The sequence below is a fragment of the Labrus mixtus genome, chromosome 3 (genome assembly GCF_963584025.1).
Source record: "Labrus mixtus chromosome 3, fLabMix1.1, whole genome shotgun sequence".
In the NCBI taxonomy this organism is placed as follows: Eukaryota; Metazoa; Chordata; class Actinopteri; order Labriformes; family Labridae; genus Labrus; species Labrus mixtus.
Genome location: NC_083614.1, coordinates 27601496 through 27673584, shown reverse-complemented (window position 1 = coordinate 27673584; position 72089 = coordinate 27601496). Strand labels below are relative to the sequence as shown.

The 72089-nt window shown below is 39.6% G+C and overlaps 2 protein-coding genes across 2 annotated transcripts; both read right to left on the bottom strand.

Moving 5' to 3' along the window:
• Positions 1 to 1126: 1126 nt before the first annotated feature.
• On the bottom strand, positions 1127 to 3100 carry rgs16 (regulator of G protein signaling 16). The gene is made up of 5 exons (XM_061034331.1): positions 2951 to 3100; positions 2613 to 2696; positions 2461 to 2522; positions 2133 to 2299; positions 1127 to 1907 (listed from the first exon to the last, which is right to left on the bottom strand). Exons 1-5 carry the CDS (start codon positions 2992 to 2994, stop codon positions 1698 to 1700), a joined length of 567 nt encoding a protein of 188 aa, XP_060890314.1. The 5' UTR covers positions 2995 to 3100; the 3' UTR covers positions 1127 to 1697.
• Positions 3101 to 20323: 17223 nt separating this feature from the next.
• Positions 20324 to 55693, bottom strand: LOC132969382 (regulator of G-protein signaling 8-like). The gene is made up of 5 exons (XM_061034330.1): positions 55425 to 55693; positions 33371 to 33481; positions 30814 to 30875; positions 24688 to 24854; positions 20324 to 23029 (listed from the first exon to the last, which is right to left on the bottom strand). The coding sequence occupies exons 2-5, from the start codon at positions 33469 to 33471 to the stop codon at positions 22835 to 22837; spliced, it is 525 nt and encodes a 174-aa protein (XP_060890313.1). The 5' UTR covers positions 33472 to 33481; positions 55425 to 55693; the 3' UTR covers positions 20324 to 22834.
• Between the last annotated feature and the right edge of the window lie 16396 nt (positions 55694 to 72089).

The window sequence follows — 72089 nt, the reverse complement described above, 5'->3', positions numbered from 1 at the left end:
CAATCCCGCCTTCCCATAGGTCTCCAATCAAATTAACTGGCCTTGGTACTGCCAACAGCATACAGATTTAACATGTTTACTTTTAGTGCTTTAAGCTATTTGGATCATAAGTAAATATGTAGCCCAGCAGAGCGATTTAGATGATTGGGAACCTTTTTTTGAATTGGATAAAAACCTGATTTTTAAACACTACATTGTTCACAATCAAACAAGCATTACAGATGTTCATCGCCGTACTTAAAACAAGATAAAAATGTCAAAGATGACTATGCAGAGGGAGGCAGCATTATGACATGTTCATATACATCAGGCTTGTGGTCCAGCTGTTGTCCACGTGACACAAGCTCCACTTTGCACTGATGACATCTGAATACACAAAGCAGACTTCCAGCCACAGTTTGTACCCTGCTGCCTGCTGGGGAAATAAACCTGAACCAAAACAATCATAATGTCAGTAGTTAACATTTTCATGAGATCAAATCAGATAACCAGCATCAACAATGTAATCATTGTCATTATTACCTAACTACAAGGACGGTTTTGCATTATCCATCTGTTATGTCTTCTTCCCTTGTATGCTCAGGTTGCAGACAGAAGTGGTCATGCTCAAGCCTGACAACAGCTTTGTCGCCATTTATTACCCAAAGTCGATTGCTCGTGCAAACAGTCGCTAAGGTAATGTTGAAGTTTTATTGCTCTACCTATCTTGTTCATGCTGTCACATCATCTCTTTGAGCTTCCTGTTTGCTACAAAGCTCTTTCTCACTCCCCTGAGAGAGGAGAAAAGCTCAGAGTGGACTGATGTTTATGACACATGAGCAGAGCAGTATCCTTGGTGAATTACAGTTCTGCACAACATCAGCTGCAGAATGACTCGTGATAGGGGGCAAACACACACGTCATTTTTATATCAGGTAAAGTAAATGACTAAACGTGGAGACTCTGGGTGTTTGGACACCTATGTGCAAACTTCACCTGATCATATGTTGACATTTAATGTTTGATCGACTGATACTGTGGATGTGTCACAAGAACTGAAATGTTCTTTCATTGGTGCCATAGATTGGGTCATTTTGAACCATTTTGTATAAAAAGGACAACTCGTTTTTGTTTTTATTACATACTTTATTATTATTATTTTTAAATAATTAGAATTATTTTCAGGTATGTACAAAAAGAAAACAGTGGTAAAAATATTATTAAAGTCTTATAAATTAGATTGCACATTTTTTCCTTCATCTTTGTTTGGTAACAATGTAACAAATGTGACATGCAAATAAATACAAAATAAATAACATGTTCCCCTTCACAAACTAGACCTTGTAGTTGTTTCACAAAGGGACATTGCACATCACAACAACAAAAGTTTGCCTGGCGGCAAAGAAAAGTGCTTTCTAGCTTCTCCTACTCTCCTGTTGGTCAGTCTTTTTACTTGCTGTCCAAGCTTCATCTTAATTCATACACAAGTCCACTGGAGGCTTCAGCCCCCCCCCCTCCATTTCCATTTCTATAAACCTTTTTGTTTCTTCCTGTAGAGGGGGTTACTGAACAAGCCTATCCACGGCTGCTCTCATGACAATCTCTGTGTCTGCACCCGCGCTCAGCTTCTTGATGCAGCATCTAATGTCATGCCTGTCATGCCATCTCAACCCTTAAGGCGAACCACAAACAATTCTTCATTGGCTCGCGGGGAGATTTCATGCTTTCTTCTCCTGCTGTTTGGTGGCCTTGGTGCTTGGTCTGGCTTGGCACACTAGATCCCTGTAGACTGGAGAGCGGAGGAAGCGTGGGTAGCAGTCTTTGGCCATGAGCATGTAGATCTTGTGCTGGGCCACGTCGAAGCAGGATAATGACAGTGCCAGCATGTTGGCTTTGGTGAGGTCGCGTGTTTCGTGGTCGATGTTAATCTGGTAAAAAGGAAAAAGGGACAGATCCGGATTAGTCTGATGTTCTGTTTTTTTGACAGTGTGATGGCTATAAGGACAAGGCTTAGCTTTAAAACTGGACACAATATGTTCTAGCAGCAAAACTGAACATTTTACTATCATGTGTTTAGAAAGAAAGGGGTTCTTTTATGCCTTATTATGTAACTGTCTGCTTTCATATCTAAATTCTTTGTTGAGAATACACACCTCCCGGGGAGCATCATTGCCGATGAATTCATCATAGATCTTCTGTGCTTTGACTGGTAGTTTGGCAGGAGACTTGGTGCACCTGTAATCCTCACAGGCAAAGTAGAAAGCGATGTTCTCCTCGCTGAACTCGGATACCAGGAAAGCTGTGAAGGCACACAGTCCATCTGAGGAAAGACAGGAAATTTGATTAGATGTTACACAATGGCCCCACAGGACATGCAGGTTTCCATTAGTTTGTTTCACAGCATGCATTTACCAACATCTGCAACAGATGCTTTCTGTATGCAAATGTGTCAAATAAAGGGAAATTTAGACATTTACTTACATTTGCTGGACAGGAGCTTTTCAAAGGACTCTTTCCACCGAAGACATTCCTCTAGGGATGGCCTGAAAGTAGACAACGTCAGATTAGATTCAATCCAGAATTTAAATCAAGTTTTTGGCTGTTATAATAAATACAGATTATGTGTTGCTTACTTATTTTGCCCAATCTTGAAGCTGGATAGATTCCAATTCGGCATCTGCATGATGCTTCCCAGTCTTGCTTTCAGCTCCTTGACCCTGAAGGAAAAAGGAAAAAATTGTTGAGCATCATTTTTCATGCAAAGCCGTCATGCATTTACACAAGCCATTAATGTGTACAACAATTTAGCAAATCAAAGTCTAAGTTAAGCATAGACTAAATCTGACACGCTCTTTTTCTTCAAATGCTCACACACATGCACAAAAATAAAACAGCACACTAGTTTCCCTATCTGGTAATCCAAGTTTCTGAACATCAGCTGTGTGAAAATCTGCATAGATTTTAAATGTACCTTTCCAAGCAGCAGGTAGGCAGCGATGCTAATCCTTTGCACATTGCAGCAGGTTGCAGCTGGTGTGGGTAGTGTCTCGGTTGGGTGGTGGTTCAGTAATCCGTTCGGTAAAGCTGAGAGGGGAGCAAGATTGTCTGTGTGTCTGAACAGAGCCAGAGCAGGGGTTTTTATAATCCTACCTCCCCCTGCCTCTGTCATGTCATCAGTAGCCTCAGCCAATCACAGCGAAGCAGAGGGGAGGGCAAGAGAAATAGAAAGAGAGAGAGAGAGAGAGAGAGGGGGGGGGGGGGGGGGGGGGGTGGATGAAGTCAGAAAATGGGATATGCAAGGACACGGCAGGGAAATTACTGGGCATTTCCCTGAAAACACTCCACAGTGATTCTTAGTGGGGGGGTTTTCAGCCATGTCTTCTCAAAACATATTACCACCATGAATGTAGAAAATGACACACTGATCCAGAGTGTAGATATGAGAATATATTAAGCAATGTGTAACAGGCTAGAGGAAGCCAGCATTTAGATATTTTTTTTACCTCTGAAAAAAGTAGTAGAATAATCTTTAAGTTATTCTTCAAACATTTAAACAATATATTTAATGTGATTCTTAAATGATATCATAAGACATAATGTCACTCATTTGTCATTAAGCCCCTACATAGCCTTTTATGGAATAATCACTCAGCCTTAAACTTGTTTTTATCATCTGATAGAACCGTTACCAAACTGGGCTTATACCCCTCAGTAACCTTCACCTGTATAAATACAGGTTTCAATCAATCACCCTGCATGTATGAGGTAACCCAACAACAAGCCTGTCCACTAACAACATCCGCTGTGGTCAAATTGCTTCCCAGCAGCTCCTTCTCTCGTTCACATCTGGTTGGCGGTGCTGCCTTGCACAGAGAAGACATCATTGAAGAAATAGGAAGGTTGATCAACAACCTCTCACATGGTAAGCACAATCAACACTACAGCAAATGCGGTATTCATTCAGTTTAATTACATTACTGTAAGCAGGCTGGATGCACAAACACCTGCTGGACATAATAAAGCCGAGGTGGGTACACTTCCCATATGGCGAGCTGCAGATTTGTTTGTCATAAAATCCAGCTTGGATGGCGTTAGATAATCAAAGGCAAAACGTGACTGAAAAATGGTGTTGACTCAGACACTTTACGGGAACTGCATAGCCTCTAGCTGGTCCAATTCTAAAAAAAAAGACAAGTAAGATATTAAACAGGAACGTTTGAAGAAAATCTGTTATCGTGAATTTGTTCTTTTTCATGGCTCAAGATAAGCCATGTACCAGTACAGGGATGATAGTTTTCACAGAACCTCTAACCACTATTCCCCACATGACAGTGGAAACATTGTATTCGGCCTCTTGTGTAAGAAAACAGCCGTGGGCATTTAGTGGAATTGAGACCTAAGTGTGTGATAGCTGTGTGATAGGTGACATCAGCTTTAAGTAGCAACTTCCTCTCATCTAATAATATGATATCTGCTGAAAAACAGCACATAAGAAACATTCACATAAGAAATGTGATATCAAGAGACGACAAACGGAAACGTTGGACTCACCAAGGAGTCTTTTTAAACTGTTTATGATCAAACTTTTGGTTGACTAGATTACCATGACAATAACAGGTTTCAGTACGCTTCAATATGGCATTCATTTCAGTGACTTGAGGTTCGTGTGCATTTCTTTCCACATTAAAATTACAAAATAACCTGGTTCAAGATAGAGGAAAACAGTTTTTATCCTACATGTTGTCAAAAAAATGTTGCAGCCAAGTAGTCACATTTTGAAACATTTAGATACTATTCAGTATTACTTTATTAAAACATTATTATTAGTCAATCCTATACAAACTTGTATCGCCGGGGCATTTTTGAAAGGCTCTGAGGAACCAAGGACTTAACAATAACCCTTTAAAATGGTTAAGTCCAGACTAAGGGTATCCCCGGGCTAAAAAGGAAGCCTTGCTAAAGCAATGGCCTTAGCAAGGCTTCCTTTTTAACAAGGCTGTAACGCACATCCATTAACCAAGAGCTCACAATGTTCCAAGACAAGGCAGCACTGATGAGATTGCGCCAGCTAATGTAGGGTAGATGGCTGTAGTTAAAAAGAAAGACAACTGCACAGGGATTGCCTAACCTGTCCATTCATTGTGCTGAGGAGGATTTAAGTGGACCTTTTTATTGCCAGCATAGAACAAAGGTTTGCCTAAGAAGCCTGGGGGAACACCAGCCACCCACTTGCTCACCTACTCATACTGTGATGTCAGTTCTTTGCTTTAAGGTGACAAAGGACAACCGGAAACCAGAGAATGAGAGCGTGGAAATATGTTGTTGAATGAAGGGCTTTTCTAGAAGCTGGGTATTCACTGTCCTTGAAGCTGCATCAACAACACACGCATAAACTTCAGCTAGAAATTCTACAATTCATTTAGCAGATATATTTGTCCAAAACAATTTTACATCAGAGGAAATACAACACCAGCTTTTTTTCCAGCTTTAAGGACAAAGGCACAGGCAGGCAGTGCACGTGCATGTGCACTTAGGTTAATATACCATCATCAACCACAACATTGAAAGCTGCTCTTGAGAGTTCAAATCAGCATCAAACCATCCTAAATATCATCATCATCATCATCATCATCATCATCATCATCATTAAGGCCACTTGAACCTTAATGTTAGCTGGTTGGGGCTCTGACATCCTAGCAGTTGATTTTCATGCCCCATGTGCAGAGGCTGGGGTCCTCGAGGCGGATGGTTTGGGTTCAGATCTGACTTGTGGCTCCTTTTCTGCATGTCATTCCCCACTTTCTCTCTCCCTGATTTCAAATGCTATCTCTGTTCTGTCTCTTAATAAAGGCAAAACAAGCCCCTCAAAAAATGATTCTTAAAGGTGCGCTGATATGTCCCACCCTCTATGTATAGAGGCTAAAGTCCTCAACGCAGCTGCCATGGGTTCAACTCCAGCCATTGCTGCATGTTAACCCCGGCTCTCTCCTCCCAACATTTCCTGTCTTAAGGCAAATTATTATCATATATTTTTTGAATTAATCTTTAAATGTAAGCTGGTAATCAATCATGACACCTAGTTTCCAGGCAGACTTTTTAGGCATGAATTTGGTTGTACCGAGATGAATATTCATCTGCGGTTTCACAATGGGACTGGCTGGGATGACACAGAACTCAGTCTTTGAGAGATTGAGCTGAAGGTGGCATTTATTCATCCATTTAGAAATATCAACAAGGCATGACAAAATTATTGCGATTATTGTGAGACTATCATATTGCGGGAATGACAAAAAGAGCTGGGTATCATCAGCATAGCGGTGGTAAGAGAAGCCATGAGAGTGGATTATTGCACCAAGTCAGGTGTATATGGAGAAGAGAAGGGGACTGAACACTGACCCTTAAGGCACCCCTGTGTCGAAACTGTGTGCTTTGAAAACTTCTCCCTTCCAAGACACTCTAAAGATCTCCCTGAGAGGTAGGGCATGAACCAGCAGATGATAGATCCTTAGATACTGAGTTCACCAGGGACATAGTGTGGACCTACTTACAAGTGGTCCAACACTTTTTCTATTTTTCTGATGTAACACTCAAAATTTAAGATTAAGTAAAAAAAAAAATAAAAAAAAATGTTTTGGCCTACTACAGTTTCTTTTTTTCCATAAGATCTAAGCTATAGAGCGTTTCACTGTCTGAACAACCATTGACTTGATGTACTGTACCAACAGCTGCATGTGGACAGTCATGCATTCCTTTTCAAAGCTGTTCTCACTAATCTGTTATGGATACATTATCTATAGGTAAAATAGTCATTGCATACAGACTTTGTCTGATGAGTTCAGGTTTTCTGAGTAATGAAGATTTAGAGGTTTTCTTGAAAGACATGGGAAAGGCATCTCGTATTTGCCTCGTTTTCACTAGTAGAGAGTACAAGTTCAGGATGATTCATTGATCTCTTCAATAACTGGGACAATAATAAGTTGACCTAAAACAAACTATCTTTTGTTTTGAGAATTGTTCAAAGTACAAAGAGAGCACAGTTTACCAAAAGCAAAAATCCTTGTGTGTATAAGCATACCTGGCCAATAAAGCTGATTCTGATTCTGATTCACATGAATTCTTTCTTACTAAGGACAATGTCTGACACCACAAAGGACCTTTTCAGTATTACAGTACTAACAATCATATAATCTGAACAACTTAATTTGAAGCTTTTGTCTGATATTTTTATGACTTATTTGGCAGCAGCATTCTCATTATGTTTCAGTTCTATTCTCATGAACCCTATATGATGAACTCCTGGAGCTAAATTGGTACTAAGATGGCAAAGTTCAGGCTCTCCTATTCTCATCTCAATGAACCCTGGAGGGCACATCTTTCGGTGTAGGACAAACATCCAACTGGACTTAATGATGAGTGGATTTGAATTTCTAATCCAAGATCAAAGCCACTGTGACCGTATGTCTGTCCCATTATTGTGAAAAGGATTTTCAAGCAATTCCTGTGTTCCATGTAACTACGGTTATGATCTCTGCCTACGTTTTTGGAGGGATGGGTAGCTGATGGGAGGATCTGTCCTTATAAATAACTTTAATTGGAAACTTCATTCACAAAAGGCTACTCTATGAGATTAGTTGCTCATGTTCGCAGGAGCCTCCTGGCATATTTCCCCTCCCAACAACACACTCAGGATCACCAGATAACGTGGCCTCATATCTTTGAGTCAAGTCTTGAATGAGGGCTTTGTTTAAAAAGTGGAAAACTTCAGGTTCTCATATGTTCGTGTCAACATGTGACAAAGGCACAGACAGAACTAAACACGTGAATAATTGCTGTTTACAGTCGACTTTAAATTGACTTGTTGCATCAAACACGGGAAAATAATTAGGTCTTTAAATATCAAGATGAAAAACTGTGTATAATTTGTTGAACGTGCCAAGTAAGAATCATCCAACCAAGGAAGCCAATCGTGATAAATAAGATGTGACATTTAGCTGTACTTCTATTACAAAGGAAAGGTCTCTGCTTGCTTTGTTTGTTACTTACAGTCCAGGTTCGAAGCAGGGACCAGTTTAGGACACTTGCATCTCACATCCCTAATTCACCTCAACTCATTGCATTATTTGCTTTAAGACTAAGCCTATACCTCGGGCCACCTGGAACTGAAAGCCATTTCTTCCCCCCATCTCATCTCTCATGAAGTATTCTGTTTCTTTCAGTCTCAGCTGTGATGGAGAGAAAAGGCTCATCCTCAGCCCAGCGTGCCCCTTTCACAGTTATCTAGGTTCTGCTGCGGAGATGAAAGCAGGATCGAGTTCAATCTCTCTTCAGGGGATTGTTTTGCTGTCCTCAATGAAGAGTTGTTGCCAGACGAAAATGACAAATGGATGATATCCGGTCCCTGATACTTCACCTCACTTCTTTGGCACTTACAGAGCAGCCTGAAACAAATAGGCCACCAACGGGCAATAATGGAATAAACTGTATGAGGGTACACCCTGATGGCTTTGTTATTAGCAATCTCTAGTTGCCATTAGCATATAAAGTAGGCCAAGGAGCTGCAGGAAGTACTCATGTCTGATTTAATCACCACAGTAGACTTGGAACCCAAATAAGAGTACTAATGAGAAAAGGATAAAAAATAGGACAGGAAATAGGACAGACAAATAAAATGTATTTTATGCTGAAGGCAAGCTAACTTGGCACTGTACACAAAAATATACAAATGCATACTCTTACATGCTTGCAAATAAAGATAATGAAAGAGCTTCCAGAAATACACTTGCTGCTCAAAATCTTTAATCATTGATTTCTTTGGCAGCAGCTGATAGACCATAATAACATTGCTCTAGTCTTCTTGTGACGGCCTCAAGGTTGGCCTCTTCCTGTTTGTTTCCCTTTGCTGGCTGTGCTCTCCTTGTTGCAGGTAGATGTGGGCGGAGTCAGGGAGGACTCTAATGCAGCACACCTGAGCAGGCTGGTTTTGGGAGTCTACAAAGCAGATCTGCTCAATCTACTTGCTCTCTTCTCTCCTGCATACTGCTGTTAACGGTTGTTTGTTTGTGCTTTGGTTGGAGTTTGATACTCATTTATTCATCCACACACACACACACACACACACACACACACACACACTCTAATCTCTGCATACACACTGACCTCCTCACAGGTCTAACACTGTTTAATTTAATAATTTAATTAAACTCCTTTGAATAATGTTGCCGACTATGTGTGGTCTCCCTCTTTTGTCACTGCTCTGTTGAGCCAGGTTGTGACTTGTAAAAAAAAACGAGTCGTCATGAACAACACAATTCTTTAAAAGAGGAAGCTGATTTGAACAGAACTGTATGTCGCCAATTACTCCATTATCACCAACATTTGAAGTGCACCAAATCTAGCTTTGTATCAGTAATCAATTGTTCCTCTTTTGGACCACTATGGATGCGACAACCATACAGTCAACTGCAACCTTCACAACATTTACATTGATTCAACTGTATAGCTATAAGAGGTTTGGAGCCTTTGTGGTCTTTTGGCTTTTTTCTACCTCTAGAGGCACCGTAGTTCCTCCAAATGTTATGTAGGTGTGCACTGATTAGTCGACACTGTCGTCAAAAAATGATGACAAAATGAGTTACGAGTGAATTTAATAGTAGATTATTGGTTGGTCATGTATTACGGTTTCTCATGCTGTTCGCAGACATAAAATTGTTTTACAAATCTGTATCTCTGCTGAGAGTTTTGTGCGTAAAGCTATAGATAAACAAAACCATAGCATATAGCAGCAACCAATGCAACAACATTTAGTCCAGAAACTTCAAAAGTCTGGGAGCAGTTGGGATCCTTTCAATTATTGACGACAACCCTGTTATTAAAATTGTCCTCATAATGTAGCTTCTGTTTTGGAAGTTCCTTTCGTACTCTAACCCACGGTAGCTTGAAGTGTGTCTCTGACTCCTTCTAATGTTGGATTTATAATGGTAACAATGAATTCCAATAGTAATCCTGAGTCATTACGCAACATTTTGAACCTATAATTCAAAGGCAGTTTAAAGAGTCTCAAGCCTCTTTGTATTTTGTTATGATCTTAAAGGTTTTCAGTGGACCCAAAAGCAAGACCGGAAAACAGGGTGGTGGGTAAAGGGGTATTTATTGAAGTGAGGCTGGTGAGGCTTGAATGAGACGCTGGGTGGTGAGGCGCTGGAGCTCGGTGGTGGGAGGCACTGGGGGAAAAAAGAAGACAAGGGAATAATTAGTGACAGGTATCCAAAGCACAAAAAGTTTACTGATACTGAGCCGCCGATCTACCACGGTGTAGGCGGAAATAATCTGGCAGCTTGGGAGAGTTGAACCAGGCTATAAATGCTGCAGCCGGTGATTACAGATGACGAACAGGTGAGTGATTGCAGAGAGCTCCAGCAGCCAATAAGCCACACCCAGCCTCTGAAAGAATAAAAACACAAGCACCAAACAAGGAAAAATACACAGAACTGTCCAAGCACCACATATTTAGCTGATTGAAATTGAGTCATAGTTGGTCGCCAATACAAAATTGTGAGCTCGTCACACCTTGATTTATTGAATCACAAAATTGAACCATTAGGTTCACTGTTGTGCAGACGTTTACAAACAGTAGGAACATCTTGGTGATGAGGATGACTTTACACTTATAACGACATTGTGCTCTGGGGGACAATTTAGTTCTCCACATGCTCCAACAATGAGACTGCACCCCTTTGTTTCCACGTAAAGCATTTACCAGCTGTTAAACCGGCTCTGCTTTGTGACGCCGATCACGAGTCTCTTCCACAAAACAGAATGGACACTTTAGTCTTCAGAACAAAAACACTGAGCAGCTGCTTCGATGACACACTCTGAGTAACCTGAACATGTTGTCTTATGTGTGACCTTCCAGTCCATACTGTGCACCATCTCTGTTGCAGTCAATAAAATGAAAAAGTGACAAATGTTGATGTGCTTCCCTGCAAACACAGTGTGAGTTTATTGAGCAGAATAGATTGTATTTGAGAAACAGAACTCCATTTGTTGTTCGAGTTCATGAAGTTTATATGTTTGAAAAGGTGTAATAGAAAGAAAATCCAACATCGGAGACTTCGTTCAATGCCACAGGAAGTGTCCATCATTTCTCTTAGTATGTAGTTTCCCAGCACTGCATTGCCTTGTTTGTTTGTTTGGTCCCACTGAAGGTCTCTCAAAGCGGTGACTCAGTAGAGAGTGGATGGGGACAGCTGAGAGCCCATTAAATTAAATCAAAGGAAAATTCAGACAGATACTCCAAAGCTTGGGAAATATGCCAAGCTCGTTTTAACAGAATCACAGATAAGAAGGTTGTTTTGGATAATGTGATCTTTAAATCTGAAATTCATTTATTGGTTATTATATTAAAGTTAGGTGAACTAATGTTGGACCCCCCCATAGAATAAAGTCAAATACAAGGACACAATTTTGACATTTTGATGAATGAAGTGTAAAGTATACTGGATCATTTGGGGCTAAAGTTTAAAAAAAAAACATTACTAGTACATCAGTATCGAGTTACACGCTAAAAACATTGATCATATATCCATGATTGATATCTTATATGTTGGCCAAATAAGGCAGGCATAAATCCACATACAATTTGTTGTCTTCTAATTAGTTTATTTTCAGACATCTAAATCTCCAACGAGTGTGGATTTAAGTAAGTACTATCACACTTGTTGATACATCATTCATTTATATAAAATAAATCTATGCAACTTGAACCATCGTTTTTTCTTGCATTATAAGAAAACAAAAATGTAATTGTGCTTTATACTCGAAACTTGATTGAGAAGAAAAAAAGCAACAACTTTGATCAAAATAATTTAGAATGAGAGAGGCCGAAAACATTTTTTTTTTATCAAATACAATAACCAACAACTACCACTTCTCATGACCTGGAAGTCCCAAACACACCCAATGCAACTTTTCAACAGGCCTGTTTTTACAGCAGAAAATAACATTTACAGCATGATGATTGTTGGTCTGATTAGATATTGTCTTCATCATCACACACTGTACAGGGGTGTGAATTGTTTTATAACTCATCTGTTTAGATTTGATGATATGAGTTATGTATAGTTGGATACGTGTCTGACCTGATTGATGTGCAGGTGTAATTTAACAGTTTGGCAAGAGGCTTAAGATCCGCCTCAGCTCCAGCTCTTAACCTGTCATTAAGTTGACTGAAAGTTAGGTTGAGACAGCATTTCCAACATGGCAACCGCAATCGACAGGCCTCTAAAGCCTCCTGCAGAAAGCAACAGGTGACGTCTTCTTCCACTATTATTTACAGTCTATGAGACGTATAGAAGGAGCCAGGTAACTTTGTCAAGAATTATGCTAATGTGAAAGGAGTCGGGGGGCGCTGGTGGCGCAGTGGTTAGTGCGCGCGCCCAATGTATGGAGGCTGTAGTCCTCCAAGCTGGCGGCCCAGGTTCAAATCTCACCCGTGGCTCCTTTCTCGCATGTCATTCCCCACTCTCTCTCTCCCTGATTCCCAACTCTATCCACTGTCCTATCTCTCGAATAAAGGCACAAAAAGCCAAAAAAATCATCTTTAGTAAAAGGAGTGGATATTTGAAAATGTCAAACTATTCCGTTTAAATGAATAAATAGGCCAAACAGTTCCATAAACATACTGCTTCATTAAACACAGGGCAAATCACGTTATTTAACGGCCGACCTCCCAGGAAACGTGACACCTCATCACACAACAACACCTTAAATTAGGTTAAATCCTTGTGTATATAACAGGTGCATCAGTGCATATCATTTCACGACATGTGGTTTAATGTGTGATTTGTTATAGTGATAGCATGGTTCTCATAATAATGCTGTAAATCTAAAAGTGTGAAAAAACAAACCAAATGTTTCCTGAATTTCTGATATAATGCTGCTGTAAAAGATGTACTCTGTTCAAGTTCAAGTAATCTCTATTAGTCAAATTCACAACATAACAGGCAAAGCAGTCATAGCTGGCAATTAAATTTTTGTGTTCCAAGCTCTCCTTAACAATGCAAAAATAAAAAAATAGTATAGAATGAGAGAGGTTAATGGTTAATGAGAGAGAGCCTTTATGATTGGAAGTAGAATAAAAAATGATATTTTTCTCAGCGACAGCATCCTTTTTCCTGAGCCTCTGAACCTTTGCACAGTGGTCCTGTTTGGTCTCAGTGGGAAAGTGTGTTAGGCAGTGTTTGTGTGTCTGTTTGAGTGTGTTTGTGAGTGGAGGAGCCTCAGGTTGCTCATCTGTCTGATGGTCCTCTGGGGAGGAGAGGAGCAGCCTGCCGCGGGCACAGCCAGATGCTTTCCCTTGCCGTTAGTCAATAACCACTGGAGTGTGCTCCGCCCACAGCAACACTTATCGTCTGAAACTGCTCCCAGGAGGCTGTTTAGACAGAGGTCAGCCAACCTTACAATATGCAGACTGAGACTTGAAGTGATATTCCATGATAAAACTTGTTTTTCACTGTTGGCTCTGCAGTAATCTTTAACTTACCATAAAACTACAACTAATAGCCCTGGCTATTTATTTATTTTAATCTATGAACTCTGCCTGACTATTTTCCTAATTATTTTCATAAAAAACTCATGCAAAGGAAAGATGGGTAAAAATCAAAATGGTTCATTTAAACCAGTAATAAAATTCACCTGTGTACAAATAACATTTTGTGCTTTAAAAGACAGCAGGACAAAGCCAACTGAGGATGGAGAGAGAGAGAGAGAGAGACATTTACTGAAGCACACTGAGTCATATGAAAAGTGCTATATAAATAAACTTGACTTGACTTGAAGGGTTTGAGTGCATGTTTTAAATAATAATTTTTCCATACAGAACACTCGGAGCATCCGTTTTTTTTTTTTCTAATGAAAGAATATTACAACTTTTTTTTCAGTTTCATACATGCTTTGTATTGGCTGCATGGCAGCTTCGTTTTCATTTCGACATGCATGTTAAGTCACAGCTTTTATAAGGTGAAGTCCTATAACACATTTCCAAGTCCTGTAGAAATGTGGCACGCTGCCCAGCGCCGCCTACTTGTGTTGAATCGAGGAGTCTTTTCAAAGTGACACTCTATTCAGTGTATTTACTAAACAGTATAACACTGTTTACCTTTTCCTACAAGTTGCGAGCGATTCACAAAGCATTCTGGGATAACTTGCAGCCTGGATCAGGCAGACAGTGACACGTTTTAACAGCTTTCTCTTTCAATATGTCTAACTCATCAATACAGGAAAACAAAAACGTGATACAGTGTATTTACTAAACAGTATTGCAGATGCAGTTTTTATTGAAGAGACTCCTCAACTCAAGATAAAAAGTACAGTTCGTGTCGGAGCTGGGCAGTGTGTCTCTATGCAGTTTGGAGGAAGTTGAGGGAATTCACACTGACAGGTCGCTGGCATGAAGGTTTGTCTCACATCCCTCACTTTTTTTTTCAGATAGACCAAAAAGTCTGAAAACTTTTGCATGAATATAACTGTTAAAGTTCTCAGATTATAGACCTGATGGCTGTAACTCACATGTCTAAACTAAACACACCTCGTGTTCTTTGTAAACGGTGATAAAGGCGAGAACACATTGATTCAGCACATTTCAAACGTGTGATTCCTCCTCCATATGGTTCAGGGCTGCTACTCTGCATAGACACATGGACACTTCTGCCATGTCCTTTTTTCAAATTGGAAGATGTGATTATTTTTAAATTATTACGCAATTATTTAATTATACTGTCTTTCATAGGCTTGGATTCATTATGACGAGACAGCGAGAGAGAGAATGAATGGAAAATTAAAAAGAGAAGAGTGAGAGACAGATAAAGGGTGTGTGTGTGTGTGTGTGTGTGTGTGTGTGTGTGTGTGTACTACTACACATTGAGTGAAAGTTTAAAAAAAAAAAGGTGCTTCATCATTGTTCAGTCATACCAATAAACAAGTTCAAAACTGGAGTATTGCGAGAAAAAAACACGAGTATGGGATCCTAAAAACTGGGCTACATTATAACACACTTCATCATTTGTCTTTGTATTCTTCAAAAACAGTTTTGGGGGGGGGCATTAAATAAAAAAAAAAACAAGATGCCCGTGGTCAATACTGCAAAGGGAGTCACTTTGATAATGAAATTCTGTGCTATAATCATAATGATCAATAGCTACAGTCAATCCACAGCGTGCCCCAACACGTGCTCTAGCCATCTGTGAATATTGAACACACTTCAAGTGTTGTGGTCATGTTAGAAGAGGACTGACGGGTCCAATTTCAATTCAACAAGTACATTTCATTTAAAAATGAACAAGTTTTTTTGTGAAGCAAACATGTCAATGCATGAGGGATTCTCTTGACTAAATGTGTGTTTTACATGTGCTTCTTGTCACATGTTCTCTTCAACCATGAACTTCTATAGATTCATTATTGTTCCCGTTCTGACTGAAGTAATTCACCTTTGTGTTCGGTCACAGGAGAGGACTATAGGGGGTTTTGAGCTGACAGAAACAGATTTTTCAGCCATGAATAAAATACAACCATGATGGCTCCCTCCAACAAAAGTCCCTCCTGCTGTTATATGACTGCAACCTGTGTGTGTGTGTGTGTGTGTGTGTGTGTGTGGTCTCTCTCCAGTGGAGCTGGCCCAGAGAATTCAATGATAATGATTAACTTGATGCTAAATGTATTCCAGTGGTGAGGCTGTGAAATTCAAGGCCCAGACAACAACACCACTGATATTTGACTCTTGTCAACATCACATACGAGTGTACCTGCTGCCTTGGGAGATCATAACAAACATTCAGTCATGTCAATACCAGCGAGTAGCAGGTGCTGTTATTTACAGAGAGTGTTGTTTGAGACTAAAAATAAGACGCTTCACACAGATGGACAATCCAGCCCATTCTTTATACCTATCAGAAATCCCAATTGCAAAAATAATTTTGAAACAGATTGAAGCAGTTATTTTTTTTCTGTACACTGCAGGTCACACCTGCCCGTTCACACACTGCTGGCAGAGGCTGCTATGTAAAGTGGCCATCAGTGTTAACTAATCCCATTTTGCTGGCAGAGGCTGCTATGTAAAGTGGCCATCAGTGTTAACTAATCCCATTTGTACACATGCGTACGCTGCAGACGTACAGCTGGAGCAACTTGGGGTTAAGTGTCTGGCCCATCGGACCTCTGGATTAAACCCTCGACCTTCCAGTTGAGAGACGACCGCCTCTACCACTGTGCCACAGCCGTCCCAAGGTTACCGCCTCAACCCTCCTCCTGATCCCCCCCCCCCCCCGTATTTGATCTTGCCCCAAAATTACGTTGTTTTGAATGGTTAGAGACTCGCGACACAAAGTTAAAGTTAGCTTACTACTACAGCCTTGCATCTATTATCAATAAGATAAATATTAAAGTGAATATTAGAGCTGCTAAACTTCAACCTCTATAATTAACGTACCATGTTGTTACTGCTAATACTACACATACTTTTACCACTATCACTGACATTGTAGCTATCTTATTCATTGTTGTTGCTGCTCAGTTTGTCCCTCTCCTTCCTGCATCTCCCTCTGCCCTACCTTTTGAGTCTGGTTCTGCTCAGAATTTCTGCCTCCTAAAGAAAGTTGTTGTTTGCCACTCTACCTTTGCTAAATGTTAGATTTAGTCTGTCTATGTTTTCTTTTTTTTTCTTCTGGTTTTTTTTTTCTTTTTTTCTTTTTACTGTTATTATTTTTACTGTCATTTCTTTTATTTATTATGTTTTTCAGGGGTTGGGGGAGGGGGAAGGCCGGTACTTCAGTTTCACAATGTATGCCTTGTTCTGCTCAATGGAACTCATGTAATCATTTTCCTGCCAACTCATATTGAAAAATATCTAACAAATATTTGATCACATAAAAAGCCCATGCTAATTGTTGCTTAGTGCTCATGGATTTATGTTGGGTCTTTGTAGATAATATAGCAAAGAGTGAGGTCTTTTACCTGCTCTTTGTAAAATATCTTCAGATAACATTTGTTATGAAGTGGCTCTATACAAAAAAAGATTGATTGATTGATACTAGCAGTACTTTTACTTCTGAGCAGGCGTGACTTGAGTGTATCTGCTCTTGTTTTCTGAGGACTGAGAATAAACCGTGTATTTAAAATGAACTGTGAAGTTGACTGATAGTAACGTCTGTGGATTTTTCCCCGCAAGCAAGATCCTACATTACAAAGACTCATTTAATACCCTGTTGAAAACATTGTCAGATAGAACATTATGTTTACATCTATCTTCATCCTGGTCATGTGAGAGCAGTGCAGCATCAGATTAAATACACTTTCTGCTATCTGAGTGATTTTGTGAAACAGCAAATTGAATTTGTGTGGTTGTTTTTCCTGTACTGCTTCTGTTGTTTATCTCCGAGCAGAACAGGAGGACTAATCAACTGTTCTTCTCATACGCCCCGTGATGATCCATAGTAATGGCAGCGCTGCACCATGGGTATTGTGTTTACTATTGATAAACAGAGCAGATACGAAGAGATGGAGAAAGAGCGACAGAGAGGGAAGGGAGGGAAACAAAAGGGATAGGATGAAGAGTGAGCAATACTGGTGCAATAACTGCTGCTTGCACCTCTGTTTATTTAACACAGTTGGTCATAGAAAGTTAATTTTCCTTTTTACATTTTGAAATGCAGCTAAACCAATCTGCTCCATTATGGTCATAATATGTGCACAAACTCACCTCATGTCATGTTAGACTGTTGTCGTCTAATAATCAATGTAAAACTTAAGAACTTCTGGTAGATCGAAGGAAAAAAAGGGACTCGTTACCGATCGAAAAAAAAAAAGTAAATGAAAACCACTAGATTAAAAAATAGATCAGGTACAGGTGAAATGTTAGATGTCATAAGGTGGATATTACTTTAGACCTTGTTAGACATAAGAGCCACATTGACCAAAAAATATTTCTGCAAGAGCCACAATCAAAAAAACACTTTATTTCCTAAAATAAGTGTGGGAAACACAGTGACATGACTTGCAAAGAATAATTTCTGCTGACAATGTTTCCTTTTAAAAAAAAGTTTTTTTTTCTCCAAGTAGGAGTATCACTGCTTTAGACTGTACAGTGTCGTTCTCTTCCATCACTGTGACTACAGGGAGATGCTGCGTATAGGCTGACCTACGATGGAACTAAAGGGACAAAATAACATGCTGTTTTTAATTTGCACCTTAATCACATCACGATGAATGCATTAACACTGACAGTCTTCATTTCTATTAAACTCTTTTGTTGGATTGTAAACTGATGGTTACATAAAAATGCAACCAAGGGGAAACATTTTTCAATAACATTTGTTCTGCGAGTAGCAGAAAGGAAAGCAGTCAGCATCACTGAGGACCATTCTCACCCCCTTCACCACTCCTTTCAGCTGCTCCCCTCAGACGGTCGTTTCAGAGTACCATTAGCCAAAAAAGAAAACTTACAGAAACTATTTTATTCCCACTGCAATCCGCATTTGAAACATGGCTAGATAAGCAATATTTTAAAAATGCTGTGCATCTGTGTTTTTACTTATTTAGGGTAATTTTACATGTTTTCATGTTACTAGGTAAAAGGTAATTTTCTGTTACTGGTAATTGAATCTTGAATCTTGAAATATAATAAAAAATGAAATAGTATTGTTTGATAGTAATTGACTCTGTCTTTGTTCTTTATTATTCCTTTTGGGGGGCAAGGAAACGATTTTTACATAGAGGTCCCCAGGGGTAATTTATTTGGTACATTATAAATAATCCAGAACCAAAATGGACCTCGGAAAAATTTTGGCAGGGTGTGACTGACGGGCGAAAATAAATGTTGGAAGTGACAGTACTGTGATGAATGCCGACCCACTTCGAGCGTGGGTCAACATGAGCTTAAGGTCTTCCTACTTTAAAAAAGTAATCAAGGTTTTGGGGGTAGAATCACTGACCTTATTCCTGTTTACGATGTAGTGTGTTTGCCTTTCAGCTCCGTTAACCCATTATATGTAAGAGTGAGTTTACATCTGCAGAGCAACACTGCAAGCCTCTGTATTCAGAGATCCCATCTAAATAGCCCATAGCTGCTTCATATATAGTTTCCTCACTCACTGATGTCAAGATGCAGTCATCATTTCATGCCTAACACTGTGCGATGTATGACTGCCCTGTCTGCAGTCTACTGGCCCACATAGGCTCTTGTTGTGTCTGCTGAGCAGGCTGCTGTCCCACATTCACTCTGCTTTCCATTCCCTGAGTGACGAACACATCCAACAGCAGCGATGTTAATGGATGTGTAATGTCACAGTGGGCCGCTATATCCCAGAAGTGCTCTAGATACTGAATGGGGAGTTCTTTTTAAAGCCAGTGATGCTGAGTAGAAATAATTTCATGAATGTTTGATTATGGTTCTGTTTTTAGTTTTCAGGGGATTTTTTTCTTTCATTCTTTTTTGTGAGTCAACGCTAGGGTTGAAGTGTTTGAATTCAGTCTTGGTCTCAAGACTCAAGACCACTTTTTGAAGGTCTCGGTCTCGTGTCGGAAAGGAAAGCGTTTTTTACTTGGTCTTGTCTCGGTCTCGGACTAGGCGGACTCTGGATTTTAAATCAAGACCGGTCAAGACCACCACTGATATGTTATTTTCCAAGTCATTACTGTGATTAGAAGGCAAACGGCCCTTTCTAAAAGAACTAATAACTTCAATTCATTTGTAGTTTGATTTTTATTCCCCATTCTTACGGTCTAAGTGAGTGACACGCCTGCTGCACACAAGTTGATATGTTCTTGTCTCGATCTCTCCCTGCCTTGGTATTGACTCGGGCTTGATCCCTAAATGTCTCGGTCTTGTCTCATTCTCAGAGCACTCCGGTCTCAGATATATATTGGTCTTGGTAAGCGTGGTCTTGACTACAACACTAGTCAACGCTGTAAAACACAGCTGCACTATCTGACCTCTGAAGTCCTGAAATGTAAAGATTTGGATGTTAAAGGAAGTTCTTTTCCTATTTCAAAGCAATTAACTGAACTACCTGCTCATCAGTTATTAAAAATGTCTATGACATCCCTGCTACCTACTCCAACAGGAATTTGACATTATAAACTTTAATCTTACCCTGAAATGACGGTATAGAACGATGAATCATCCCCAGATTGAGGATTTGGGTTCTCATTTATTAAAGACGTTTTTGTCTGGTTTTGTCGCTGTTATAAAATGGAATTGAAATGCAGGTCAGTCTGTTCGGATGATTGGATGAATGCATTTAACTCTAATACCCCTCTTGGCATTATGGGAATGAAGTCACGCAGTGCACAAAACATGGATGCAGATTCCTTTTTAATTCCAAAATATAAGGAGGGGGGGGGGTTACATTAATCTGGATCACAGTTACATTAAATATATCAGGGGGGCAGATATGTTTTTTCCAGCCATTAGTTGTATGGTCAACAGAATGGCCTGTTACAGTACTCATGCAATAAGGAAAATATTCATCCCACCTGAAATACTCGGGATGTCTTTTCGCTCAGATATTCAAAAAGGGAGTGCAAATGCTGAGGGAGCAAACACATTAGTCATGTTATTGACTTTTTCTGCATTTAGGGTTTTCTTTTTTGCAGTCATTTTCACAACATAGCATACAAATCAAAGAATATCTAAAAAGTTATTCAGAGTATTGCGTCATGCTGAAAATATAGAATCATTTGCACAACAACATTTTCAATCCAGGACAGATTGTTATGTGAGGGGTCTGGCTGTCGCTTTCAGTTCACTTAGCACCGGGGTTAGGAGAGCCATTCGGAATATCCAGGTTAATGAAGCATCGCTGAAGTTATTTTTAGCACATTAGTTATGCAAGCCGCTGAATATTTTTCTGAATTATCTTGCTTTCCAATTAAGTCATGGTGTCATTTTGTCAAACTTTTTAAGGTTTATTTTGGAGCTTTTCATGCATTTATTGTAGAGATAGGACAGTGGGTAGAGAATCGGAGAGAGAGAGAGAGAATGGGGAACGACATGCAGAAAAGGAGCCACAGGCTGGAATTCATACCTGGTCGCCCCGCTTGGAGGGCTTTGCCTCCATACATGGGGCACGTGCACTAATTGCTAGACTAAAAGCGCCCCTGCTAAACTTTTCCAAATTCATTATTTTTTTAATTTTAATTTTTTTATGTTTTAGTTCGAAGAATCCAGTTATTTGATGCTTCTCTGGTTCAAGGAAGTATCTCAAGGGACATGTTTCAAATCAAACCTTATAGAAAAGATACAAACGATTAGAAGTAACGGATTCCCTGCCGTCAATGTTTGCTCCAGTGGGTTGTTCTCCATACACCATTTACAAGAAGCTAAATGGTAGCAAATTTCCACTTCCTGAACTGAGTGACCTGAAAGCAAATCAACGTAACCCCTTTAAATATACTCCACACTTATTATCACATAGAATACCTGCTAAGAATGTACGACACACAGGATTATGTAGCTATATCAAGTGCAATATAGTTTGGCACAGTTTCAGATATTAAGTGGTCAATCACTTTAATTGTTCGTTGTAAACACACAAACTACCACAAAAGGTCTATTCACCTGCATTCGACGGTGTCTAGTTCACAAATAATCCATGAGGAGCAAAGGTAGTGCTGGGCAATAAAAAAAAACCCTGATATATTTTTAAATATTTATTTCCAGGAGATGGAATGATATCCACTCGGTTCTTGAAATCACCGTTTTCTACAAGCAGTGAATGTGTGGAACCTCAATAAATCAGACACCTTTATTATGAAGAGTTAACGCTAACATTACCAAGCAAACCTGAGCATAAAGGAAGAATGTGCAACATTTTACACATACATACAGCAGGACTCAAGTATATCGTATGTAAATATCTCTGTCATGACTGTCTACACTGAGTGAGAAGCTCGAGTCCTGCAAGCTGTACTGTTGTTTGGAGCTGTGTTTACATGGACGGGACGGCCTTGTGTATAAAGCTGTTTTAGTCAAGGACTAGAGAAAAGAAGAAGAACATACTCACTGCTTATTTGGAGGTCACATAAGTGTCTTTAGATCACAGTTATTCCGTGTCAATTTATGTGAAATATGAAGCTATGAGTTAACCAAAGTGTGCTAACATTAGCCTGCTAACACAACACAGGCAACCCAGCTCGAGCAAAGGACGATTTTGTCCGCCGCTCGGGCTTAATGGAGCTTAATTATGATGCGTTCGAATTCATAACTAGAGTTAAGAGAGGGATTGGAGCTGCGCCGCTGGATGAGAGCGGAGGCTTCAGAATAGCGGAGGTGTGGCCAAACAGCAGTTTGTTTTAGTTTAATGCTGGTGCTCAAGGGCGACATCTACTGGATCAAAAAGTTGCACATTCTTCCTTTAAGTCTTGTCTGCTTTTTTTTTTATCGTTATAAGACATCACTTATTAAGAACTAGCCAAAAGCGCCCCCAACAGGAGCTTTAAGGAAATCCTGAAGTCTTCAGCTATGTTGCCAAATGTCATCTCTTTAAAACCTTAGTTGTTTCTTGCTCTATTTTTGAAGTGGACATTTTCATTGTGACAGTTTTTAATAACAAATCACCCAGCACTACATTGGACCTAAAACAGTTAGCTTATTCTCATCAAATCTCCTTATACCGTACAGTACAGTCCACTCAGACACGTCTTTACTACAGGGGGTCGCATGCATGGAGCTGGTGTAAACAAAGAAAACAGTCAAGCAACGTCGCTCCATCCTTGCAGGTTCACAGTATTCAGCGATGAAAGGGTAAATTAATCATTTACAGTGTAGGTCCAGTTTTCAGTCCTCTGTGGTCTGTGTCACATTTCGTCAAACAGACCTCCGCTGGCTCTGCGCGTGTGCCCTCTTTACCATATCCTGGTACATCTTGGACCTGAGAAATCGTGGGTAGGAGTCTTTCTCCATGAGGCTGTAGACTTTAGCTTGGACTTCATTGAGGCTGGTTGGGGACGGATCTTCCAGGCTTTGCTTTGTCTTTTCTCTGGTGCGGTAGTCAATGTTTACCTGCATGGATAGAGACAGCAAACATTCCCATTAACCCATGTGTGACACTGAGCTACTCTGAAGCCATTCACACTTGTCTGTTTAGGTGCCTTGGATCTTTGTTCAAATCCAGAAGATATTTTAGCAAATTTAATTTACAGCAGTATGACTAACACTTACAGCCATCAATCTCCTAACACTGAGTGCATTTAAGGAGAAGTGACATGTCCAAGAATACTCAGTCTCTACTGTTTGTTCTCAAAATAAAAGTAGGTCAAGTTAATAAAACCTGAGGTAACTTCTCTCAAAATGTAGACTAAGAAGATGTATGTATCCCTTCATCCAGTCGTAGGTGTTAGGGCCCAATATGGGATTCTTTGGGACCGATACCAATACTGAAGATACGGAGAGAAAAACTGATAAATTAGCCGATATATTTCTTAGATCTATCATCATTCTGTAGAGATAGATAGATAGATAGATAGATAGATAAAGATACACACATTCATTGCAATTATCCCTCAAATGCATATATAAAACATGTGTGGAAAACACACATACAGGATAAGATGGGCACTCAACTGGAGAGTAACTGCAGATGTATGTGCGTCACCGTTTGACACCCTGGAGAGTGATGATGCATGTTGTGATCTATAACACACTCTGCTAGTGACAGCCAGAAAGAAAACTACTAGTGTAATACAATGTAACTCAAATGTAATCATATTTGACTGGTAAATAAGTCTAGAAATATCTGAGCGATAAAATTAGCAGATGACCTTCACGTTCACATGATATGCTAATATTGGCCGATATTATCTGTTTGCCGATTAATCGGTCAGGCTTTAAAGGTGCTATTGTTTGATTAGCACACATTGTGATCATGTTATCCATTCAGACAAACATCTACACCTCAAATTAAAGAATGGAGATTATTGTTCCATATCAATACATTATAGATCAATTACACTGACGAACACAACTTTACATTCTCCAAGTAGTTCTGACCATTTAGTTATACGAAACTCAACTAAGAAAATACTAATTTTGTTCATGTGAAACGACAGCTCATTGGTTGGTTTAGTAGAAAACACTTGTTGACAGTGCAGGGAAACTGACAGAATCAGTCCTCCCCGTTTCATCATCATCGTTACAGTTGCAAACGTTAATATTAGACTGATCAGTCTACTATCATACTTAGCTGTTACTGCTATTAATTATTTAAATCTGTCTTATTTATGTCGTTGTTGCTGCTCTGTTTGTCTCTATCCTTATCCTTCTATCCCACTTATCAAGCCCATCAGAGTCTGTTCATCATGAGTCTGGTTCCGCTCGAGGTTTCCGCCTCTTAAAGGAAGTCTTTTCTTGCCACTCTAACTTTTCTAAAAGTTGCTTAGTGCTCATGATGAATTCATGTTGGGTCTTAGAGATAATATAACAAAGACTGAGGTCTTTTACCAGCTCTTTGTAAAGTGTCTCGAGATAACATTTGTTATGAATTGGCGCTATGTAAATACAGATTGATTGAATATGTGGAGAATTGGTCGAATAATAAAGCTTTAGTTGTGTTAAAATGTTACCAAATTTAAGGCCAATGCTAAAAGAAACAGTAAATGAGATTCAGAATATGAATGACTGACAAAATGACCCTATAGTATCATTAAGCGATGAGGTCACACCTCTCGTGGTGCCTGGATATCAATGAACTCCTTGAAGATCTTGTTTGCTCTCGACACGAGTTTGGTTGAGCTCTTGACCTTTTTGTACTCTTCGCAGGCCATCCAAAACTCGATATTCTCGTCACTGAACTCCGACTTGAGAAACGTCCGGAAAGCGGCCAGACCATCTGCGAAGGACACATGAATCAGTGTGTAAAGGGAGGAGGTAAAGACAACAACAACAACAAAAAAGCACAACAAAACATGATTGATACTGCAGTGTGGCACCTATTTCGGTATACAGCAGATGAGAACTCCCCCTTCTGCTTTTTTTCTCCATCATGCGACATTCGACAATGTCCTTCATCCCTTGTTGATGTTTTTCTAGTACATACACACACTTGTTCCCAGAAGCGGGAAACGGCGCTCTTGATCAGAACACACAAACAAATAAGGACAAAATACTCCCACAGAGAAATTTTTTTTTGATTATGTCTTCAGCAGTCAAGATAAGTGATCAATTTATGTGCTCCCCTTTCACGGTATCACAGAGGAAGCTGATGTTTTTCTTACAGCCTGGGTCATGTTGACATGTCATGTTCACCCCTCTTTTTTTCCCCTGCTGTTTACCCAATAAGCTGGACTGAGAGGAAAGGATGCTCCATCTGTTCATATTCAATTAGCTGCTGACACAGACACGGACACACACCTCTAATGAGCAAGTGTTCATGCAGGTTTTATTGGACTTCATACAGAGAAACACTCTGACTTATGTCACCACAGTGTTTTAGGGTCAGCGGCTCAAACACAGACACCCAAAGGCGACAGGGAACCTTCAAGCTTTTTAAGCGCTGCCTACTTCCTTTTGGAACTTTTTGGAAAGCGCGTCAAAAATGGGTTTTTCCCCCTTCATAATCTATCACATGATCTATCACTTTTACAACGGTCACAGAGAGCGAAAGACATTGGAAAGAATGCAAACCTCTTTACTCTACAGTTGTTTTTTAACTTCAGTTGCATAATTCCTTGCAACTGAAAGCTGCGTCAAACTTTGAAAAGGAGACAGTCATGGACACAACAATTTAAAAGCCCTTCATCTATTAGGTCAAGCGTGATAACTTTGTGAGAAGCGTTCTTGATCTCTGATTGTGTAGTAAAAATGACCTTCTGAGAAAGATGTAACTGATCAGAACCTTCTTTGTTTTTTCATTTCAGGACCGCAGTTACAACACAGCATTTACATATCAGTTGATGTAGAAAACCTCTTAAAGAGGACATATTATCCCCCTTTTCCACCTTTTCAAACAGTCCCCCTGTCGTCTAAATGAAACATCTGTGCTCTGCTTTGGTCAAAATACAACATGAATCAAGCACCAGAGGAGGTTTGTGACCTTGTATGAACCAGCTCTCTCAGAACGCTCCGTTTTGGTGTGTGTGTCTCTTTAAATGCAATGAGCCTCCCTTGGGAGTGGAGAGCAAATCTGAAACAAAGCATTTTTCTCTGTGTTGTAAGACTTATGCAGACCACAAACAAAGGACTGGATGGGTTTATTTCACATTTTGTGGGTCAGTAGACACTCAGGTTACCCAAATATATGTTCAAAAACACTGTCAAAGTGGATTTTTCTTAAAATGACCCCTTTAAGACAGAATTCCCCAAGAGGGCAATAAACATATCCTAGTTTGCTTATCTTACTGATGAAGGAACTACATCATTTTAATAATAAGATAACTTTATGTATAAAGTACCTTTAAAAACAGATGTTTACAAAGTGTTTGACAGACAAAGAGAAGGTATGAACGCAGGACAACAACAGAGCAGATGTCAACAGTCAGGCCAAACAGAGTACACAAAGAATAGAAATGCAAATTACAGGAAAAAGAAAGAAACAACAGGCAGTTAAAGCAATCAAGCAATACAATTAAGGAACATTAAGTATAAGATCAAAAGTTAACGAGATGATGACATTAGTACAGGATTAAAGAAGAAGAGGGAGATGACATGACATCACAGGCTCTTAAAGTAAAGATAAAAAGAGAGACAGTTAAATACAAATATAAAACCAACATAAGACAGAAGAGTCAAACATTAAGAGCAGGAGTAGGAAAGGATGGATTAATAAAGGTGTTTAGAAAATGGTGATGTGACTTGAAAGCAAATCTATAGAGAACAAACCATATGACGTAATTTTGTAGGCCAACCCGGAAGTAGCATCGCCATGGGGTCTAATGAGAATTTGCCTATGGGATTTTGGATCATTGCAGAAAATAAGCTCTGTGGCAAACCCACGTTTCTGAAGCGTACGTGTTTTGTTCAGCAGGATAATCTTCACAGATGAACACAATTTTTATGATGTTTGAAGTGTCAATGCGGCCAACAGAAGTAAAAAGCTAACGTTATGCTACAAGCGAACTACGCCACGGTCGGATGATTGTGACGTCACTATCGTTATGCTTCAGACGATCTCCGATAAACTAATCCGCGTAACTCTAATAAATAGTTTACTAACCTAATATTTGCCTTGACATAAAGATTAAACCTACATGAGACATCTCCGACTAGTGAGAGAGTTCCCGGCCTCTTTGTCCGGCGTGATGACATTTAATGTCCCCGACAACCACTGTAGTCACATTTAGCCACTTGCTAGCAACCGCCTATTTAAAGGCGCGTAAAAACTGGGGGTATTACCTGACGTAGTTCATGTGGTCTAACAAAACGCCAACATCTCTTAAGCTTGTGTTAACCACAGACCTTATTTCAGGCGTCTATCCACAAACCCATTCAAAATCCCCATTGACTTTTAGACGTTAGACCCCATGGCGCTCAAATGCTAACTTTAGGACTCATTCCTGTGGCGCTCTATAAAAGGGAGTTTTTAGAAGTGATGTAAAAGATGTCACTGAATCTGCTCTCATGCTTGCACCTATTCATAGTTTTGGACCAGGATCCAGCTGACAAGATAGTCTTCAGCTACATCTGTCTGCTCTTGCATGCTATACAGATAGTGTACACTGTTTTCAGAAGCGTTTTTTCACTTATTTCTACAGCAGATATAAACATGCTTACAGCCTGGTTAGAAAGGCAAATTTGGTATCAGTAGCTAATGTCTTTATTGGTACACACTTTAAAGGGAGGGACTTGTTTTATAAGTGATCAGTTTTTATTTTAAGAGTTTAGGAATGTGGCTGATTTGACTGACAGGTGGAAGTGTTGTAGATTTTTGCCAGGAGGCTACAGGCCCGTCTCAGCTCCAAGTCTTTGCCTGTTATTAGATTTACCAGATGTTAGGTTGAGGCAGCATTTCCAATGTCCTGACAGCTGTCATTGGACTCCAAAACTCAGCTTCAGAATCCAATAGGTGGCAAGACTTAGACTACATCCATTTTTTTTTTTTTAAACGCACTATGGTTAGGACTGAGACAAACCACGAATGTAGAGCAGGGTTCAGGCAGGTTCACACAATTTAAACATAAACTGAGTCAATGAAGCGAGGAGACTTAATGAGCTGACAGCAGAGTATCTTTGGACTTGAGATTAAAGAGTAACTAAACCACCAGACCACTTGTTTCAGCTAAAAGAAAAACCTTAGTATATGGGTATTAAGGAGTGTTGTTGATCGAGTCGGGTCCAAAGCTTGACATTTGAGTTCAAAGTATTTAAACCCGACATATTGTGTTAGAAATATGAAAAGCAACTACCCTCTACAGGTTGAAACCCTGTCATCATCATCCGACTCAGCAAACTGTGGGGAGTAAAGTGGATTGAGAGAGTTGATTATCACTGAAATCAAAGTGGTTTGCCGTGAAATATGGTGAGTACAAAGTGCAAAAACTGTTTAAAAATGTTAAAAGCCATAACATTATAATCTCCGGGGGGGGGGGGGCACCATTCAAAGACATCCCCCATGTTTGTCTGCCTCTCTAGTCCTTGGCATCGGCTTTCTCAGAACTCGCTGTCTTTGCTAACGGTTCAAACGGATACTGATCTGGACCGCCGCGGTCGTGGCCTGCAGGAGTCTGTGTTAGCTGGGATTAAAAAAAGTGTTTGACATGAGGATTAACAACGATCAACCCCGACGTTCATAATGAATTTGTTTTCTGATTCCGGCGGATCCAATCTAACGTAATGTATGACATTGAGGGCAAATGTCTGATCAGTGAGAAAGAAAAGGAGGGAACTGTAAACAAAACGACTGATGATAAAAAAAAAGTAAAAGGCCGATTATTTACACGACTACACAAATATTTAATTGCAAGTAACACGTTTACTTGTAAGAGGACTTTTTTTTTTGCTTGAGTGAGATTATATCTCTCTCATCGTCTTATTTTTGTTTGCAATTTGAGAAGTTTTGTGTTGATTTTTTGGCACAAATATGACTCCATGTCGCAGAAGTGTCATTGCCGCTCACAAGTCGTCGCTCATGGCTGAAACTCTGGGGTTTAGATAGACTTTTAAATACATCCAAACAGTTAAGAGCAGCTGTGAGTAATAAAGACAACACAACGATGCTGTAACTGATACAATAATCTGAGACCCAGGAGTGATCATTCAGGCACACTGAGACCAGACAACACATTATTCAAACAATACATCGCAGGCTTACATAACGTCATCTGTAAATGACATAATTTGACATTTTGGATAACTACAATACGACCTCTGACACAATTTGCTTGAAAATCGCAGTACTCGTCGACTTCACAGAATGTCCTCACACTAACAAGACATGTAACAGCTGATATTTTGATTAGGTCGTGCTCCAAGCAGTCACACAATCAGCTCTGCACACTGAGCAGTGACACTACGATGCAGCTAGTGTAACACACTATTCCTTACTTAAACACAAATCAAAGCTGAGGTCAATTTAATATCCTATCAAAAGGAACATTCAGTACTGTGTCTCAGGGATACGACATTACTCATGTCATGTATTTGTGTTTGTGTTTTGATGCACATAGTTCACCTCACTAATGCTTGGTCAATTGAAACAGGATACAGAGTGTGACTTTATCTCTCTGATGGTTGTGTGTCAAACAGAGGCGTTATGTCATGACTTCGATCAGAACATGAACTTATGTTCATGCGAGTGCCGCATGCTAACAGCCTCCTTTCATATACTGTAGGTGTGCTCTGTCTCCCCGTCTTTGTCAGCACAATGTCTGATATGATGGAAATAATCACTCTGATTACGGACCTGAGTGAAAAGTGTTGCATCTGGGGTTTGCAGTTTTGGACTAAATGATTAAATGTACCCGTGAAAGAGAACAAAATAAACACGTTGGATGTATTTGTCCTTTCTTTCTGCTCAAGTTTGGAGCAGAATTTAAGATGATTGCAATGTCAAGCACTGGAACATCGCTCAAATTACTCTGAGTGTTACATAACACAAGATGGAAAATGAAGACACCTGTCAAGAGTTTTAATCATTAACTGACTGACAGCTGTAAAAGATAAAAAAAAAACATGCTTATGATTATACACAACAGAAAGATATGCTACTCACACACATACGCCTGATATACACACATGCACAAACAGGACTTCTGGACATGCTTAAACCTGGACAGATGTCAGAGAGAGGGGGCTCCGTATACCTGCGTTTATCCCGCATTACAGCACTGCTAACCATCAACCATGCAAGATGACAACAGACTTTGTCTCATCATCATAAGTGTGTGTGTGTGTGTGTGTGTGTGTGTGTGCCTACTATTTGTCATCATTCAAATGAAGAAATATAAGGAAGTGAACAAGCATCAAATCATTTGTGTTGCCTTTATTCTGCTAGTTCAGTGGGTTTGCGCCGATGATGCTACATCACATAGTCTGAAAATAAACCCTTGACCTGGTTGTGTAGATGTGTGTTTGTGGGTGACTTTGTGACATTGTGTGTTTTTGGTCCAAGGGGAAGGTCAGGGACAAGTGTGTGACTCATTATGCAGTAAGGAGCCCTCACAGCGCAGTGATGAGGCCCTTACATAAGACCGGCTCGGAGGAATCTGGACTCTGGTTTTGTGCTGAGTGAAAAATAGAATCTGACAAAGAGACAGGAAAATCATATTTTTACAGCTTTATAGAGGCGGCTTATTGTCTGCTCTATTTAAAGCAGATGAGACCGTTCCCTCTGAAAAACAAAACAGTGGACTTACATTTGTTAGAGAGAAGATGTTCAAAGGACTCGGACCATCGAACAACCTCGTCTGTAGACAGCCTGATGGAGAGAGAGCCAAAGGAAACTGCTTGAGTAAGATGCAAACCAACCGCTGTGGGCTCATGCATTTTTAACACAAGATGATGCTTCATGTATTATTGAAGGGCAGCTCAGTTTAATGTATGATTTCTCCTCTGCTCACAGCTGCCGCTCTGCACAAGACTGTGAAGGAGGAAGAAGAGGGAGATAGAAGAAGGGGAGCAACAGCAGCTGCTTGTTCATATTTTAATGAAGTGTTGGAACCATGATGGGAATCTTGGAGATTAAGAGGGATGCTTTAATATCATGCACTCTTCTATTTAGGTAGATGTTATATGGAGCATTAGTGTATTTATGTAAAACTCTCTCGTGAACATAAAGGATCAGTAAATAGCCCTTTTTTTGTGCAGATCTCCTGCAATAACGCCATAAAGAAGGGGCTTCTGGTTTTTATTTTTACCCTGTACCAAACAAAGCAGGTATGTTTGATCCCTGGTGCTTCATAAAGGTTTCAAAGGGAGCAAATTGGTTAAGTGTGATGACAGTTCAGACCAAAGAGTCAATTAGAGACAAAAGTGATTTTAAACATGTCATGAAAAATAGCATCGCTATCACCTGACCTTTCTCAGCGAAGCAAATTGCCATGTCTGTTTAGGTACACGGGTAATATCCTCTGTTTTAACAGCTAACCTGCTCATACCCAAGTCAGTAAGCCAGCTATTTGGATTCTTCTATGTCAAAGTTTTGAACAAAGGAAATACAGAATTATTTATTATAAGAGCCCATTTTTTTTCAGGACAGATGTCTTTAGACTTTTTGCCTGATGGAGGTCTTTTACCGAAACATTGCAAATAAATGTTTTTTGTACATTAGACAGTGTGCATACCTCTAAGTTTTTGATGGACACATTGCTCTCCTACGCACCTGTCTTATGAAATGTGCAAAGTTTTTTTCTATTAGGACAGATGTCTTTAACACGAGTATAAAGACTCAGATTGTTTTCAAAAACATGCATCGCTCCTCTCTTCCATTCTTCTTGCTCCCTGATTATCACGGACATGCTTCAGTGTCTCAGTCTGTGGCGGCTGTGGCTCAGCCCCAGCTGATCCGGGCTCTCGTCTGTGTGCAGCCCCTCTACTCTGACATCTCTCCACTAATGCTCGTTCAAAAGATCATGTTTGAATTCCTGACAATGTATGAATGTAGCATGTTGAAAAAAATTCTCTTTGAGGATTAATAATGTATGTCTTCTTCTTCTATACTTAGCTACAGATGCAATCCAACATTGTCCACCAATACTGTCTTTGTACTTTTAATGATGAAAACTTACTGGGTGACTCTGCTATCAATTCTCGCAATGGCTTTCAGAAAGAGGGAGGACATTTTTTCCCTGAATATTTTCACATTTACCACTTGTATCGTAATTAGGTTTGTCAAACGATCAAAAAGTTCAATCGCGATTAAAAAAAAAAGTTTTTACCACAAGTTTGAAATTCTTTTATTTTGCATCTCAAACTGTTTTTCGTTCTGATTTTATTTTGAATTGTTGTACTGTCTTAAACTAAGACAACTTTACTTCCTGTTTTGGTACAAACCAACTTTTATTTTTAAGAAAATAGGGAAATTCTGTAGGATCGAATGTTTCAACATTAACTTTACTACATAATAACGAACTTGTCACGTATTGAAAAGTAAATGAAAACGGCCAAAGGCGACAGTAAAAAAGTGACATGTCTGATGTCATGAGGTGGATATCACTTTTGACTTGTCAATTTAGCTGTGTGAGAATTTTTCAAAGTAAAATGAGCCATTTAAAGGTGCAGTGTTGTCTTTTCATTTCACGTCGTTCATTTCCATCACTGTGCTTATAGGGAGATGCTGCGGTGGTCATCTGGCTAAGCTACGGTGCGACTAAAGGGACAAAATAGCATGCAATAAAAAATGATCAATGCATTAATTTCAGGCCTTAATCCAAGATTACCGCGTTAATGCTTACAGCCCTGACTGGAATGCAAAGCATGATTTAAAATTATAAGAAGGCATGGACAACCCTCATGACTTACTTTGCTTGCACATTTCTTTGAGTTTCAAATAACAGAGTACTCACAGCAGAATATCTGCTAATCTGTTAATCAAATGTTTCTCTACAGTACAAGCTGTTATTTTCAAGGGCTTTGTTGACTCATTGTGTTCTCTTACGCAGACCAAAACGAAGTTCATAAAGAAAAGATTACTATGCAAGTATTTGGTCGAATTAAGAAAAGCAGCATTGGGCAAATGGCTGACAGGAGTGCAATACATTACACTGAATATCCCAGATAAACACTAAAGAACTTTAAAGTCCCTGACAGCTTTCCATTCAAATGTTATACAACTGTTAGTTTAATTTAACTTTCAAACTTTGGTGGCCAAGTGTAGCATCCAGAGAGTTACTTAACACCACAGAAGCCTGTGTAACAATTTGTTCAAACTTTGCAGTCCAACAGGATTAGATAAAGGATCTTTGGCAGACTCACTTCAGACACCTGGCCGTGGTTTCGTGGGCAGGAGGAAGGAACTCGGAGAAGTCGCTGTAGGAGTCAGACTTGTGTGAGAGGCAGCCTAGTCTGGTCTTCATGGTGCTGATCCTGCAAGGAGACAATGCACAATACTCGTTTCTTTCCCCCTTCCAAACTATATACCTCAGCATACAGCTAAAGCCTTAGAACAAAGAAAGAGAACCCTGTGATGTGTGCAGTGTTTGCAGATGATGACTCATGGGTGTGTTTGTCACTTTAAATAGCATCAGCCAGCACCAGGATTATGCACATGGAAATTGCAATGCAAACAGAGCTGAGAAAACATTGCCTTCATGTTTTGGAGCTGCATGAATCTGAAACTAAAGCCCATTTATGTTCAGTCATAGGCCCTGGATAAAAGTCTGCAGGTATACTCTTCTAGTTGTTGCTTAGGTGGCTATTTATAATGTTTAAGCTTGATGCAGTTGGGCGGCCTCTTTAGATTTATTTATGTAAGCGATGCAAAAGTTCTTAAATGTTGTTAGGAAACCTGATGAATACACCGGCTGTAGGAAGCAAGATGAAGAGCGATACGGCGATCTGACTGGACTGGATGTACACAGCAGGTGCAACTCCATATGCATAAAGCTGATTCAGTACAGCTCTGCCTCATTCAAAAGGGAGCTTCAGACATCTGTGATGTCCAATTTCACATCCTGATATGGCTTCTTATCGGGGGGAATTGTGTTAGTAGCAGAAGAAAGTTTGTGTGTAGTCTACAGAATTTAGGAAAACTTCCCCCGCAACATTTCACGACTGTAGAGTGCTGCTGAAGCTGAGATACAAAGAGAGAAATGTCTCTATGATTTCCCATTCAGACTCTTGCTTGAATTTCTTAATTCTTTGGATGTTGAATATGTTCCACATTAATGCTTATTATAGATCATGGAATTGATTTTTCCATGCATGGCCAGCCGAATCATCGATTATGAAGCAGAAAAAATAAAAAAAAAGCTACAAACTGGAGGGATTTATTCAACTGTTGGGTGGGAAAAAATTTGCCCATTTACATCTCCTTGAGAACATGGTGTAATGTGTCTGAGTCCATTTATTCATTAAACCCTCATACAAAGGCTAAAACAAGGGTCTGTGTGGTCTGCTTTAAAGGGAATCTCACCACCAAATGTCCATTGTCCTTTTAGCAACGCTGCATGAACATGAAGCTTGCTTGGGTGTGGTTTATATTTATCTCGATTTAACCAGGTTATCAAGTTGAGATCAAGGTCTTCATTGCCCCGGGGGCAGTGAGAGAGACGGTCATTACAAGAGGAAACAATACAGACATAGACAGACATAACAAAAAGCAAAACCACAATGAGATGCATTATGGGACAACAGCACCGCCGGGGGTCGCTGTTTACCTGGAAACCCCCAGTGGGTAAAATTAGAGTTGTTAGAGTGCATTGATTTTCAAGGTACATGGTCACTTGTCAACAGGTAAGTCAGGCAACTGCTTGGGGGTACCAAGCCACTTAGGGGCCCCTGAGGGCTGAAAAACTTAAAACCATAGCAGGAGCTCAAAATGTGCAAATTTTGCATTGACAGTAGGACACCTCCCTAATGGGGCCCCATCTGATAGCACCCCCTGCCATTGCCCTGCTGAGCATCTCATGTGTTACTCCTGTGAAAAACAATGTTTTGTCAATAAAAAGCACTGAAGGAAAAAGAGGAAAGAGGAAATGTCTGTTATTTTTTATAACACCACGTAACTAACAGAACATTAGTCTAGGAGTATGACATACAACCCCCAAAAGTAACCAATCACTAAAATAATAAGATATTAAGGATAACAAATCACAAACCATGATTGTATTTCCTAACCTGACAACCTGTCGATTGTAGTTGCAATTCCAGAACTCTTAAAATAATATTATCAGCAAGAAATATTTTGAAATCCAACTGGATTTTTATTAATTTACGAACCACACGTTGTATTTAAGGGCTGTAAAATTATTAAAATGTTTTTGATACTATTTGGAAGTAATATTTTCTACTTTGAATTTCAATAAACATTTTTTTTTTTTATTATTTATTTTGTCTTAATCTAAGGGCACTTCACTTCCTGTTTTGATATAACCCCACTTTTATTTTGAAAGTAAATAAGACATTTGTAGTAGAGTGAAGGCTACAACATCAATGTAACCACAGAGGAAAAAGGAACTTTTTCAAAGTTTTTCAAAGTGACGTTTCAAAGGAGCAGTGGTGATGTACTTTGTGTTAGTGTCTTAGCTATGGTGCACCTAAAGGGACCAAAAAAAAAGCAATCTGTCATGGCATTTCAAAAAACACTGACAGCCATTGTTGTGATTATTATTTCTAGCTTGATTGCAGAACCCTGCATGCGCACAAGTGATGTCCAGATATATTTTGAAGCATAGGGCCATTGGATTGAGAAAGTCTTTGATATTTGTCACTTCTAATGACGCTGAAAGCACAGAGATCAGCTGACTCAAATGGCTCTTAAGGTCAGACTGGCAGAATAAAGAATAAAGGATTTTCTGTCCTTCATACTGAAACATGTTTCTCTCTGATGCAAGAAACCGATTTGTGGTTGTATGTTTTTGTGACGAATGTGTTATGTAAAATCTGCAGTGTAATCTAGAGGATTATGTTTAAAGAAAACATCTTTCTTCCCAATCATCCACTCTTCCAATCATTCACCTTAAAAAAAGATGCTATTTCGTAAGAATCCATTTTTCCTTCACTTTGCACCGTATCAGTGCAGTAGTAGCTTGAAACGGTGGATGGTTTGGATGCTTGGACCTTGAATTAGGAACATTGCAATGAAATGTTCTTTTTATTAACAATGTGAAAGCCATTTGCAGGAATTAATGGGCTACAGCTGCTGCATGAATGCCAAGGCTCTTTAAAAATGTCCCTTCCTGTCGTCCATCAGTGGTTGTTTTCATGTATTGTATAAATGTGTTTGTGTGTGTGTGTGTGTATCAGAGACAGGATGTGCATTGTTGTTTTCCATTTGACTAATATATCAGGTTTCTGAAAATCAAATTGCATTTTGCTTGCAGTCAACACTTTGTGTCTGAGGGGCAAATAAGAGCTTTTGCATTTGATAACTCCTTTGTGAGAACACGAGTGGAGGGGCGACATCAAAAAGTTGCACGTTCTTCCTTCAAAGAACATTTTTTGGAGGGTGGGGTTGGGTTGGAGAGTAACTCGCAATCATTTTCTTCCACTATATCCCCACCTCATAAATGTCAGGGTGCAAAACACTGACGTTTTTGCAGCTTGTTTCCGGGTGCGCTGTAGATATGATGCTCGCCTGCCCTTGAGACTCCTATGTTATGCATTAGATGTTTTATAAAAGGCATCAGAAGCACTGAACTGGAAAGGTAGTTTGCGTGTCGTCTATGTGAGTCATCATATGAAGGGGCGCTTCATTTGTTGATGCATGTTTATTTTCAGAGGGGATGCAAAAATAATGAAGTGAGATATTTTAAGAACAGCCATAAACAGACTGGATTTAGTACACTGGAGCAGGTCAGGCTTTTTCATCACATTTCTCCATAGGCTTGTGGAAGGATTTCAAAGAGTGTGGTCTGGATGACTTTTATTTTTTTTATAACATGGGAGGCAGAATAACACCATCACACGAGAGCAGCATAACGTGATTATTTTTTAATAGGAAAACGGGAAGGCAAAAACATGTAAAACGAAGGATGAAATGAACTTAAAAAGTCAGCGAACACATCATTCTAAACGGTTCTTTCTTTCAGGAGCATGCATACGTTTATGCTTATAAAACTCACATGGCGACTTTAAGATTGTGCAACATAGTGAGTGCGAGTGATATTTTGGTGAAAAGGTCATCGTTAGAGAAAATGTCAGGGGATAACTAAATCGGTTTCATGCATCCTTTCAAAAGCTATTTTTTTTCCCCAATCATATTTCATGGCATCGGTCATTTGTAAAGTCTAAAGTGGAATGACTGCCTATGGGATGGAGAGAAGATCCCAAATTTCACATAGGTATTTTACAAAGTCAAGAACATTAGTAAAATAAAACATCTCAGAAGCAAATTATAAGAAGCCCTTGAGCCACTGAGGAAAACTTCAATTTAACTTCAGATTGGTCAGAAAGCTCCAGAAAAAAAATAATGTTGAAAAATGTTTTTTGTCAATTATTATTCATTCTCTGAATCTGATGAATATCCATTATGTTCTCTTTCCTAAATCGGTCAATGTTATGGCTTGGTCAGCACCATTTCACTTTAAAATATGAAGATCTTGGTATCTTTTTTGCATCACTTTGCATGTGCAGACTTTCAAAATAAAGTAGATCAGTTAGAGGAAGTAAATCAGCAACATTTGGTCAAATAGCACCTAAACTAAAAAAGGGCAGGCTAATGTTAGCACACTTTGGTTAACTCATAGCTTCACATTAAACATATATTGACACAGAATGACCGTGATCCAGCTGGCAGGACTCGAGCTTTTCACTTTTCATTATAGACAGTCATGACTCAGAGAGACATTTAAACAGGATATACTTGATTTCTGCTTTATTTATTTCTTTATGTGTAAAATTAAGGAAGTACTAAGTGATTAAAGTTACATAAATAGCTAATGCATCCATACCGCTCAACCAGCACAACAAGTTGACTTTCCCTTTCACCCTTTAAGTGCTTACATTATGTAGAAAACCCCCATTCAAACACACAACTAGATTATAATAGAAAGCACAAGTAACTGAAACATGACTGTATATGTGTATGATATCAGTGTCAGACTGAAATTAAATGTAACATGGAATAATAGAAAAAACACTGACATATCGGGCTGTAGCTTTGAGACACCACTGGAAGTGGAAGTATGCTTTGAAAAATTACATACGGTTGAAGTAGTATGTGTGTCAACATGTGCCAGAAGTCCAAGGTCACAGGTTGAAATAAGTGAGAGGAGATGTGGAAATATTGACAAGTCTGTTTAGTTGCTGTCAAAAGCATCACAGCAAGACCTCGTCCTCCCCCCTGTTCTGTCTCCTCTCGCCTCACTTCTACGCCTCTGTTTTGACAAATCTGGATCTCTCTGGCTTTGTGCGAGCTGCATACTTCGTCTGCAGTATGCTGCAGACACGTGCCTCTTCTGAGCTATTTATAACAATCCCTGACAAATCCATGTAGTCAGGAGGAAACAGTGCATGATATATTCAGCCGTGAAGCGGGGCTGGCTCCTGGAGGAAAGAGGCTAAAAACAGCAACAGCACTCTAAAGGTCTCACATATACACAAGTACACACCTCATGAATTTCAAAGTGTAGGCAACTTCCGCTGCAGACCTCCAGTGTGAGACGCCCGCTGGGTCTGGTGGATCAAAAATTAAAAATCTAGATCACGGAAGTTGTGTCTCTCTCTACGTGTGTGCGTATGGGTACGAACATCTTCTTTGATGTTACCTAACTTGGTGCAATGCAGGTTTTCACATTTCCCTCCATGTCCTCATCTCATGGATGCTGACAGAAGACGCCCTGCAGAGTTATGTGGAAATGAGCTGACATGCTGTGACGTGATCATGAAACAAGATTTGTATAACAATGACAAGATTGGCTTGATCTACACAAGTAGAATATGTTCAGATCGAACTCCAAAATGAAAGCTCTGGACACATGCATTAATTATTCATATTGTGGTACTACAGATATATATATATATACTACAAACAGCATGATACGGTATGCATGGATGCTCAGGTGCTTGCATGCATGTTCATATCTGCACTGATGTTAACTGTGACGTCAATACATTTATGTGTGTGTAATGTCACCACTGAAGTCAACAGAAGAATATCTCATGGACAGGTCAAGCCCCCGTTGCTCGTTCTGGAGCGCGAGTAAAAATAGAAAACTGTCACTGGAATACAAGACTTTCACGGTTGTGCTTGATTATAGCTGGTCACGTTTTTGTCCTCAAACTGGAACTTTCTCCTTAAGTACGTCATACTGTTTCACATAGCACTGTGTGGTTGTAAGTAACCCTGCAAAACTTAGGTTGACGTCAAAAGCTATGACAAGAAGGACAAAACAAAGTGATAATAGCAATCGTTTAAATTCAACACATGCAAAACAGCCAGCAATGACTCTTTTGCTGGGTTGGAGATCTATTGGGGGGATTTTTTTGGTATGCCTTTATTCAGAGACAGGCTGTGAATAGAGTGAGGAATCGGGGAGAGAGAAAGCGGGGGTTGACGTGCGGGAAAGGAGCCGCAGGTTGGATTTGAACCTGGACTGCCCGTTTTAATGGACTTCAGCCTCCACACATGGGGTGCCACGTTTTGCTTTGTCAGTGATTATTTTTTTAAGGAAAATCAACAGAACTCTCATGCCAGTTCTCTTGACACAGAACTGGAGCTTGGAGACGTTTAACACAGCCTCATATAGAAACTGTCTACAGCAAGTCTTTCCAAAACTAAGACATTAACCAATGTATTGAGGCTGTAGTCCTCTAAGCGGGCAGCCCAGGTTCAAATCTGACCTGTGGCTCCTTTCCTGCATGAAATTCCCCATTCTATCTTTCCCTGATTTCCTACTCTAGCCACTGTCCCAAATCTACAATGAAGGCACAAAAAGCCCAAAAAATACATCTTAAAAAACAGAAAAAATAAAATGCTCATTATGAATAACTTATTGGGTTTATTTAAAAAAGTAAAAACAATGTTGCATTGTGCTGTCTCAATAAAAGTGTCCTGGACTTATTGTTTTGCTACCAGGCTAGCTGTTTCCTGCATTTTCTGTCTTTGCTATACTGCTCACATTTAGCTAATTTTCTCAGGCTTCAAAATTCACTGAAAAGAAATCCTACTCACTTAAAGCAACACTATGTATGAATTTGGTGTGGCGCCTACCAAAGGTTTCTTTGCAAAAGCCACTGTATCAAACTGTACAGAGACAGGCTAACTAGCTTCTTTTTAGCTGAAGGCTGTTGTGTGAACGTTAGTGCCTTAAAGCCGTACACACTTCTCATGAGATGACCCCAGCCCACTTCCAGGTTAACATACTGTAGTGCATCCAGTTGAGTGGGGTACTTTGTGGACATGGGAAAGATGCCATTCTCCCTCTTTAAAGTTATCGTACTGTTAGGTCAACCTTTGAAACTACAGTTTTAATGTGGAAATGTAGCATATTGTTGCTTTAATTCAAGACCGGTCCCAAAGATGCAAAGAGGTTTAAGACGACTTCCTAGGTTTTCAATACAGTAGTGCACAAATACAGTTTCCTGCAGTCTCTCATGAATCACTTAATTTGTGAACTTGCTAATGAATTCACTCACTCACTGTCATCCTCTCTACCCGCTTTCCATTTTCCTACGTACTGAAACAGGGTCAACTACTTGCCTTATCTCTGCAGGGGCAATCATCCAGTGACTTAAGGCTAATGAGAAGCTTTTTTAGAAATGTGGCTGTGGCAGGAAATCATTGAACATGCAAATTCTTTGGAAGAAAAATAGTTGCACATATCACATTTCTTGAATATTATTTGATCCTGTCAGTGATACAGCAAACAAGACAAAAGTTATCGGCTTCTTTTGATAGTTTCGACTTCATTCATAAGTGATAAAACAAAGAGACAATGTACAAAAATCTGGACGTCTCTCACGTGTTGGTGTAACCACTGCCAAATGTTTTAAAAATATTATCACATTCATAATCTAGTTTCACTCCTTTGATTCCCAGACACAGTTTTCACAGTTTTCAGGCTAATTAAGATGCACCGTGACTCAGGCTGCCTGGACCGCCATCCACTCTTGGCAAGTCCTGGCATGTCCCTTTTCCTCTCTTGCAGCTGAGTTTTTAGATTTGGGACTTTAGTCACAGAAGCTCAACACTGTGGTCTTGCACTTGTGTGTTTGCTCGTGTGTATTTGTGTGTCCCCTTCCTGCAGAGCGGATGCCCAACTGCCTACAGAAGTATGTGTCAAACCATCTGATGTGTTGCCACCATTAGAAACAACACGGAGAGGATTAGTGCTGATTTGAGGTTTATATCTGTCCATCCCAGACATCTGCTGTGCTCAGATGGCTCAGGTGTGTTCCAGGACAACACAACTGAAAATACACTCTGACCTGAAGAGACACCAGATGCTATTTTAATTCAGAAACACCTGGGTGTCCAAACGCCTCTTCTCATTCACTTACGTTAATTGTTGTGTGTGTTTTTTGTCTTTCTAACAGACTTAAGAAGTAATAACACTGGCAGAGGTGCAAATACTTGACCTTTTCTCATGCGTCTTTTAAGAGTTTGCTGATATAGTCCTGTATGTGTCAGTAGAGTTTTCATCCTGCTGTCTTTTAACAGTCAAACATGCCACTGTGCATCATTTGCATGGAAAATGTAAAAAGGGTTGTTTCTGCAGTGTGCTGTTTATCACGTCTGAAAAATTGTCAGTATCATTTTCATTCTGCTTTATATCCATCTAAAAACTCCTCACAGGAGCTTTAAATCATTTGTTTTACAACTTCGTACTGCGACTCAGTCGCTGCAATTTGCATGCGGTCGCGAGGACAAGCAGATCAGCCCACCCTGCAGACTTATCCTGGGATTACTCCAACATAAGTTTCCCCCATGAGCTGAAACTTTGCCCACTTTTAATATGGGCACCCAGCGATGTAACACCACAGGTTGGTTTTAAAATGGGGATCATCATAATAGGTCAACTTTAATAACACCATTCTTCTATGTTTTTTTTTTTTTTTAGTTGTCCTCTATTTATAAGCAGCCAGCAGGTCTATTTCAATAACAGTGCGCTAAACTGAATAATTGATCCCTTGACATTTAATAATGATTCAGATATCACCGCTGACAGTGGCTAATGAATTAAGTAATCAGTTGCTATAAAAAGCAGCAGCTGTGAGTAATAGTCACACGTACAGCTGTCCCCACGCTGCAGGAGAATCTTGTAGATGTGGCCAAAGGCAGGTGTGAGGATAGTTATGCAAACATGAGATTTGGAGCATCTCTGCATCCATTTATATCAAGCTATTTAAAAAAAAAAAAAAAAAACAGATAATATTTCTGATCAAAATAACACATTATGTCAGTAAATCTTTGTGTTTTGTGTCTGATTGCTCTGAGTGTTGTACATCTGGTCCTATTGTCTCAAAAAACATGCATGTATTTAATTGTTAATAGTTTGTGGTAGCTATTTTTAGAACGATTTTCATGCAGACTTTTCTATTATTTCCTTCATTTGTGATATCAAAATGATTGTTTTTCATTCTGAAAGCAATTTAACGATAAAGGAAATGAGCTCCTATTTTAAAAAAAAAGAAAAGTTTTCCACTGGTGACTCATGTTCCTTGCTATGCATCTTTTTCTATAACTCTGGTTTTTCAGTCCCCTGAGACCCCCCACTGGTTACAGCTGAGCACATTTCTCACTTCTAACAGTCTGAAAGGTGAACCTGGGATAAAGCTGCCAGGGGGCTTTTCATCATGTTATACCCTGATACTATTTTCATCCACATTCTCCCCAGAAAGGTTCACTCATGTACTCTTTGATCAATATCACTCCCCCACAACGCAGGCCCGCCTCTTACTTATTTATTTATTTCTATCAGCTTAATCTGTATCCCGTTCACCCGCATCAGCAGCTTATACTTTAATCCACGAAAAGAATAGAAATGCACTGAGCAGGCCTCACAGGGACATGGTACATTATCTGTCAGTACAGCCTGTGTGGTAACCTGACAAGATGGCCCATCTACTCTCATAATAGAACTGCGTCCAATCATTTAATCCTCTCTTCACACAGGTACACTCATGTTTTTTTGCATTCATGCCACCTTGAAATATTATCAATATTATCAAACACATGCACTGACTTATCACCTATAATAAAAAATTATATTACCTCTATTTGATAATAAAAGATTCTCTGTAAATCAATGTTGCTTTCACTTGGAGAGAAGAAATGGCTTGGGGCTCGGATTTGAAAAAATGAACACCTTGACCAAATACAGTGAATGTACAATTTTATCTCACTCTGAATGTAGTAGACGCTGTATCATTATTTGAGTCTCGGTTTTTGGTTTCCATCCTAGATTCATTCATTACTCTATTCTAAAGATCATTAAGGGGGATCCCTCAATTACAATGACTTTGAGTCATTAAAGAATCAATTTAAAGACAGACAACAAATCATTAAAATAACCAGAAGATAGATAAATACAAGACTGCTAAAATCAACAACCTTTGGTTTTCTAAGAAGCTAAGAAAAATTGAAAGGAATAAGTAAAAACTAGAGTGTAAGAAAAAAAATCTTAAAAGTACTAAAATAATTTAGCGAGCACAAAAATGCAATAAATAAAAGACACTTATGTAAGACAGTTACAAACAAAGGTTGGTTACAAATCACTGTTACTGCCAATGAAGATTGAATAAAGTTTTGCTCATTAACGACTGCACTCATGTAAGTGTGCGTGAATGTTGTGTGAGAAGCTTAGTAATGTAATAATAATGTGTTTGCAAATTGCATCATGCTGTATATAAATGCAAGCTATAAATGATTTGCAGTCGATAGAACATTTGTCGAGCTAAGTAAGAGCTACAAAGCAGTGACTTAGTTGACCAGAGCAACCTGCATCCTGGTTACAAAGTAGTACTCATCCTCTTCCCCAGTCATTAGCCGAAGCTACATGATGGCCAAGTCGTCTAGCGGGTTAGCCACCTGACATGTCAACATTCAGCGACCAGCAATTTAACTTTTTTTTGGCTTCTCGATGGCATTTAATGGAAATTTCTATGCAACCAGCTACAATCCCTAATGACACACGACTGGGCACATATTAAACTTTGCATTAATTAAGAATCGTGTCTCTAATGACCTGAAAATGTTGGTCAGAGGTCTCTTCATAGTTCTGTTTGTCTCCTTAACCTGAAAGCAGGTTTTTATCCTAACAGGAAGTGAAGCAAAACAAGCTTAAGGCAGTGCAAAATACAAAATAATAGCATAACTAAAACTATTTTGAAATGCAAATGCATGTATTTTTAGACATGCAATAATTCACAACTAACTTATAAAATTAAGCTTTTAAAAAATAATCATCCTTCGACAGCCCTGTATTTATATCTATGGCACTGATTTCAACTTCTATATTCAGTCTTAAAAACCGGAAATCCCAAAGCTGACTGAACTTGATGTACAAAACACTTATACTTACTTTAAGACTGAAAGAGCAAGCAAGGCTTCCCAAACTTTACCCGAGTATGCCTCATTGCTATGTCAGATTACACTCAAGGAAATCTTGTTGTCATAGCTTGGACGGAGCTATTAAAAGCACACGCATGTCATGTGGTCACGATGATAAGGGCACACCACTGACTTGCAGTGGCTTCTGGAGGGACGGTTTGCTTGGTGATAAAATTAGAGCTTGTCATCCAGTGTAGGCCATATCTGAGTATGATTGATTCTGCTTTGAGGTTTCTTTAGGACAAGAGAAGTAGGAATCAACTTCTGACCATTTCATTGCAATTTTTTGGCTCTGCTCTGATTTAGCAAGAGGGATAAAAACACATACAAATAATATAATAAAGTAAGGTGATGGGAGTCATGTGGAGGTGTAGGAGCCCTGAGAGTATTTGATACATTTTGTGGCTGAGCCAGGAAAAGCAAAATGGCTGACTTGTGTTTGTAAACATTGCGGACCATAGTAATGGAGTTTCCAGAAACCCTCGGCAGCATATGTAACATATTGTCATGTACAGGACTCTGTGGTATTTTTAAACCTGAGCATGTGCTTTCTTCTCTTCAGCTTTTACTGCGACTGAACTCCTGTCTTTTTATCGCTCATACTGCCTTTATCCATTTATGTAATCAGTCTGTTCCAGGGATTTATTTTGCATTGCAGAAAGCAGACTGGCTCCTGTGCCTGCGGCTCTGTCTACTGAAAGCATTACTCCAGAGAAGGATTTGAAACGCTGTTGTCATATGCATGTAGGGAGCACACACTGACTTGTATTGTTGAGCCGCAGCAGTGCACTTGCTCGCATGCTCGAATCACCACATGTTGTGACAATTCTGCTGCACACTGTGACAATACACCCTGAATCAATTATCTCTCCAACAGTTTACAACATAATGTGTTTGCTCTCGCGTTTGCTAGATGTCTTTTTTTTTTTGTTGTTCTGGGTACAAATCCAAAGACCTGGCTGTAACAGTTTTCATCGAGTTGTCCTTCAACCAAATACAAATCTCAATGAAAACAGAACTAATGGTGAATTCTTGCAGAAAATCACTGTTGAAGGACCTTTGTGTACGGTTGACCGAAATGAATAAGACTCACAAACAACTTTATGGATACAATTTACAAATGCCAGACCATGCCTCGGAAAGAATGCAATGAAAATTGTGAATTTTGCTACATAACTGTCAGCAGATATGGGCATAAAAACAAGCTGAGAGCTGATAGGATGACATGCAACAAACCTCATGGGTTGGGATTGAATAATGAGGGCATTACATGATTTTCAATCCACTATCAGCTTTAAATAGTGGAAATAGTTGATGCATTTGAAGCGTGATCCAAAGGCAACTGGACTGGTTCAAGATTTTCAACCAGTCCAGTTGCCTTTGGATCAAGCTTGAATCTTACCATGAACTTGATGACTGAGAACCTAAACAGACGACATTGTTGACAGTTTCAAATACTATGCAGTGACACTAGACAACCAACTCAGTTATCCAACCGCACACCAGTGACATCCAAAAAAAGAGCGATCAACAATTGTCAGCCATCCGCAAACTGATAGGACTTTATGTTGCCCCCCATATCCTCCTGCTGCTATCTCAGAGCATGATCCAGCCCATCCTAATGTACTATTCCACCTGCTTCTACAACATGTTATCTGTTAAAAACAAGGCCAAACACAACCACAGTTCCCAGAATAATCGGTCTCCCCACACCCAACCTAACAGAATCCAACAACAGGGCTATAACACGCATTGCAACCTCAATATACCAGGACATCACACATGAACTGAACACCCACCTCACCCCACTTCCCTCAGGGCGGAGGTCCAGAGCACTGAGGTGCAGAAAGCCTGATCCCTGCTGTTATAGCTGCCCTGAACAAAAGGCCCCGCTGAACAGGCCAGAGTGGGAAGTTCTGATTGTTGTTTAACTTTGCTGTGCTTTGGTGGGAATTGTCTGTTGGACAGAAACAGGGCTGTGAAAGGGAATTTCCCCATGTGGACTTTAAAGTCTAAAAAGTCTATGTCAAGTCAAGTATAAATGATAAATGATACACATTTGAAAACTACTTAAAATCAGTATAACCTGCATGCAGACCTCCTGATGTAAAATATATTTTGTTTTCCCTGCAATATGTACACCTGGTGACATGTGCCTTATTAACCAAAAGCTTCGGAGCCACTCAAGACCTCGTGAGAAGATCAACTTCAGTAACTTTCTGTACAGTTAGTAGGAGGCCGTTGCCAGGCGCAGCCCAGCAATAACAGTGAAGTAACTGTGAAGGAAGAAACCTGGAATTCAGGTGATCTAGTGTAACAACGGTAGAGGGGGGATCAGGGGGACAGAGGGCTCAATGGACACAGGACTTTCACAAGACTCTATGGGGCCACATTATCTCTTTGCTAACCCCATTGCCGGAGAAAACCAAGGTGTGATTCTAGATGCTGATTTCAACTTTCAAAAGCGTGTAGCAAATATCTCCAAGACGGCATTCTACCATCTCAGAAACCTATCCAAAGTTCAATGTTTCCTGTCACAGTCAGACTCTAAAAAGCTGGTCCGCGCTTTCATCTCCAGTAGACTTGATTATTGCAATGCACTTTTCGCTGGAGTTACAAAAACAGGTACTGTATTATGAACTCCAGCTTATTCAGGATGCTGCTGCCAACTAAAACGAAAAAGTCAGGACACATCACTCCCATTTTAAACACTTTTCACCGGCTGCCAGTAAAACAAAGAGTTGATTTTAAATACTACTTGTTCTTTTTAAATCTATGGACTGCTTAGCTCCCTCCTATGTTGTTGAAATGCTGACTAAGTACACACCAGACCGGTCCCTCAGATCGTCAAATAGAGGTCTTCTCAGCATACCCAAAATGAATTCCCGATCAGCTAAGGGGGCTTTCAGTTATTATGGTCCAACTATTGGCTTCTTTACGACATGCACTAAGGCCTACTAAAACAGTGTCTCTTTGCACAAACTTTTGGCCAAATCATAAATGATTGGACTATATCTTGCGCTTAATTTCTATTCAAATATTTCTACTCCTTTTTTGTATGTTGCCATTTTTTATGCATTCAAAACAAAAAGCTTGAATCTTGTGTTTTATAGTATAATGTTGTTAACATGTATATTGTCTACTTCTACTCATATTGCACATTGAGTCAATGCATGTTCTTATGAAATGTGCTGTATAAATACACTAGACTTGACTTTGATCCAGGAGACCAGGAATCTCGGTGAATTCTGACGTCAACATTGACTGTAACAAAAGTAGACTATGCAACATAACATGTACATGTCACAACTTGCATACCTATTTTATGGGGTGGAGGCCGGGGGTGGTCAATTGGTAAAAAAACAAACCTTCAAACACAGCGACGGTTGGAGTACCTAGCAAATCAAAAGTCATCATTGATGTAATATCAGTTATTTATGTAACGGACTACATGCAAACAATGGCCTGATCACCTACAGCCAGGACCACCTGTTGTCTCTTCAACCTCACGCAAGAATCGGTGACCTGTTTTTAAATCTACCCGATGACTGCTCCAGACTGGCAAAGAATCAAAAGCTATTAAAGAACCCCCGGACAACAGCAGGACTAAGAAACGAGGATCTGTGAAAACACAGGAAAGGACGTTTGGCGGTGTGGAAGGACGTGTATGAGTGAGCCCTGCACTCCGGCCTGTCTGTCTAAGTTATATTGAACTTCATTGGTATCAAATATAAGTTTGGTGAAAGATGTTTAATACATGAATCGAAAGATTTGACACTGGACTGAAAATTAAATCCCAGGAAGCCTTGGCAGCGTGTTTTTGAAACTCCACGCTGCAGTGGCGTTTTTTCTGTGTCTTGAACAATGGCGGGTGAACACACAATGGAAACGATACTACGTGCAATTGAAGACAGCAAAAAAGAGGTTCTCCAAAATCGCCAAACAATAGACAAGAAGGTTATTCAACTTGACACCGTTATGAACAACGTGGCAGAGCAATACGTCGAGCTGCAACAAAGAGTGAGTAAAGCCGAAGACGACGTGGCCGATGCGCTAAAACGCATAAATGTATTGGAGAAAAATACGGCTTCACTACAATCTAAGGTGGATTATTATGAGAATAAGAGCAGGCAGTCAAATTTATTGATTGTTGGAATTCCGGAGGGGTCTGAGGGTGTTGATATTATGAACTACCTGCGACACCTGATTCCAAACTTACTCGGGAAGGAGAATTTCCCGGACCCTCCCTACCTCGAAAGGAGTCATCGGATTGCCGTGCGCAAGTTCCGACTCTTCAAAGAGATCTCAAAGAGAACTTGAAATAAACATGACAGGCAGCTGCAGTGAGGACCAGGTATCTCTCATTTCAGGAATGTAACCAAAAGGTTTCTTTTTTTTTGTTTCAAACACTATTTTGTTGATTTAAAAAAAACAACTTGCTTTTGGTTCAGCCGTTGAATTAGGATGCATTGAGCCCAACCACTGACAATGATTTCAGTTTAAACTCATTGAAAGCTATTAGCTATGGAATGTTGAGCCAACAAATGTTTCTCTGGGTCCAAAACGCTCAAAAGAGATGTAAAAGCACTCATGGTTATATCGTTTGCTCCAACACTTTGTTTCTGTGTAAGTCGAGGTTATTCTTTTACATATCTCGACCCATCATTGTGAAATTCCTGAATTACCAGGATAAGATGAAGGTCCTGCGGGTGGCACGTGAGAAAAGAGAGCTCCGGTTTGAGGATAAAATAATTGACCTTTTTCCCGACCTAAGCGAAGCAGTGCAGTCCAAACGCAGAGATTTTTACACGGTGAAACAGAAACTCAGATCGCTGGGAATCAGATATGCTATGTTCGTCCCTGCAATATTATCCATCGAACATGGTGCCAATAAAATAAGGTTTCATTCACCGGATGAGGCAGAGAGGTTCGTGAATGAAATCCAGGTCAGTGAACCGACATCACCTATGGACTGACATGGCCCTATCAGACTGTATTGCCCTCGTCGGCTCCAAGGATGGATAAGATAAACACCTGATAAGTGATATTCATTATTGGTAAGTTAGTAGCTAGTACACATAAAACCTGTATAATCGCTGGTTACCTGACGTAAAACAAGACAAATGTGTGTAGGCAGAAATGTTTGTTTCAGAAATGTTTGTTTCGTCTCATATCCTCGGTGATTTATTTTTTATCTTTATCATTTTCGTTCTTTAATGAAGCGCTGCACTTTATTTTGTTTGATTATTGTTTGACGTGGAATAGACCGAACGAAAACAACATTGCTTATGAAGTTGGTGCTGTGGCCTGCACCAGCTTGATTAATGATTTACACCTGCACGCGCATATTATTATGTTCAAATTGAAGGATGTTATTAATCACATTATGTGTTGAGGACACCGTTAAGAGAGGAAAACATTACTGGAGAATGATGTGTAGTTACTTTAGCAATTTGCTCTATACCATTCTTTTTTTTTTTTCACTTTGTCTCTCTCCTTTATTTTGTACATTTTTCTTACTCTTTAAAACGTCAGCAATAAGACTGGAAATGAAATCAGTTCAGTGTGTAATTATTTCGGTTTAACAAAAAAAAAATATATATATATATATATATATATTATAAACGTATATATCAAAGTTCTGGCAATAATTAATTTTCCAATAATAGTTGACAGACACGGGCTCCTTTTTGTAGTTGTTAGGGTATGGTTGGGCACAACACAGGTCTCTTTGACTTGTATTGGGCCTATTGCCGTTTGGATGGTGTTATGTCTCTTATTTGTTTTGTTGGTGAAGTCTCCGTTTTTTGTTGGTTTTATGTTTTTTGTGTTGCAAATGAGTTCAGTTTATTAATGAAGGTTATCAGCAGAGCAGTAATTTGAGAAAGTAACTATTGGAATGTTGCAGGAGACACATTTAACAAACTTAGAACATTTAAAATTAAAGCGAGACTGGGTTGGGCAAGTGTTTTCTGCCTCATATAATAGCAAACGTAGGTGGGTTTCTATTTTAATTCATAAAGACTTCCCTTTTAAAATGGAATATTATGAATCTGACCCAGAGGGTTGCTTTGTGTTTCTATATGTTTTTTATATGGTTAATCAATAACCATTCTAAATGTATATGCTGCACCAAATATTCAGTTGAACATTTTTACAAAGTTAACTTCATTGCTTACACAGTATAGTTCCCCGGATTTTATTTTTGGTGGTGACTGGAACTGTGTGCTGGATGGGAAACTGGATAGGCAGCCTAGTAATCTCGCAACCATCCAAACCCACAGACAAAAAGCTATCTGTCAAATGTTAAATGAGGTCGGTCTTGTAGATGTTTGGCGTATGCTCAACCCAGATAATAGAGACTTTATATTTTACTCCAATCCTCACAGGTCTTATTCTAGAATAGATTTTTTCCTTGTTCCACGAATCTCTATTGAAAAACTAGAAAAATGTCATATTGGATCTATTCATATATTGGACCATGCTCCAGTTTTTTTTAGGTATCTGTATATCAAATAGTTATTCAAACAGATATAATTGGAAATGCAATAGAGCTATTTTATCTGACCTAGACTTTTGTTCTATGGCCCAAAGAGAACTCAAATTATTTATCCAGGAGAATGACAATGAATATACAGACCCTTCAAACTTATGGGAAACAACTAAAGCTTTTCTAAGGGGCATAATTATATCATATTGTTCAGCTGAAAAGAAGATAAAGTTGAAAGAACAGCCATGAAGTAGAGCTACAGGAAGCTGAATTTGACCACAAACACAATGGGTGCAAAATCAACTGGGACAGAGTCATAAGGACTAGAACTGCTTTAAATACACTTCTATCTCAAAAGGCAGAAAAAGTTTTATGTAAACAAAAACACAAGGTATATGAATATGCTAATAAATCTGGGAGGTCTTATAAGTAACAAATGCTTGAAAAAAATATTACTAGAATTAAAGGACAAGAATGGGAAGCTGCTTTACAGTAAAAATGCAATGACAAAGGTATTTAATGATTTTTTTCCCTCTTTATATACTTCAAAAACACTAAGCATGGATGATAAGACGAATAACTTTTTTCAACGCATAAAACTCCCTAAGGTCTCAGAAGAAGATAGGAGTAAGTGTGATATGGATATAAGCTGTAAGGAAGTTGAGGAGGCGATAGAAACCTTAGCATCGGGAAAGGCCTGTGGACCAGATGGTCTCCTGCCAGAGATTTATAAAGCCTTTAATTTTAGCTAAATTACTTGCAGCCAGGCTTAATCATATCATACCAAAAAATGTGGGACATGACCAGACAGGCTTTGTTCAAAATAGGAGATCATTTTCAAACATCAGGAGATTATTGGGTATTTTACAGTACGTTAACAAAACTCAATGCTTTAGTGGTGACATTAGATGCAGAAAAAGCATTTGATAATATAGAGTGGGAATATTTATTAAAAACCTTAAAGGAGTATGCTTTTAGAGATGGATTTATAGAGTGGGTCAAATTGTTATATTCTGCACCACAAGCATCAGTCTCCATTATGGGGGAAATGTCTTCCCCTTTTGCAATAAGTAAAGGCACAAAACAAGGATGCCCCTTATCTCCTTTACTTTTTGCATTAGCAATGGAACCATTAGCTGAGATGATTAGATCCAACACCTCTGTTACCAGTATTCAAACCAAGAAACAAGTACATAAGATTTCGTTGTATGCTGATGATGTTCTTTTATTTTTGACTAGTCCCATGTCCTCAGTCCCAGCTGTTATCCAGATAATAAATGAGTTCGGGGTGTTCTCTGGATATAAAGTCAATTATAGAAAATCACTGGCCTTTCCGTTAGGAAACTTAATATGTTCTGATTTAGCAGAGTACATACCTTTTCAGTTGTCCTCTAATGGGTTTAGATATTTAGGGATTCAAGTGTTTTGTAATTTTGATAATTTGTTAAAAAATGAATTTAGACCCAGTGGTAAGTGAAATTAGAAAAGATCTTCAAAGATGGAGCCCTTTGTCCATATCATTACCTGTCCTCCCAAGGCTGTTATATCCAATGCAGATGTTACCCAACTATATTCCAGTTAATTTTTTTAAATCATTACATAGTATGATAACAAAATTTGTGTGGAAAGATAAACGTCCAAGACTTAAATTGGAGAAACTTCAGTTACCAGTGCACAAAGGGGGGTAAGCTCTGTCAAATGTGATGTACTACCACTGGGCTTCACAAATGACATACATTACTGAATGGATAAAAAAATGATGCCAATTCTACATTTCTGGATTTAGAAAATACTGGATGTGAAGCCGCCCCTTTGTGATATGCCATTCATAAACAATGCAATAAGTCTACAAGGAATGAAAGATAATTTTATTGTCAGAAACACCTTGAAAACGTGGAATCGCGTGCGTTTGCACTTTGGGATTGTGACTCAATACTCTTTTTTGGCTCCTATTTCATGTAATCCTGATTTTGTACAGTCTTGCTCAGATGGGGGTTTTAAAACATGGAAGAGTGCTTGTATTTCACAAATACTCTCTTTTTAGATGGTACTCTAAAATCTTTCTCCCAACTCATGAATGAATTTGATCTTTCTCAAACACAGTTTTTTCATTATCTACAACTTAGGAGTTATATCAAATCCATTCCAGCATATAATACTGTATTGTATATGACTCAGCTGGAAAATATATTATTAAAAGCGTTGTCTTTAAACAAAAAAACTTGAAGTTTTTTACATGATCAAATGTTTATCAACATCCCTACTATCAGTAGCAGAGCTTCCTGGGTTGAATATTTTGGGTACCATCTCGATGATGAGATGTGGAGAGAGATTTTATTAAATGCAAAAAAAGATTACATGTTCGAACAAATCCTATGAGACTCAATATAAGATCATCCACAGACTGCACGTGACCCCGTCTATCAGATGTAAATATGACCCTACGTGCTCATCATTATGTCGGAAATGCAAAAGTAGCTGTGGCACTTATGGTCATCTTATGTGGTCATGTCCTAAAATCACAGAATTCTGGCTCTCGGTCCAAAATGAGATAAAGAAAATATTTGGGCGTTATATTCCTTTAAATCCTCATCATTTTGTTCTTGGACTGGACTTCTGTGACCGTAGGCACCAGTACATTCTTAGAGTTACTTTGTATGCTGCATGCCTCACAGTGTTACAGAACTGGTGAGATGAAGATCCTCCTGATATGTGGTATGAAAAACTGATGTCCATCTTGCCTTTGGAGAGATTATCTCATGTACTCAGAGGTACTCTTGAGGTTTTTGTAAGGGAATGATCCCCATTGGCAACATTTCTAAAAGAGGAATGGTTCAGTGTAATGTGTATAGGAACATCAAATACAATTGAATAGAATATGAATGATTTTATTTAGCTCTACTGATCGTGAAAACGGCTGTTGTTAATCTTTGTTCGTATTGTTGTAATGTGTCTGTATGTTGTTGTTGTGGTTTGTTGTGTATTGTGTTAATTTGTTGGTCCTTGTAATTAAAATAAATACATAAAAAAAAATAAACGAGGATCAAGAGGAGGCATCAAAGCAAAGCAAGTGCTTCCATCAGGTCGGCGATTCAGACTGCCAAGAGCCACAAAAAATGTTTATAAAAAATCATTTGTACCAAATGCAATAAAATTATTAAATTCATAAAGGAAAAAACGACCCCCTCAACTGCACATTGTTTTATGAAATTACTGTTTTGAAACCTATAACTTTATGAAATGTCTTAAAACTCTGGCTTATTATTATACTAAATTATTATTTTAAATTCACGAACCATGCTGACTGTGATGTTGTCGAGGACTACAGGAGCTCTCATGGTTTCCTGCTGTGCTTGAAAGTTGTCTTGCTTGTCATAATGTGTTTTGTCTTGTTCTTGTGAAGCCAAAGAAAATGTTCCACTTTCTGGACAAATAAAGTTCTATTCTATGGTGATGGACGGGTCATAAAAACACAGTACATAAACCAAGGTTGTGTGTTATGAAAATTTCTTATGTATTTTTAAATTTCAAGCACATCTTACAAAGTCGTTTTGTGGCTGACATTACCAAGTTGCAACCTTTCCATGTTAACCATTGGTTCATTTTTGTCCGGTACAGATTTGCATGCCGTGGTATGAGTGTACAAGTAGAAAACCTTTTGGTCTTATGGGAACAATCGACCTCACCAGTACCTCTTACGCTCAGTTAATAACACTTTTTAAGTATGGTAAGTGTGATGGCTACTGACCCACTGACAGGACAAGTAGAAATAAGGGGCTGTGTTATGGCAGGGTTTGGATAACATCCAGCCTGAGGTGCCACTTGTGTGGGCTTCAAAGCTCTACTCCATCTTTGATAGCCCTGATGAGTGACATTTACTGGACTGAAAAGCCCTCAGAGCTTTCATCATGAAGGGAGGGGGGGAGGCAGGTGGGCGGGTGTGAGCTGGATTTCAATCGTGCTTACAGGGAATCGAACTGCAGCATGCGTGAATAAGAAATAGCTTTAGCAGAAATGTAAACAGAAAGCCACACAAAGGGTACACAAACACGAATACATTTGCAGGATAAAGGCATGTAGAAATCTGTTGTATGAAGCTTCTACTTGTATACTTGTATTCTTGGATTCATATTTACAAAATAAACCACAGTAATGTCAATCACCAACGTTTTTTTGATTTAGCAGAAAGCCTCTGTTCAAAGCAGCAGATAATAATCAGTGATATGAACCGTACAGAATGACAAAGACCTCAGTATAGCTCAGAGCTTCAGTCCACGGCAGAGTTACATAACACCTCGTTCAATAAATGAATCTGGATCCTTTACCTTGAGTCTTGTTTGCACGAGAGCTGCTGGATTCTGGCTGATCTTCCTTTTTAACACTGCCTCTCTGCAACGTGCGTTTGGCAGACTGCAGCCTCCTTCTACCCAACGCTGGTGTGTTTTTTTTGTATAAAAATCTGCACGGCTCAGAACTGAAGTGTTTCTTTAGCCAGCGAGTGGGAGCTATACACGCGGCATGCTCGGTGGTGTGAAATCGTTGGGGGGAGAGAGAGCAGGGGAGACGGATAGAGGGAGAGGCAGAAGGGGGGGTGGAATCAGAGGAAGGCAAAGGGGGAAGAGGGCTTTTGTTTGCAAGGGGAACTCTCCAAGGACTACCGGAGCACATCTGTGAAGTGGAGCTGTGCTGTTCAGTGATGCTGTGGGTGAAAGGACGGGAAAATAAATGTGAAGTGGAAGGGGTGGAGGGGAGGGGGGGGGGGTTGAGATGGCTGAGAGGTCAGCAACAGGGCTGTCAATGTGGGATTTCACATCTCAGCAGATTCTTTGTTAGAAGCCTGACAAAACACTGAAACACTTTTCTTATCTAGTATCTGGAACAAGTTTGTTAACTTGATGAATTGCTTGACAACAACAATTGGACAATTCTTTAACATACAAGTTCTGAAGCATTAAAATATATGCTAGTTTGAGATTATTGAAATTTATGGAGCTTTACAGCATGACAAATCTGTTAACTTAACATGTTTTTTTTTGTTGTGAGCCTTACACAAAAGGTAAAACATTATTCCATTTATTCATTTTGTTTTTTAAATCCCTCGGGAACAAATTGAGCCCTCACTTACAATAGTGAGAACAATAGCAACCCTCACTTATTATTGTGAGCAAGAACAAGTGAGGTATTCAAATTCTAAGATATGTGTAATACTGTATTGCACTCTCTCTAATATCCTGTTATCAGCCGAATTCGTGTCAAAGCAGTCAGTTTTGTAGGACGCTAAATGCTAATTGCAGATTGAGAATGACGTCGGGGATGGAATCGGCAAAAGTATAAAGAACAGTGCCATCGGCATAAAGATGGATATTGCAATTATTCAATGAGGCAGCAATGTCATTAATACAAATAGTGAATAACACTGGTCTGAGAACTGAACCTTGGGGAACTCCTTTTGCAGGTGAGAAAAGATGGCTAGACATTGCCTATCTTCACACACTGCAGCCTATCTGAAAGGTAATTTTCAAAGCACTTGCAGCTTTTTTATTTAAACAAATTCAGGTTTTCAAGTTGTTTAAAAGCAGAGAGTGGTCTATAACCACCTATGCAATCTAATTTGAGCTGCAACACTTCTATGAAAGGTGGTATACAATTAAAGTAACTACTTATTATTATTAGTATTAGTATTTTGCTGTGCGAGTATCTGTAACTACAGTGTACACATGCACAATGGCACACAGAAGGTAACATGATACGATAACATTATACTCGTTCTGGAAAAAACAAGTCATAGATGGAGCTTCTCCCACAGTATCTCCAATCTGTTATCTTTATATTCATTGATATAGAAAACATTGCAAAAAAAGGGGATGATATAGTAAAAAGTAAGACTAGAGTGCATTTATCTTTTTGCAATAAGATGAGGAAGATACGTTCTGCAAGAGACTTTGTGTGTGGAGGAGGCAGACGGGCTGAGGAAGGATGAATCTCGCCACTGAATAGGCAACCAAGTGTTACATAAAAAAAGAACACACACACACGTACACAAAACCAAGCAAGAGCTCTGCCTACACACACATGTTCTTTCTGTCCTTCTGGTTCTCTCATCTACTCTGCATAGCACATGCACACACACACACTCACACACATACACTCACACACACATACACAGTCTGTTGTGAATATATCTAAGAACTTCAAGAACAATGGTTGAACAAGTTACATTTAAAAATGATCTGGCTCCAATTTTCATTTAATAAAGGCTGCAATAATTAGGATAATTCTCAGTTTGATCAATACAGTTGCATTTTTTCTGGTACATTTACCTACAGTCCTACTGCTATGCAGGATATGCATTCGTCAACGGTTAAAAGATGCATCGTTGAGTTTATCTTACCTTGACATGTCCACAGCATCGCAGCGTATGAACTGTGCAACAATAAAATATATTCAAGTCAAATAGATCCGTACAACCAAGCATTGCATAACCTAGGTTACTCCACAGATGAAAATATTAGTTAATAGGAGGGTTATATAAATGTCATGACAAGGATAAGTCCCAGCTGGTCCACTTCTTTATATCAGCATTGGCCTTGCTGGAGCGTGCCTATGTTCCCTCAACCCTATGTTCCCTCAGCCCTATGTTCCCACATTTCCTTTTTCATCAATTTGTATCAGATTTTATCCCCCGTTCTCCCAATTTGGTAGCCAATTACACCCAACCTATTATCCAGTAGCAATGGACTACAGATGGAATGTAACTTTTAGCTAAATCTGGTGCGCCCATCTCTTTGTTTATTGCAAACATTTAATGTAAGTGCACATTGTCCTTTTAAATAAACAAACTAAACTAAGAAGCACAGAGGCCTCGCATTGACTAGCTTCCGGTCAGATCAGTCGAATGAAGCGCAGCAACTGGACGCAAACCATAGTTTGCAGTGCATCAATACCTCTGGAAAGCCGGGTTGGCATAGAGAGTGGGTGCTCCTGGGATGCTTGGAGTCACTTTCCAGCCCTCTGGAGGCGTCATAGGCTCATGGAGGAAACGTTAAGGAAGGAGGATGCCTATTTGAAAACTCCTCTGTGTCAACCTGCCAGTGTCATCAAGTCTACTGTGCTACTCTCTTGGTGAGTGTTTTTGGCACATAAACGATATTTACATCTTGTCCTGTTTTTTGAAATCAATTGACCCTGATGGTTCGCCACTCAATCCCGCGGCTGGGGATTTGAAGGAGAGAGCTAGCTTCTAAACTCTCTCGAGCTCAACACCGTTATTCCAACATGGGGTTGCTGTGGAGTGACGAACCCTCATACTGAAATCAAACTCACCTCCATGAGTTAGTGCAATTAAGACACAGCGCACATTTAACTTTCCACAGGACACATTCAAACAATCTAAATAAGTAAAACGTTCCACTATTTATGCAGTTCACTTAAAACTGGAAAGGCCTCTAGTACTTTTCAACCTTTTATGTGCCAGGAAGAGGCACTCTGCAAGTCATGTCCTTTGAAGACTATTTCAAGAACAAAAAGAATACAAAGCTCAATTTACTATAAGGAGCTTCACTTTAGCAAAGGACGTGTCAAAATGATGCCAGGGAACAGCACATGTCCACAAGCCAGGGCAACTCTAAACAGCTTCCACAACACAGTGGCTTACAGCGCTCCAGTAGGACTCAATATTTCGATTGCCACCATTATACTGTCCCTTCAGTCGGACCAGTGTGGCCTCTAAGATCCTCCACTTGCGTCGCCGTCGTGGGGTGCATCGCCTCTCTCTGCCAGCGTGATGCTTTCTTCAGTCAGCGTCTGGCGGTCTTTCAGGTGACGGATGAATAGCCACAGAGAGGGATGGCGCACTTGCACTGTATCATTCATCGTCTGGTGGTAAGCTAGAATTAAACAATTATAGAAAGACCAAACATTAAAATTAACATTTTGCAATATTCAACATGGTCATTTTGCAATTACTCACATTCAACATGGTTGTTCGTTCTTTGGTCGATCTCCCTCTCGAAGACATTCCACGTAACTGGTGGAAATGTGGATCCAGGGCGGATGTATGTGTTCCTCATAGGTGATGAACTCTTCCATTGCCGCTTAGTGTCTCACAAGACGTCTACAGCGTCTGCCATTGACAAGTGTGTTAAAGTTCATCTGAACCAGAGCAAGCGGTAGGTAACCCAGTGCCATGAGTTTGCAGATGACCCGAGCAAGGGTGCGGTCTTGGTGGTAGGGAACAGCCAATCCGAGCTCTTGGATCTTCCTCCACAGCGATTGGTTGAAATGAAAATAACAACCTCTAACCGTGGCTTGAGGGAACTCCGTTTCCAGTGCTGTCTTCAGGGCAAGTCACAGACGACATGTTGAGGGCGCCAATTGTGGTGGGTTACTCGTCGGGTGGCCACTTTGACAGCTTGGAGTACTTGCCTGTAGTGTCCAATGGTTCTCTGCTCCATAAGCACATGAACAAGAGGCAGTACAAAGCCATGATGGTTTCCCAATATGGTAAAACACTGTATGTATGGTCGAGGGCAACTCCTAAAGGTACATAGGGCCTAATTTTATGAAAAATCTTAGAAATGTGGGAACGTAGTATCAGAACCAGATAGAGACAGGGACTCAAAAGCAGACTCACACGTGGCTGAGTTCAGGAAAAGGCAGAGATTAATACAATCCAGGTCGGTACACAGGACGGCAAATCTTCGACGCAAACAAATCCAAAGGAAGCACGCAAAAGGCAAAACAGTAAGGCAGGCACGGTCAAAAAATCACTATAAGTCTACTAGGAAAAAAGGCTGGAACAAGGTGACACACAGGAACACACTACAAACTGGCAACATGAGGGAGGAAACACAGGGATAGATACACACAGATAATCAGGGGATTACGAGACACAGGGGAGCACAATCAGGGCAGGGAGGCTCAAGGCAGGAAAACATGAGGAGCAGGATCTGAAAGACAGAGACAAGGGTAAATACAAAATAAAACAGGAACAGACAAAAATACTAAATAAATGAGTAACATACAAAACATGACACTAAGTAACTTTACGGATCCTGTCACATGGGGCTGTGGGAACATAGGGCCTAATTTTCAGTGAAAAAAAAAATCTTAGAAATGTGGGAACAGAGGGCTGTGGGACCATATGGCTGACCCCGGCCTGGCAAAGATGAAGGCTGTTTAAATCAGAAGGTGAGCCTTTTTTAACTAAGGAAGCACCTTAAAACAAAAATGTGGTCAGAGATGTTGTTCTAAACAACAGCACTCTGTCCCAATTGAGGGAAACATCCTTTGAAGGACCCATGGACTGTAAATATAAATGGTTGCTTGGTAATGTCAACAGCTGCACCCGAACTAGTTAATATAACAAATGTGCCATTACTTCACCTATTCGTGTAAGACTTATTCACAAGTTTTAAGGCCCTTTTCTTTTGTTCAAACATTTTATCGCTAGCTTTTTCGACTAAGGTGAAACCTATAACTTAAAGCGCAAACGTCAGCCAGTGAGATTCATTGCGCGCCATTTAATGTAAATGGAGCGAAATGGATCTCTGGATCGGTGGGCCATCAGGGGAAGCATTCAGGAAATGTAGGACACATTTGTTGGCCGCATTTGAAGGGAGCCTCTTGAAATGGGATAGCCTTCAAAGCGTCTTCAAATATACCCTTGGAAGGATACAGCCCAGGAATTGGGACACAGACAAGTTTACCATTGTCAGGATAAATCACAGAACTTATACAAGAAGCAAGACATGAACCTTGAAAAACCAAAGTATCTTACATTTTTAAATATTGTAAATTAAAATGTTGGAAAACTCTTTTATATAAAAGTAAATAATGAGGTATAGGAACATATTAAAGTTGTAATATTATGTATTGACGACCCTGGGGATAAAGCACATTATTTCTGATTCCAATGGCAACATGAGGAAACTTGATCCTCTCTGAAAATGTGAACAAGAAAAACAACCCAGAAGTACATCATACAGTACATTTCAGGAATAGCAGTTTACATCACAGTGGTTGTTGGGAAAATTCATAATAAAAGGCAATACCAGAAAGTGGAAAAAATATAACAATTTGGTGTATTTCTGGTCAGTCCACCACCGTAATGCATGGTTTCTTTATCAAGGGGCTCAAGTTGCATCTGGCATTTATGACAAATACTTCCCCTAAATCACCCATTATACTGTTACCATTATTATGAAATGTGACGTACCAAAAAATGTCTTTGAACATTTCTTTGAAAAATTGTGTTTATCAAGAGATTTTGAAATGATAGTTTGCAGAACAAAACATCAGTAATTCAAAGCTCTTTTCAGTCACAAGGAAGCAGGCCACAAAAGGAGAGTGATGAGAAATGTTCGCCCACATAGTTGACCAGGGATTTGTGACCTTGATGATGCTGCAGGTATTGTAGGTTCCCAGACACCGTCTCTGTCTCTGTGGATGACTAATCGGATATCCTCTCCAAGTAGCAAACGTCATTTGTTCATCATGTAATTGGTCTTTCACTTTGTCTGACACACACTCTTCCCAGCTTTGTTCTGCATTTTAAAATGCCAGTAATATCTGAAAACAAGACCTACAGGATGGAACAATCTTTAGTTTAAAAAATATTAACAGAATATCGTCTCGTGTTGTTGTGTACTGCTAATGTGGAGTAAATACTACAAAAAAAAACAGAATTTTTCTTTTCTGAATAAATGATTTAAGTCTTGATTTCTTTGGAGGTTCTAAATATTATTTTTCAAATTTTCCATTTCAACAATGTCGTTGTCAAGTCTGTTGCTGTTTTAACCAAAAGAGAAAAACATCACTAATGCACCACCAGACAAATTTAAATACTGATTTCTCTATCGATCAATCTCGGGGGTTGTGACTTTTGCTTTGCTAGCCTAGCTTGTCATACCAACAGGACCTGCTGCACAACAACAGGTAGTTTAGCTGTGATACTGAATATAACGTCAGCGTTTTCCAAAGAGCTCCAGGAGAGTTACAGCTTCCTTATAAAAGTACCAGACAATGAATATAATGCCTTTATGCACACACTGCAAAGTGTCAATATTTCAGTCGCCCATGGTGGAAATGCCGACATACAAAGCCATAGTAATGTGAGCAAACACAGACTGGCTTTAAAGTAGCACTGTTTTGACCTACTTGAGTGAGGCAAACGCCGGTAACAACCAACTTAAACAGGCTTGTTAGGAGGGAACATTTCCCTTTACGACTTGTGTGACCAGTGCAGATCACCGATCTGTGAATCGGTACATGTGGGTTTGTGGTAAAATTACATGATTCCTATTTTGGAGGTTTCAAAGTTTTGTCACCGTAGTTTAATTGTTCTTAGGAAGCTTATAGCGCAAGTATGTTAGCATTGGTTTGCACCATTCTTCAATCACACAACTCTGTTACCTTCAGCTGCCGCAAGCATTACCTCAAGACAGTCACTGAGCAGCGGAGATGGAAAAGTTACAGTAGATATCGTTAACAACTCAGACACTAGATACTGGGCACAAACAGACTTGACTTCTATCAGTTAGGTAGAAGTTGTCACACTGTTGTTTTGTCCCAACGTAACTTATGTTAGTCACCTACTGTTTATTTTTTAAATTCTGATCATTCATGTGATTAATCATGATTAACCCCAGCCTCTACGCTTATTAATCACTAAAAAACCCAATGTCTATCCATTGACAACACAAATGTTTAGCTTTCTTCATTAAATAGTATCATTCTATCAATTTCAATCAATCAATCAATTTGTATTTGTATAGCGTCAACTCATAACGTGAGTGTTATCTTGAGGTTGACTAGGTTCTATCGGGTTGACTAGAATAGACAGAGTATAAGACAGGATTTCGAACCCAAACGTAATATTTATACCTCTCAGTAGATGTTAGTGAAGGCATCAGGGAAATTAGTCTTATTACATTTTTAATTGCTGAATCAGAAACCTGAAAAAGATGTCCATTTTACTGTTATCTAACAGGGGAAAGAAAAACCTTCACTAACACTGTCATGCAAGTTGTATTTTTAACCTGAATCGCTGAGCACATGATACTTTTTATGACATGTCATACTTCAGGCGCTCCTTTCAATGTGAAAACCCATTTTGTTTTCTTTTTCGTTTTAGCTTCGATAGGGAGGGACCTCCAAAAATATGACATGACCCTTTATTTATTATGAACTTTCCACAGTCACAAACAGAGTACTGTCTGGTAGAGTTATTGGATGCTAATTTTGGAGTCAAAATCCCCTGAATCCATGTTCCACCGTTTCCCCTTCTGTGTCTATGACCTTCAATTTTATTATTACAGACTACACAATGAAGAGAGCTATTACGGTTACACAACAAGGAGTTGCTCAAATAGGTTCAGGGACGTAATACACCTGTACATGCTGAAAACAAATTTCCCCTGGTCTCACAAATCTTTTCCCTTTCCTTTACTCATGTGGGTTTTTTTTAGTCACCAGGTCTAAAAATATTCTGGGTTAGTCATTGTTGTGTCTATCAACAAGATTCTCTCAGGAAAGCGGATTAGATTTCACAGCCTCCTTTTAATCTTTGTCCCCTTTTCACCTTTTTCTCACCTTTAAGCAGACTGTTGTTATTTAAACTCTAATTATGCTGAGTAGTTTAATCTCTAATGTAGAGTGACTCATACATGTGTTAATAGTGACTGATAATGATAGGTTTGACCTATTTTGGAATCATAATGTTACCACATGGCAAACATCTGCATCATTTGATCAGATCATCATTATCTCATCAGAGACAGGTAAAGCAATCAAATGCAGCACTCAACTCTGAGGCTGCATCAGACTTCATCAACGTCTGTTAGTTTGACATCCATCCATCCATCCATTTTCTATACCGTTTTTCCTGTTTGGGGTCACGGGGACCTCGAGCTGATCCCAGCGGTCATTGGGCGAGAGGCGGGGTTACACGCTGGACTGGTCACCAGTCAATCACAGGAATGAAATATAGTGACAGACCATTTTGACAGTCAGGGTCGTAAAAATTCTGTCAATATGTTTTTATATTAAATATATATTTTTTTCTAATGATAATGAGATATGGACTTAAGCTGAATCTGCCTCTGAACAAATAATAAAACCACATCTCTTTTTCTCTTTTTTGTAGAGTTTGGTTAGGCTAACAGCATTCACTATCAACACACTAACACTTTTTTTTTTTTAACTTGTAATGTTTTGCGTTAACTACCCAGTTACTGTGGGACTTTCATTTAATAGTACTCAGTACGCTTAAAGGGATACTTCACCCGTTGAAACATGAATCTGTATTGACATTGGGTTCATATGTAGTAGAAATGTGAAACACATTTTGAAGTTGGTGCCTTCTTGGCCGAGAAAAGGCAGAAAGTGTCTTTTTGGCTCATGTGGATGAAAGACACTGAATCCCAGAATGCACAACACCGCAGGCCACTCCCACTAAGGTCCTCTATTTTCAGAATCAGAATCAGCAGCCAAAACACAAGACCGGCCTGTCGGCAGCAGCCGTCTCGCCACTGTATTTATATTTTTTTCGCCATTATCAGCTTTCTCCATAGAGCCTGTTAGCATAGCTTCCAAGCAATATGGGCAGATGTTAAGTTTCGATTCTGGGAGTGAGTTCCCACCCACTGATCAGTGATAGGTCTTTAGCTTCAGCGGTCGAAAAAACATGAGGAACTAGCGTTCCTTTTCAGACTTAGAAATACAAACATTTTCCATCTCAGGGGAAAATGAGGGCGGGATGCACGACCATTAAAAAATACTACCAGGTTTCTAATGATACAAAGCTTAATGCAAATGGGTGAAGTATCCCTTTTAATCTCACATATGTATTTCAGGGTTGGCTTGCACCATCTTTGGTTCAATCACACGAGTATGTTAGCTTCAGCTGCCTTAAAGGTGGTATGGGCTAATGTTGGGTATGTGGTGCGTTGTCCGACAGACAGTCTGAACACAACCATACAAATGTTTTCTGTGTCGTACAGGGACATTGGGATGTCAATTGTAATTTTTTTGTGTGTCAGACTTCCTGGAACCTCAACAACATAACACATTTTCTTCAGGCAATATGATGGACAGCCTTCAGATTTTTCTTTTCATTGATAAAAAATGACTGATAGTCGGGTAACCACACCTCTGATCAAGGTGGCAGGTAGGACTGTAGCAGGCTAAGATTTTTCCATATGGTCTCTTATAGGTTTATTAAGCTACTTGCCTGCTCACTCTTTATTCAAAGTCCATAAAATCTATTCCAGAGAGCACTAAGGCCCAAATGGCCATGTAAAAAAACACCCAATGTCTGTGACATCATGCCTCAGTTGATTTATTGTATTGTTGTTGCGACATACCTGATCTTCAGCACTGTAAAGTAATGAAACTGTAGTCAGGGATTTACTGCACATGTGAATGCGTTGCCTTAAACTGAAATGACGAAGCAAAATACTTTGCAATAAATTGGTGTGTGTGGTGGTGAGTTACGGGAACAGAGTTGACCTCCACCCACTCCCCCCCTCCAGCTCTTACCAGCTTTGTCACAGCTCATGGTGTCTCATACAGACCCACAATGTACCTTTCATCCTCTGCATGAGACTCACAAAGCTGTCAACGCACTGTGAAGTAAACCCAGTCCTTGCAATATGAGACGCGCAATGTAATTTCTCTGCATGACGTAGTGAAAACTAGCTTGGAAAGGTCTTCAGGGAGAATGGATGAGTCAAACATCGTAGGACTGGGCTTTGAGTTTCCAGTAAAACAAAAGGTAAACAATGAATTATTACACCCAGGAGTGTTTTTCCGCAATTAAAACTTTTGTTTTTTACTGAAACAAATAGTTGCCAAAAACTTGATAGTCAGTTTTTTGCCTAACACAAACCAAACACCAAAAACAATTTAAAGGAATAATTGACCTTTCACAACATTTTCAACATCAGTAGAATATGTGAAGGAAGTGGGAAAAAAAATCAACTTACCACTGTCAGTAACTCTTTCTGATCTCTGTTTAAACTTACTGCTAGGGTCACAGGTGGCCTAGTGGTTATTGTGCACGCCCCCATGTACAGAGGCTACTGTTCCCGATGTGGCCAGCCCAGGTTTGAATCTGACCTGTGGCTCCTTTGCCGCATGTCATTCCACCCTCTCTCTCTCCCTGATTTCTTCACTGACCTGCCTCTCCAATAAAGAACAAAAAGCCAAACCAAATTTTTTAAAACCGCAGCTGTGGTTCAGTTGATAGAATCGTCATCTCTCAAACGGAAGGTCGAGGGTTCGATCCTCAGTTCCTACAGCAACATGTCCAATATGTCCTTGGGCAAGGCACTTAACCCTGAATTACTCCCGCTGCTTTTTTTTCGGTGGCTTATAAATGGGATTAGTTACTTCTGATGGCAACCACTGCCATCAGTGTGTGAATGTGTAGGTGTGACCTGTGGGGTAAAAGCGCTTTGAGTATTCAGAAGACTAGAAAAGCACTATACAAGCTCAAGTCCATTTACCAAAATAAAAAAACCTACTACTAGAACTTACTGTCAGTGTGACGGATGCTAAATGAGACGTTGTACAAGTAGGTATTGGACGGTGAAGGATGAGAACGCTGTGGGTTATGAATGTCTCATTCAGATGCTTTGGAACATTTTCAAGGTGTTTCTTTTTTTTAAACCTCAATTTTACCAGAGAAAAACCTTGTTGAGACGAAAAAAAAAACATTTTCAAGAGATTTTCAAAATTAAAACAGAAAATATTTGTCAAAATCGCCCATATCCGTAAATCTTTGTGCACACCACAAATCTGTGCTGCAATGTAGGAAACCATACCCAAAGATTGCATATTTGAAGGCAGGAGTTCTCAATCATGTGCACAGATAATGTTGATGTACTTCATACTTGGATGAAACAACTCTCTATTTGTTTATATTTAAATTACGTTAAATCTCAGCAGTGGAAATAATTATTTTTTGAACAAACTTGAAATCTTAAATGCAGTGATGTTACCGCTGTCAGGTCAAATGTGGGAATTAATCGGCATTACGAAAATGAAGGGTTGCAATGCGCAGACAGACCGGCTTTTCTGAAGGTTTGAAAAGGGTGAAAGTAGGAGAGCCTGCTAATTAATGCAGTTTCCTGCCATCATTTCTGACTCGTCCAGATGGATCATATGTTAAAATGAATGAAGTGTTGGGGCTGCCGTCCTTCAGCTGTTCTCAAGTAGCAATGAATCACTCGTGTCAACCCACATGCTTGCGGCATGTGACGGTAAAAAATAACCTCCCCAATATTAATATTTCTGGAAACATTCTGTGTTAGAAGTCGCACCTTGTCACGTTGTGTGAGGAAAGCGGAACCCCACATGTCAAAGCCATCTTTGATAGACCATCGAGTAGGGCCCCTCTCTTCTACGCTACTGTATCAGCAGACATTTTTGGTCCATGCAGACAAGAGAAGAGAAATGGCAGTACTTTAAATTGATGTCTGTCATCCTTCTGTAACACCAATTTCAAACTTTAACTGCCATTTTCCACATAGTCCGTGGGTGCTGCGTTCTTTCAGCGCTACGGTTTTGCTCCGTTGGACGGCGCGCTCCCTGCCCCACTGGGTCCATTTCTTGAGCGTGAGGTCAGGGATTTACATCACAGGAGAACAACAAGATCAAGTCGGAATGAAGAGAAAAGCGTGCATATGTTGTTTTTGTCTTTCTGGGGTTGCTTTGGTGTTCGTTTGGTTCCTGTTTTAAATTAATGTTGCAGATGATACCCAACTATACCTACCCATAAACCCAAAAAATCAATCAGACTTAAATTCTCTTACACAGTGCCTGGAAGACATCAAATGCTGGATGGCCCAGAATCTCTTACAACTAAATGAGAACAAAACAGAAGTGGTTCTTTTTGGCCCCTCCGAAGCCATAAAACAGGTCCCAAGCAGCTTAGGTTATCTTTCCTCCCTCATCAAGCTACACGCTAAGAACCTTGGAGTAATATTTGATTCCGCCTTCACATTTGAATACCAGATCAAATCAGTCGTTAAAACCAGTTTCTTTCAGCTAAGAACCATCTCGAAACTTAAACCTATCCTCTCCTTTCATGACTTAGAAATAATAATCCACGCTTTCATCTCGACTACTGTAACTCCCTGTACTCAGGGATCAGCCAGTCATCCCTATCACGACTGCAACTGGTTCAAAATGCTGCAGCCAGGCTGCTTACTGGTTCACGTAAAAGGGAGCATATCAGCCCTGTTTTAGTCTCTCTTCACTGGCTTCAAATTACATCGCTACAGAATTGATTTTAAGGGTGCATTGTTTGTTTTTAAAGCACTAAATGGCCTGGCACCCTCATATATTACTGATCTCCTCAGCCCCTACACAACAGACAGACCCCACAGATCCTCTAACATGGGCCTCCTAGCTGTACCTCACTCTCACTATAAACTTCGAGGTGACCGAGCCTTTGCGGTCAAGGCCCCTCGCTTGTGGAACAGCCTTCCTCCCTCAGTCAGGTCTGTCCCCTCTGTGGAATCTTTTAAGTCCCCCCTCAAAACACACTTCTACACGTTGGCCTTTGAGTCCTAGTTAGGTTGCATGTACTTCTATCAAATGTCTTATAATATTATTGTCTAATTATATTGTTAGTATTCTGTGTGCATGTGTGTAGGCAAACTTGTATGTGTGAGTTTTGCCTTGTTATTTTTGTTTTGTTTTTTAATCTGTATTGCTCTCTAGTTTCATGTACAGCACTTTGGTCAGCTGTTGCTGTTTTTAAATGTGCTTTATAAATAAATGTGATTGATAAATGGAAATAATCAATGAGTGCTGTAAATTATGTTTGACGAGTTGAAAACAATCACTTGCATGAGGTTGTGAAAAGCGCCGTCAGCCAGAGTATTAAGAGATAAAGGTCATTAACTATGTCTATGTTTAGAACATCTGCCTCTAATTTAAGAAATCCCTCCTACATGAAGTTAATAATAGGCCTGTATGATGAAAACAAACACCAGCAGCTGCTGTTTATTTACAGTAAAGCTGATAGCGATGAGCTGTTGAAAGTATGAACCAACTTCCTTGTTTTACATGAACACACAGCTTAGTCATTGCTTTGAAGTTTGAATTCACATGAATAAACAAAGCATCAATTCCTGGAAAAGCTCCTCCAAACAGTGCAAACTACTTCCTTGAAAGATTCATTGTGGTTCCGGAAGACTCCAAATTTGACACCTTTCTACTCTCATCCAAACTCCTTTACTATTATTATAGTAAAGGATTATTTTATTGTCTAAGATATGTTGTGAACTTGAACTCAAATCAATACCAGGAAGTAATTCTCAGAGGAGGGCACACATTATCCCAGGGTGCGTTCGAATTGTCCCTCCTATCTCCTTTCACTATCCACTTTACCTTAACCCCGGAAGCATTTAAGTGGCGGCCATGATAAGAGCCGTTCGAATTCTCTAAAAGTTAAGGAAAGGTGGGTCAATGCTTCCTTTATAACCTCCTTTAGCATAGGATACACTGGAGCATCCTTTACGAAAGGAGATGAGATATGACGCCCCTCAATTCCTTGCGGCCGCAACATTTAAAGCGAGTCGCACATCCGACCGTTCACGGAAATGAACGACGATCGTAAAGTGACACAGATGATGTTTTATTCAACATATTTAATTCACTTAAGAATGCTTTGTGCAGTTGTACATTTGTATGCTTAAAATATTATGTGTAGGTTATATCTTATATCTTTCATCATTAATGTAACAATTCATTTCATACAATCATATTTATTTTGATGTTGATTTCTGAGTGGACAGGAAGCTGATGGTTTCACTTTTGTTACTTGTAGCCTGGTATTCTATATGTCTTTTATTTCAATCCCAACCTTGTGGTAATTAGGATTATTTCACCGGTAAGAAGGCACAGGGGAAAGTTTTTTAGATGCGTTTTTTGTAGTCCATTTTCTGAACATTGTAGTTTCAACACGGCGGACTAACGTCATTAACCTCCGCCGGCCCGTCACATTTAATGACGTCGCCTAGTGGAAAATGCGGTTGGATTGTCAGAGCAACGAGATCGCCTTTCCCTAAATCCTTTATGAATTCTCCTAACATCTTTCCTTAACATCATGACATTTTTGAGGGGTTAAGGTACAGTGGATAGTGAAAGGAGATAGGAGGAACAATTCGAACGCAACCCCAGTGTGAAGTTTTCATGGAAGACATCTTGACCGGACACTGCAGGATAAGCACAAGTGTGAATAATGAAATCAAGGATGCTTGAACTTCTTTCAGCTATTTCAGTTTCAGGTTCATTTACAGACGTGTGCATGTTGACATCATCATGGCTAAGTGAGAGTATAACACACAGCCAGTGTAATATGATAAAAACACCTGAACACTTCTAGTCTGATGTGTTATGATTTTTTTTTACTGTTTGACCAATATGTAACACATCTACTGAATTGATTCATAAAATGACTTTCTGTATGATCAGACATTAAGTAAACATGCTATGTTGAAATGCTGGCTACTTTGACAACAACGCAGCAGCCAGTATGTCCTCCTTCTAACTTTAGATTCCGGTCCTGAATGGTTTGTTTTTGTTTTGACCAGAGAAGGTAGGCATTTTTTAGGTAGGTATTTTTAAGGCAACCCCACACAGGCGTTTGGACGCCCCTTGGTATTCCAGGTGTAGCGGTGATGGAAGCAGGCAAGTGAACTGGTTCAGATATAACTGGTCCTTCCCAACCCTAAAAGCCTCAACATTTTTCTAATAAGATGGAGAGAGGTTAGAATGCCGAAAGATTTCAAGACTGAAGCAGAGCAGGCTAAACACTGAAGCTTCAGTGTCTGTGACATAGCAATCTGTGTGCACATTGATTCTAGAGAGGAGGGGGCGGGGAGGGACAGCTCTCTTCAGTGTTTTGAATTTGGACTGCAGTACCCATTTTAAACACTGGGTGTCAGAGTTACATATTACTTCTTTAAAGGGCAAGTTTTCACAACTAAAAATGTAAAAAATGTTTTAGGGTGAATAGACCCTTTACTAGGCCTACAGGAATAATTTAGTACATTTGAGTCAACTTGTCACTGAGCTACTTTGAGATCAATTTTACTTAGGCCACATTATTGTTATACAATTTGGGTCCGCCCCCCTCAGAACCCACTCCTGCATTTCCCTGAGTGCCACCTATTTCTGGAAGTCCTGACGTGGGAAGTAGAAATGTTACGAGTGCTCTGAGTTAACAGTTAAAGTTGTGAGAACTTGTGTAATCGCATTTTCAGAAAATGAAAGAGCACAGAAGAAGCACTGAGATGAAAGAAGTCGAATTGTGGGTTCATGAGAAGAACTTTTATACACAAATAATAATTCTGAGAAGAGTTTTTTTTCCAAGGCATCACTTTTTTCTACCTCGTTATGTCTTTTCGTCTGGTTTTAGGTCAGTGCTCTTTGTCTTGGAGAATCGTTTGCCTACAGTAAGTGGCTTTTCTGACAGTAATGCTAACATGCTAGCAGCATTCTCACACCAGGAAAGACTACAAGTCTGTAGTCATGCTAACATGTCTAATGGTGAACATGTTAAAGTTGGAGAAGTTAAACAATTCTGTGCTATATTTTCTGAACTGAATACACAAACTTTACTCAAAGGAAAAATGGGTCCCTGCACACTGAGCTGAAAAGCTACCAGGAGTTACTTTTCCCGTAGCATTTGAGATGCCCTGCAATAACACAACCAGGAAAACAAAACACTGCATGTGATTAAGCTGACTGATATCCTACATTTGCAGGATACATAAAAGATGAGTCTGAAATTGGTTATTTAACACTTAAATAAAACATTACCATATTGGGGTAATTGCAAATACATATTCTTGATTCCCCAGGCCTCGTTTCGAGTGGGACGAGAGCAGCCTCTTCACTATACATTTAATAAGAGTCGTAATGACAACGACAGACAAAACCGAGCGACATGTCGTCATAGAGATATGGTTAATTAG

What these genes read in the sequence shown, in the direction of transcription:
- LOC132969382 (XM_061034330.1), bottom strand. Translation starts at nt 33,471, where the DNA reads ATGAAGACCAGACTAGGCTGCCTCTCACACAAGTCTGACTCCTACAGC. An exon ending in ACCACGGCCAGGTGTCTGAA is followed by an intron (nt 30,876 to 33,370) that starts GTGAGTCTGCCA and finishes TCTCTCCATCAG; the next exon opens with GCTGTCTACAGACGAGGTTG. An exon ending in ATATCCAGGCACCACGAGAG is followed by an intron (nt 23,030 to 24,687) that starts GTGTGACCTCAT and finishes CTATCCATGCAG; the next exon opens with GTAAACATTGACTACCGCAC.
- rgs16 (XM_061034331.1), bottom strand. Translation starts at nt 2,994, where the DNA reads ATGTGCAAAGGATTAGCATCGCTGCCTACCTGCTGCTTGGAAAG. An exon ending in CCTACCTGCTGCTTGGAAAG is followed by an intron (nt 2,697 to 2,950) that starts GTACATTTAAAA and finishes TTTTTCCTTCAG; the next exon opens with GGTCAAGGAGCTGAAAGCAA. An exon ending in TTCAAGATTGGGCAAAATAA is followed by an intron (nt 2,523 to 2,612) that starts GTAAGCAACACA and finishes GTCTACTTTCAG; the next exon opens with GCCATCCCTAGAGGAATGTC.